The sequence below is a fragment of the Hylobates moloch genome, unplaced genomic scaffold (assembly GCF_009828535.3).
Source record: "Hylobates moloch isolate HMO894 unplaced genomic scaffold, HMol_V3 SCAFFOLD_1, whole genome shotgun sequence".
Lineage (NCBI taxonomy): Eukaryota > Metazoa > Chordata > Mammalia > Primates > Hylobatidae > Hylobates > Hylobates moloch.
Window position 1 is genome coordinate 147,818,080 of NW_026652276.1, and position 72,089 is coordinate 147,890,168.

Consider the following 72,089-nt stretch of genomic DNA (forward strand, 5'->3'; position numbering starts at 1 on the left):
GCCTTCTGTTTTGACACAAGAATACCTTCACCAGATGTATCTTCTCGATCTTGGACATCCCAGTTTCCAGAATTGTGAGCCAAATAAATTTATTTTCTTTATAAATTACTTGCTCTCTGGTATTCTCTTATGGCAGCAGAAGACGGACTAAGACATACATATTTCTGGAGCCCTTTCCTAGAAATCTGATTCAAGAGGTCTGGTTTAAGGTTTCAGGAACTGATGTTGAGGCTTTCTTGATGATTCTGATACATGCTTTGCACTAGTGGAAGGGCACTTGGAAATTTAAGGTCCAGGTTTGGGAGGGAGGGAGGAAATGAGGGTCTGGAATTAGCTACATACATGAACAAGTTCTTCCAAACAACTTGCCTAAAAATCTGAAGGAGGTTGCAATACTGGCATCTTCTTTCTAACTACTACTTCCTCGGTATATTCTACAACTGATACCTTTACAGCAAGTTTATATTTGATAACACATCTGTGCACATGTAAGGGTGGGTACCCGTCTTTAGCAAGCTGGATCTTTGGAAACAAAACAAACATGGAGGAATTTCCTAAGCATTCAAAGATGACCCAAAATAATTTCCATTTTTGCTATTTTTAATTATTGCTACTCATTGTAGGATGATCAACCATACTGGTTTTCCTGAAACTGTCCCAGTTTTAGCACACAAAAAATGTCATGCCCCAGGATGTCCCACTATTTGTAGGCAAGCCACTCAAGTTTTTCTGTGCAGACCCAGTGCTGGTAGTTCTAGCTCCTCAGTTAACTGCTTTTTAGTTTATAGCAGTTCACTTTAGGTATTGAGGCCTGTGAATTAGATAAACTACACTACTAACATGTTCTCTCCCTGAGAATAGGAGATTGCACCAACGGCCACAAATCATTCCCCGCTGTCTATCCACACCCTTTTGAAATGTGATTTGCAGCAGTTTCTATCAAGAAATAGACTCTACTTCCCATACCAATTCTGGGCTTTGCCAGAGAATTTGCTTTGGCCAATGGGACAATAGCAAAGGAACTCAAGGAGAGGCTTTTGGGCATCTTTCTGCTATTATGTGAATTATGGTCAGCCATGCCAACCCACAGAATCATGACAAATAATAACTGTTTGAGGTTTTTGTTTGTTTGAGACAGAGTCTTACTCTGTCACCCAGGCTGAAGTGCAGTGATATAATCATGGCTCACTGCAGCCTTGAACTCCTGGGCTCAAGTGATGCTCCTGCCTCGGCCTCCCAAAGCACTAGGATTGCAGGCATGAGCCACTGCACCTGGCCCTGTTTGTAGTTTTAAGCCACTAAGTTTTGAGATGACTTGTTATAAAACAGAAAGTAACCAATTGATTCATTGAAGTATTTGACACCTATTCAGGTGCCAAAGGAACTGGATTTTTCTGTCTGGGTCTGAATTTCTTAATTCATAGAATGGTATGATTTGTATATTATAGAATGATATATAAATAAAATCCATATAAAGCTGAAGCACCCTCTAGCGCAATTTAAATAAGGAGTCACATTCAAAGATATAATGGTAAAGCAAACAAATAAGCAAACAGATAAAATTAAAAGCAACTAAAATATTTTACGAAATTTATGGAGAAAATGTCAAAGGGGAATTATATTAATGTGCACTATAAAATTTTTTCAAATCCTCTAGCCTGTTTTTGTCTCTTAATATCTCCCATATATGCCACCTGCCCTGACATCTCTCTTCTTTATTCTAAGATCTCCATAATTTTTTTTCACCCTATGCCCATGCCCATAACTGTTTGAATTTGTTTATTTCCCCCCTTCTTTCTAGAGTAACTCCCTGCCTTTTCCAATATAAATTATCAAGCAGGCAAGTACACCCCTATACTTTTCAACTTGCCCATTTCCCTGAAACTGAGTATCAGTTGGCATCATAAACACAGTTGGAAAGATAGAATAATACTTTTAGAAGTGTGTGTGGGGAAGTGGGGGGAGGAATCATGAGCTATGAGGAAGTCTGTGAATAGTCACATAAATATATAAAGACACCAGTAAAAATATGCTTCAGTTTAAACAAAGTGGCTGAGATGGTTATGGCAAATTGGTTTTAAAACTTTTTGAAAAAATAATAATATAGATCTAAGGCCAGGTGTGGTGGCTCATACTTGTAATCCCAGCACTTTGGGAGGCTGAGGCAGGCAGATCAATTGAGGCCAGGAGTTTGAGACCAGCTTGGGAAACACATGGTGAAAGTCCGTCTCTACAAAATACAGAAATTAGCCAGGCATGGTGGTACCTGCTTGTAGTCCCAGCTGTTTGGGAGGCTGAGGAGGGAGGACAGCTTGTGCCCAGGCAGTTGAGGCTGCAGTTTGTGGAGTCTGTGCCACTGTACTCCAGCTTGGGTGACAGAGTGAGACCCTGTCTCAGAAAACAAAAAACAGAAAACAAAAACAACTAAAATTCCAGATGATCTCAACTAACTATAGGAATTACTGGTAATTGTAGAGTGGGGTGGGAGAGTAGGTTATGACATAAGTCTTGATATCAATAGAAAAACACATTTACATTGTTTTGTTTAAAATCTAAGGAAAAATACTAGAGTAGCAGATTAATAAATATAACTTCTTAGCTAACAGAATGGGAAAAATCTAAGATAATTCAATTAATCCAGTTAGAGACAGAAAATACTTCAACTGGAATAACTTTAAGCTCATCAATAAATTTTTTTTTTTTTTTTGAGACAGAGTCTCACTCTGTCACCCAGACTGGAGTGCATTGGCATGATCTCTGCTCACTGCAACCTCTGCCTCCCGGGTTCAAGCAATTCTCCTGCCTCAGCCTCCTGAGTAGCTGGGACTACAGGCATGTGACACCACACCCGGCTAATTTTTGTATTTTTAGTAGAGATGGGGTTTCACCATGTTGGCCAGGCTGGTCTCGAACTCTAGACCTCAGGTGATCTGCCGACCTCGGCCTCCCAAAGTGCTGGGATTACAGGCATGAGCCACCATGCCCAGCTGGTCATCAGTCAATTTGGGATGAATTATCTTCATACTATTTGGACTTTTATGGAGACAAATATTTTTAAATCTTCAGAGAAATATTTGTAATTTATTTCTTATGATTTATGCACATTTTCTTTAGCATTTATTCCAGGTGTGTTTTTACACATTGCTATGATTATGAGCATAATTAATCTTAGCTTTTGTATTTTTAACATTTTTATATTTATTTAAAATAGTGGTTGTGCAGATTTATCTATCACTTTTAGTGAAATTCTTAATGATTATCAGAGATTTTTATGGGCTTTCTAAGTATATAATTTTGTTGATGAAAAATAATGATAATTCCCCTTCTTCCGATATTTATTCATCTTATTTCTATTTCTTATTTTGAGAACTAGCTAGAATATTCTGAAAACTGTTATTTAATATTTATGATGGGACAATCTTTTCTTTATCTTTTTGAATTTTAATGGAAATGCCTTTGGTGTTTCACCATCAGACATGATGTTGGCTCTTGGCTAAAGAGAGATATACTTATTAAATTAAGAAATTATCCCTTTTTGGCCAAAATTTTAAAGAATTTTAAAATATTAGTCAACATTGAGTGTAGAATTTTAAGCTACTCTTTAAAGCAACCAAAATAGGTTTGAAATATATTTTAATGTAACTTGAATGTGTCCAATTAGATTAAAACTCTTTTATAAGTAGTGCACAGTTTAATTTTCTATAACACATAGAAAATTTATAATAAACTGCAATGTGCAGGTACTACAGGAAGTTTTCACTCCTACTCTTTTATTTAAGCTTAAATAATAACTCAAATTCATGCTTTTTAATATTATGCTTATTCGATTAGTTTTGAATTTCTGTCACAATTTTTTTCCCTGTATGTTATAATACATCACAGTTGATTAATGCAGAAAGCTCTGACAGATATTTTAGTGAGTTGATTTGTACCTCTTAATGTTTGAAATTTATATATTTGGTTGACAGCCTGGCTAAGGCAATAAAATACTGAGAAGTAAAAATACAAGCTCATTCTTAGTTAACATATGTTTTCTGTATCAGCATCATAAAATTCCACATTTGCAAATTTTGTTCATATGCTGAAGTTTTATTGGAAGTAACAAATTGTTGTCATATGGATTTCTGAGTTAAAAAGTGACACTCTAAAGACCTAGTTTTCTGCAGAGCAGTATACAAATTTGGCTAAACAGTTTTCTTACAATTATGTAAAAATAACAAACTAGGCTTAGAGGGAAACAGGCTGAAAGGAAATGTACCAAAATGTGTTTCCTTTCCCTCATGTCTCAGCCTAGGGGTAGTATCCTCCCGGCAGTCTCTGTTGATGCTCTAACTGGATTGGACGCCCCTCCTATGTGCTTCTGGCCCCTTCTTCCTCTGTCACACTGTGGTAGTGGTGCATGGCAGGTCATCTCCCCCAGGTACTGTCAGTTCTAAGAGTGAAGGGACTGCTTTGTGTATGTCCTCATCATCTGTCTATTGCTCAGTTACCATCTGCATGGGGAATATCCATGAATGAATGAATGCGTGGATGTTTGGGTGTTACACTATGGACATTCACAAAACATTAATAGCTCAAAATTTGTGTTTCTATTTTCCAAATTCCCTTTAACATACACATTTTATAATGTTTGGTTTTCATGTGAACGAGAATATGCAAAGGCAAGCATCAGAATAGCAGAATATGTTGAAAAGGGACTTGTTTTTTTCTTTCTGAGATGCAATTTTTATCCCAGTACCACCAGCCATGAGGGAGGTATATTGAGTATTTCCTGCTTTCTGCTTTGGTGGGACCGCACTGCCTGGCCCTCTTGTGGTGGGGTAGGATAAGGCCCTGTTACTTGTTCTTACAAGAGAGATGTAGGAGGTAATAATAGCACATGTCACTTCCAGGTCAAAGTATTGCTGGTGTGAGCCCCTCCAGAGTTTACTTCCCCTTAGCCACAGTGACCAGAATATTCCAGATATTGCTGTCAGCCGGGTCTCAGCATGAGAACCACATGAATGAGAGTTCCCTGTCAAATGGAGATGGATGTGTTATGTGAGCGAGCAGTTAACCTTTGTAATGTAAAGTCACTGAGATCTGGGGAGTGCCTGTTACTGAATGGTAAGTTAGCTTTTCCCAATTGGTACTATGTGGCAAACTTTTCTTCCTTATGCCTTATTCAGAGATAGTCGCTGAGTTCTACAAACGAGTAAACTAAGCACAGAAAAATTAACTCTCTCTCTAAAGATGGAATACAATATAAATGCTGAAAGATTAAAAAAGGAAGTACTTCTGCTTTGCAACCCCAGTACCAAGTTGGAATGCCTTGTAGGCTTATGTCCTGAGGCTTTCATTTTTCTTTCCCTCAGAGCCAGTTAGACCAACAATCTTACCTAATTGGTTAGTAATTAGATGCAGTTCTTGACTGTGACATTTGGGGTCTTTTGAACATTTTCTATTTAAGTCCAGTGGTTGCAATATCAAAAAAAAAAAAAAAAGGCAGAATTTGGCAAATCATGTTACTTCACGGTTTTTGGTTTTTTTTTTTTTTTTTTTTTAGCCCTAAATGTCAGTAGCTAGATTGATATATATCACTTTCTGAAGTACAGGCCGTAAAACTAGGAGTTATAAATGTCAGTTTTGATGTGTGTTTTAGTGGCTTCAAACATCCCCAGTGGAGGAAACAAGCAGGCTGTTAATATGGAAGCTCCTTGCATTACACAGGGACCTACTAGGACTGGCAGTAATTGGTAACACTTGGAAAATCCATGGGGAAAGCAGCTCCCAGATCACTGAAAAAATCCTGGGCTTAAAATCAGAAGATCTGGGTCTGAGGATCAGCTATTTCATTCTGTGTGTTACGCTACTGTATGAACAACTTTGAGAGCTTGGGGAAATCTCTTTACCTACACCTCAGCTGCCTCATCTGCTAAATACCAGGCAAAAGGCGTTCTTATGAAAAGTGCATGAGATGATGTGAAAACTCAGAGCTACCTAGGCTCAAAGGAGTTAACTTCACTCCTAAGGTTGGGTCCATGGATCATGTACCTGACCAGGAATGATAGCAGATATAGATGCATACAGATAGACCTCTTGGCTAAATCATGACTAAAAAATCCCAAAGGGTGAGTACCAAACAGGGGCCATTTTTCATTTTTGGTGTTGGTTCAGGGATCTCTCTCAAAAATAAATGGCGGCCAGACATAATGGCTGACGCCTGTAATCTCAGCATTTTGGGAGGCCAAGGTGGGAGGATTGGTTGAGCCTAGGAGTTTGAGACCAGCTTGGGCAACATAGAGAAACCTCATCTCTATTTCAAAAAAAAAAAAATTAGGTAGGCGTGGTGCCATACACCTGTAGTCTCAGCTATCTGGGAGGCTGAGGTGGGAGCATCACCTGAGCCCAGGGAGGTTGAGGCTGCAGTGAGCCATGATCTTGCCACTGCACTCCAGCCTGGGGGACAGAGTAAGACCTTATATCAAAATAAAATAAAATAAAAGGAAAGGAAACTGTCCATCACATAAGTGGCTTACACATCGGTATGTGTGGCCGTGCCTCAGCCCATGTGCTCTGGTGATTTCTGCCACTCTGGGCAATAAGGGCAAATTTGCATCCATGCCTTTGGTCTTTGAGGGGGAATGGCTCACAGTCTTCCTGGTTTGGGAACCTGCAGATAATAAGGAGGCCTGCCCACCGCAGAAGTATTTCCACAGTGTGAATGCCTGGAAGCATGGTGCTAATGTTTTAGCCAATTCCTCTGGCTCTACCTGACCATTCCATGCTTGGAGTCTCATCAGTCAGCTCTCATCTCAAATTCTGACATTCACTAAGTTGGGCCAACTAAGAGAGGTGCTTAAATTTGGAGCAGAAATCATTTTGAGGAATAAATTTGGAATTAGCATCTTGGTACAGGCTACAATTAAACAGTCCCTGAGCACAAGTGATGGAGCATGAGTCTAGAGTATGTTTTTCAAATCTTCATAATTTAGTATTTATAGGTATTCCTAGAGAGTTTCTAGGAAAAAGAAGACTGACCAGCAAGGGATTATAGTTTGCTTTGCCCTCTGTTAGACTTCCTTCTCTCAGGGCTTTATTTTATTGGGTTGCAAAAAATCTGTCCCAATAAGTATTTGTTTGATCTTTTAAATTTGCTTTCCAAAAATTTCCGTTCAGATATAGCCAAGAAAAAGATTCATTTAGGGTTTTCTTCATATGTGTGTATCAAGATGAAGATAATATAACCTGGAATCCTCAAAGTTCTTAGACACAGAAGTCTAGCATTAAAATTTGAGTCCTTTTTTTTTTTTTTTTTTGAGACAGATTCTCGCTCTGTTGCCCAGGCTGGAGTGCAGTGGCACAATCTCAGCTCACTGCAGCCTCTGCTTCCCTGGTTCAAGCGATTCTTCTGCCTCAGCCTCCTAAGTAGCTAGGATTATAGGCCCCTGCCACCACACCCAGCTAATTGTTGTATTTTTGGTAGAGACAGGGTTTCACCATGTTGGCTAGGCTGGTCTTAAACTCCTGACCTCAAGTGATCCACCCACCTTGGCCTCCCAAAGGAGTTTGTCTTTTACAGCAATGTAGGATCTGCTATTTTCTCTCCCTTTGACCTTGAGGTCCTCAGTCAAGCAAGGGGGCATTTCTCTCTGACATTTATTGAGAATTTACTATTTGCCAGGTACTTGCATATCTGTGCTATTTGAGACTCCCAAATAGCTCTGTGAGGTAGATATTTTATCCTCACTTTACTGATAAGAAAAATGTGGCTTAGGTGGACTAAGTAATGCCTAAGGTCACTTGGTTGTTACATAGCACAGTTTAGGTTTGGATTCTGGGCATGTCACTGCTGAGTTAGTTGCTATGTCTCAGTGGCAGTGATAAGATAGGTTCAGGAGTCCTGAAAAGTGGATCTGGGTAATTTTTTAGGAAAGAATGGAGAAGGAGAAGGGAGTTCTAAAAAGATAATGGGATCAGAAAAGTTGAGAATAGTTTGAGGTATATTTACATATGAAAGGAAACAAGCAACTAGTTTGGATACTGAATTGTCCTTTCTGGAAATTACTCTTTCCAGAAACATGGAACTACCCACCAATGAAGAAGGATGGTAAGTCCGTACAGCAGAATCTAGCATAGCCCTTAAAAAGCCAAGAGGTTAACATGTGGGGTCTGTGTGTTGGTCACTAGTTAATCTCTTTTCTCTTCTAAAAAATGGGGGAAATAATAGTACCTACTTCATAGGGATGTTGTGGAAATTAATGGAACAACTCACGCAAAATGCATAGAAAGGTGCCTAGCACATCGTAAGCACTCAGTAGATGTGAGCTGTTATTATCTACACATACTGACATGAAAAGATATCCATGATATCTTTTATATCCATGTGAATAGAAGAGGCTGTGAAACAGCAGAAAGAGTGTGATTCCACTTTTGTAAGTATGTATGTGTGTATAGGAAATATCTGGAAGCATACATATCTTAATGTTAGCAGTGTTAATCTCTATATTTATAAGATCATTCTTTTCTTTTTTAACTTTTATTTCAGGTTTGGGGGTACATGTGAAGGTTTTTTACGTAGGTAAACTCGTGTCATGAGGGTTTGCTATACAGGTTATTTCATCACTCAGGTATTAAATGCAGTACCCAATAGTTATCTTTTCTGCTCCTCTCCTTCCTCTCCCTTTCCATTCTCAAGTAGACCCAACAACAGAGTCTTGAGTAGACTCAACAATAGTGTCTGTTGTTTCCTTCTTTGTGTTCATGAGTTCTCATCATTTAACTCCCACTTATATGTCAGAATATCTGGTATTTGATTTTCTGTTCCTGCATTATTTTGCCAAGGATAATAGCCTCCAGCTCCATCCATGTTCCCACAAAAGACACGATCTTGTTCTTTTTTTTTATGGCTGCATAGTATTTCATGGTGTATATGTACCACATTTTTTTTATCCAATCTGTCCTTGGTGGTCGTCTAGGTTTATTCTATGTCTTTGCTACGATCATTATTTTCTTATAAGCATAAATAATTTTTATAATTAGGGAAACTTGGGTTCCAAAACCAATAAAACAAAAATAAATAAACAACACAAGGAAAAAAAATCTTTAGCTTCTTTCTTGGTTTCTTAATTCCAAGGCAAGTTAGTGAAGAGGAAAATGACAAGGTATAAGTCTCATTTCTGTTACCTTGACCAAGTCATTTAACATGGGTCTTATACCTCACAAGATTATTATAAGAAATCTAGCAAGTGAGTATCTGAAAGCACCTCAGCTCTCATAAATATTTCTGTTCACTCATGGCCTCTTTTGCAGATTTTAGGAGAAGGATTTTGTTTTCAGGGCTCAGAAATTTGACAACCAGAATTTTGCCAATAATAATAGTAATAACAACAATGACAAAACATTGTCCAAACCTCAATGACTCTTATTTATTTATTTATTTTTTGAGATGGAGTCTTGCTCTGTCACCCAGGTGGGAGTGCAGTGGCATGACCTTGGCTCACTGCAAGCTCCACTTCCCTGGTTCACGCCATTTTCCTGCCTCAGCTTCCCAAGCAGCTGAGACTACAGGTGCCCGCCACCACGCCTGGCTACTTTTTTTTTTCTTTTTTTTGTATCTTTAGTAGAGACAGACTCTTCTTTATTTTAAATAAAGAATAAATAAATAATACATGCAAGGATTTCAGTGTTATTTTAATCCTCTTCTAAGCGGATGTTATTATCTCTGACTATTAAGGTGACTGGAGGCCATTTAGTGCCCAACACCCATAGAGTTTACACAAGGAAACAAACCACGTATTCTCCAATCACCATTCATATGTTCCAGAATTTCTTCTGTGTCATTTGTATAATAATATTATTAAGCTCCATTAAAACCCACACTAGACTCATTTTGGAATTAGTAGGAATATACAGACAGGTGAGCAAGAAAACAAAATCTCTCTTCTCTCTTTCTCTCTTAGCAGGGGCTTGTCCCAAAGTCTCCACTGATTAGAAAAAAAATTAATGCACCAAAACATCTCAGATCAAAATAAATCTTACTTTATAACCAAACACAAATATCACAATGAAAAGGTTCAGTGTGAGGGAGTATAGAAGGGCAATTGTTAGAATTGTTAGTCTTTTCGTGATTTTTAATCAAAATGGTTTGAAGCCTCAGGCTTCTCAATCTCAAGTCATAACTTTACTTTGCTCACCTCCTAGATGCAAGAAGTTATGTGATTTAAATAGATATTTTATTTAAAATTAGCCATCGTAATAAATTTATGTATTTCCAACACGTTAGACTAAAAGCTGACTGCCCTCTGGTGGGCTGTTTCTAAAATATTTAGCACCTCTTTCACTAGATTGTATCGTAAAATATTACACAGTGCTATGAGATTATTTTACAATTCAATTCATGTAAATAACAAAATTATCTAGGGAAGGGGAAAACTTTAAAAGGTTAAATATACTTTATGTTATATATACTTTATTAATGTATAAGCAAATTATACTTTGAGTTTAGTTAATTTCTAACTAAAAATTAGTTTTCCCTTTAAACAGAATCTATTTTAATTTCCAATGTCAATTAAAATGGTGGAAAAGAAGAAAATGTTTGAAACTTCATTTCATTTTTGAAATAAAACAAAATGAAAAATTTTGAAATGTGAATATTTTGATAATTTTGTTATTTTTCAGTTGTTTATAGCAACGGGAAAAGTAAAGTGTTTATCATACTTAAGTTTTGTTGCCTGTCATTGTTTAAATGTAATCTTACTGTTTGAAAAAAGCAATAGAAGTGAGATCATTATATTCCTGACCAGAAAGAAAAACAAAACGATTATACTGATTAAGAAAAGAAAAAGCTTGAAAAATATCAGATCAAAGTGTAAGGGTTATGTTGAGTATAACTAGGAAAGCATCTTTAGGGAGTATTGGTAAAATACTTCGGAATCCTAAAAATCCCCAGTGCAGTATCATTCCTGTCATACAACAGGATCTCATTCTCTTCTGTTTGCAATTCCTCTCTAACGCAGAGGTTTCAGTGAGCTGAAATCTCAAGCGCACCAACGAACTGAAGTTCCTAGTTGTCATGTTGCTATTTGGACTGTGTATATTAACAAACTTGAGGCATCACTGGCTCCATTTCATCAGACTGTTACCACTAATCGAGAATTCCAGCTCACATTTTAAATGATTTCCTTAGTACATATCTCATTCTTATGCTAACAAACCTTGTGAATAGTATTTGAATTCACACTTAAAAAAGTGATTTCATATAAATAAATATTGGGTATGAAGAAGTCAAGAATTGATTGGCAAACTACTTAAAAAAAAAATCTCAGAGCCTCTGTAAGGAAAATGAAAATGAGCACCAAACAATTTATCTGGTTAATTTCATCAGTATCAGCAACAAATCTGAAAACTCTATTTAACATCCTCCCTCCTTTTCTTCTAGGTAGCAGTTTCTTGGAAATGGCATAAAGATTAATTTTTTTTTATCTTAATTCCATTTAGCAGTTGCAAATAAACCTTGAAAGAAAACTCTTCCTTCATAACAATAAAATTGAAGATTGCAATCAAGTCATTATAACAGGTAAATTCTGTGGCTGCAAATACTCAAATTTAAGTGGAGAAGCAGGTAGAGGAGTATTTAAATCCGTGCAGATCCCAAAATGCAACCTCTCAGGCAGAAACATTTTCAACATGCAACAGCAACCAGAGTTTATTTCTCCAAAATAGTCAAGAAAGTCACACTTTAAAAAATGTTAACTGCAAGTATTTGTGCAAGTTAACATTTTTTCATGTTGCCTTTAAACTAATTAACATATGAAATGGCCTTAAAATGTAAAGATACCACTTCTGTGAGATTTGATTTTTTTTCCATTTCAAAAGAAAGCAAATAGAAATATGGAAGTGAAGAAGTGAGTGCTTAGTGAATTACTGCTTTAACATTGTAATATTTTACTGTTTTATGAAGGCTCACTGGAACTTAGTTTGAAAGCAGTAATAGCAAACCAGGCTATCAATTTTTCCTCACCCTGCAGAGACAACGCTGAAGCTAAAGGCTTTTCTCAGCGGTTTTGCTTTCTGTTGATTTCCCTCATTAAACCTGAAGGAATTAGAAATCTCTCTGTTCAGCTGAATTCTTACAGTTTTTCATTTTTAACATTAGTTAAGTGCATAGAGCCTGAGCATGTAGCATCATTGTTCATGCTAAGTGCTCTATTCGGTTGCAGAAAAATTTGAAACGAAATATTTGCGTGTGTAGGTTGAATCTATACTGCACAGAGTAAAAAAGGAGTCATCTTACCTAGCATTTCCAGGTATGTAGAAACTGAATAACTAGCATGTTTGTGTGTGTATCTATCTAAATACATATATTCCAACAATTGTGTCTGAATTTGCAATCATCTGTACTCTCTCAATGTTCATTAAATCAATATTTTTATAATTTAAAATGTGACTTTTACATCACAAATGTGTATCGGCTAACGAGCAGCTTTGCGACTTCTAGTAGGAAAGCTTCTCTCTGTATCCTCCGCTGCGCATTACTTTTTCCATCAACAGAGGGCACTCTGTCGTTTGCCAAGGAACTCTGCTACGTTAGGGGGCTGAGGGCTGGGAGTGCAGCATCTGACAGACGAGGTCTGCAGGCTTTGCTCCAATAACGGGCAGAAGCTCTTCCAACTGGTCAGTGTATAATTTATTGGAAATGCTACTGATCACTGAGACAACATACCTGAATGAAAGAGAACCCAATGATTTACAAAAGTCGGATGCAAGTGACTTTTAAGTCAGTAGTATGTTATAATTTCAGTATCACCCAAACGGTCAGTGTTGGAAATCATCATATGCATACAATCCAAATGCATGCTCAAATACAAGCTCACCTTGTAGAGAGAGTGACAGCTTTATTTATGTTGCCTGCCCTAGCCCTGAGTGCAGGACTGTCTTTACCGTGCTTCCTTCAGTACAACTTCAATATATTATAGCTGTTTTCTATTTGATCTAAGAAAAATGAAATAATTCCTCATATAGTAATCTATCTGGGTCATAATTGACACGTTAGAAAGGTTCTAGGAAGCTTTTCCTCCACCACAGGTTATAGAGAAGATTTCAGGTACCAGTGCTATTAATTTTTCACCAGTCAAAGGCACTAAATTTAAACTGAAAACTTGAAAGAATGAAAAAAGATGCACTTCAAGAAAATTAGATTTTCTTGGGGTATTTGTCCAAGATCTACATTTACCGATATGTAATTTATTAGATGCTTCAACACAACGAAGTAATCATAACCAGGTAGTATGAGGACTGCATTTACGCTCTGTGGAAGGAAAGTTTTCTGAATGTCTTAAAGCCGTTGTAAAAGCAACAGTGAGAAATCCTAATAGACACCAGAATCAACATATTTGACAGGAGTGTGTGCATTATCATGGCCCATTATTTTAAATGAGAGTGTTCTATCTCAAGAACTGGAATGATACCACAAATAATAGAATAAATGGGAATGTACAAGTGAAACAGCATGACAGCAACTGCTCAGACTCAGAAGAGCATTCTCAGATACAGAGGTGTTCTAAAAATCCTCTTATGAGAAAATGTGCTCCATTATCACAGAAGGAAAGAAATGCAAGTTTTTCTTATGTTGAATGTATGTTTGTGTAATGTTAAGGATGATGAAGCAAATATTTAACAGCTAGGATACTGCATTATGGCTAACAGTAATTCCTTTATCATTTACCCGACTAGAAGATAAGTGCCGTTTTCCTTCTTTTGCAAATATATTTGCCAGCAGCTGTTTCAACATTTATAAAGACCATTTCCACTGATTGCCAAATAACCATAAATTCATTTATGCATATTTTTGAGTTGAAGGCATAAAAATAATTACATGTCTGATTAAATCCACTTATGCCTTCATGTCTTACTAAATCTATAATAGATATGAATTGTTACACTGTATTACATCTAAATGCATAAATAATACAGTGCAGATGTAGAGTCCAGCTTTCCTACAGCAGAATGTGCGGCAATAATTTACACAAATTCAGTTGGGATATATTATTTAAAATAATTGATTTTAGAAATTGTTATGGAATCTCTGACACATAAAAGTAGGACTTCAACTCGAAAGCTGAAGAAAATGTTCTTGTTCATTATGGCTTCACTATCCCGAAATACGTACTAAATAATTATTTTAATAAGCTTGTCAGTAGACAAGAATAATTGAACTGAAAATTCCATGTCTTAAAACGCAAACTATGGAAAAATCATATATATGCTTCCAAGTTGGGTGAATTCCTGAGGTACGTTATTTGCTCCTTCCACAACTTCTCTGCCTGCCAACCTCCCTTCATCACTCCATCCACCCCCACCCACCTCCTCTGCCACTTCTAACCAAGTTAATTTAAATGATTATAGTATTTGGAGAAAGGCTTTAAGGGACTGTTCAAAGTTAAGAATCACAACGTGTAGAAACAACAGTTTGATTCCACTCTTAACTCCCTGAAATAGAGATGGAATTTTGCTCTCTTTTGATTGAAACTCAGCTTATAATAACTTTAATCACATAATATTTAACCATATTTGTTATACCACAACACTTGGTAACACTTCGAGTGTTCCAGCATTATTAATTCATGTGGTATTCATTGTAATAACACAGATCATAATGAACTCATTTGGTATTCATGGGGATGTCATAAGTACTTCCATAGGAATTCTATTGCATTTTAGCATTAATTAAACATACTCCCTAATTTTCTTAGAAAAACAGAAATATACTGTATTTCCTAAGTACTATGTCTTTCAGTGGCACATAAACTGGGCAGATTATTAAATTCTACATTAAATTGTCTGTGTACATCTTTATGAACGTATTATCTTATACGTGAAATAGCTAACAAAGATCAGTGTCTAGATTTTTGTGGATTATGATATATATTCTTAATAATCAGCATTTCATGAATGCAGAGAGAAGTGATATTTACAATGACGTTTCTCATACAATGAAGAAAAGACCCTATGTTAATTTCCAGATTAACATTTCTTTCTTTCTTAAAGAAAGATGTATATCTTTAAGAACAAGTAAGCAACCAACACTCAGAAAATGCAAGCTATCTAACCAGAGAGAGCTTTGCGTGACGGCATTTTCCCTGATCGCTGCTGCCCACGCCTGTGGGGACTTTGTTCCTCTGTATTTGTCATCGTGGAGTGCAACTTGTGTGATGTCATTGACACAGCCAGGAAAAAATACCAGTCGCTATTAGCATCCAGAGCTGGCAAAACAAAGTGACTTCTCAAAGAATAGTACAAAACCGTTTTAAAGGCAGATCTCCTGAAATTTACTAAGCTTCAATCACATCAAGGTTTCTGAAGTTATGACACAGGCTTTAAATGTGTTCATAAAAGTAGCTGATTCTATTCTCTTTTCTGCCAGCAGAGATCACATTTCTCAGCCCTATCTTCCTGTCTCCTTATGTTAAAGAAAAATAAGCCCAGATTTTTGCGTATAGAAGATCCTGTGAGGAGTTTCAGCTTCAAGCACCAGGAGGCCCCTATGTTAATGTGAGGGGTTGTTTTTGTTGTTGTATATTTGTTTGATTTTTATTTATTTTTTTGTTTTGGCTTGTCACTTGTCTGGGAACTGAAATCAGGCAGCAGCATTAGGAAGTAAACCCTTGTAGGGAACTATATTTTCCCCCTGCTACTTGATTCTGCAATTTTCATGGGGGTGCCGGGAGGCGGGGCGGGGGTAGGGGCGCGTGTGGGGTGGGCTGGGGAACTGTTTAACTCTTAAAGCTCCTGAATGTGTCTTACAGTAGAAATGTCTAAATACTAGTTAAACCTTGCATTATCTCTTCATTATTTCTCATTTGCGATGTGAACAGAAAACCACAGGTTAGAGAATAACGTCTTTACCAGGGAAACTTTCAACGCTGTGGTACAATTGCAAGAGTCCTAACATTTTGAGAGTTATAATTTAAAAATTTTTTTAACTAACACTAGCATTGCATGATCCCAAAGCCGAAAGTGAAAAGGACAAGTGTGCAGTTAATGTTTATTTTTCCAGTACATTGAAAGATAATTCAGATGTTTTCTATGAAACCCCAGGCAGTGAGAATATTCAGTTCACAATTCTAATGTTGCAGAGGAGACAGATGCATTTTTTTCTCTTATGGTTTGTAACTCCTGCTACATTTAATAGGAACTGTGCATCAAGGTGTGGGAGAAAAAGCAGATTCCTGTCCTGTAGCTTTGAGAATTACGGACTATTCAGAATTTCCCTGACACCTGGATACAGTGGGGCAGGTTAAAAATGTTGCTTCCTGTGAATTCGAGGCTTTTGCTTTTTTCAACATTCAAGGCAGACTTCTCATATACAAAAAGTACTTCAAAGGTATGCAATGTGTTTTTTTGCTTGTTTGTTTGTTTAGGTTTGCAGTTCTCTCTTGCACTGAAATAGATTTAGTAAGCCAGTGTTGATTACCTTGATGTGGCCTGTTTAATAGCGGCAGATTCTGTTTTGCCACTGGTGGCAAACAATTTAATTAGGAACACAAAATAGCTGCCTGCTTTATTTCCCTCTGCAAGTGTCTGCTCCTTGTCTAAGAATAAGAAACTACCACTATAAAAACCTCTTTCTTTGAGCTGTCTCTAATGAAACTTCCCGATTCCACTTGTTTCACTAGCTTTCTCTGCAACAATTTATTCTTTCTTTCTAAACACTCCTTTAGGTATGCGAGGCCGTTTGTAAATTATATGGTGTTCATAATATCATGAAATATCATGACTGCAGTTTATGGGCAGATGAAGGGGGATGAGTTGTAACAAGCATAGATGACAAAAAATGCATTGGAAGAGGAGTGAGGGGACACTGGTGCCATGGTGCCAGCACAATTATTAAACTTTGAGTGGTACTTAATGAAGACACTAAATTAAGTGACCTTACCAATGGACAGAGATAGCAAATAGGATTCTTAGGGAATTATCTTCCATTATCTTACAAAGAAATGAGGGGACACATTATCACAGACCAAGATGAGGAAAGTACGGGTGAGCTGAATATTAGCAAATAAAGCAGTTTCGCTGAAAAAACAATGATCTCTTTCAAGTTGTCCTGAATGTGGTATATAAAATCACACGCTGTTGAAAAGAATATAATTTATGGTTTGGGGAGACACATTTTATACCGAGTTTTGCCTTTTTACAAATGTGTCTGGCCTAAGGCAAAAAAGCTTTTATTGTTTCTGTGATTAACATAAAGTTCTGAAGAACATTAAGAACTAGAAAACCAGTAACATGCTATAGATTTCTCTCTCTGCCTCACTTAATCTCTCTGTGAAATGGGGTGGTAAATTCTCACTAACCTTTAGAAACTAAGTGAGGAATTATGAATACATGGTTGGATATATATTGGAGAAGATAGGCATATATATGTGTATGTGTATATTTGCTTCCAGATGCCTTTTTTATTGCAGTAGAATTAATATAGAGTAAATGACCAAATTTTACATGTATAGCTCAATGAGTTTTTGCATATGGATACACCCTTTTGACTACTACCCACATCAATATTTTCATTGCCTGGGAAAGGTCCCTCCTGCCCCTGTTCACTCCTCCAGAGTGAGTCACTCTTCTAACTTCTGTCACATCAGATCAGTTTTTAAGATTCTTGAACTTCACATTGATATGTAATCACAGAGTACGTTCTCTTTTGTGTTTGGCACCTTTCAGACTCCACATAATTTTTTGCTGTCACTATCTTCCATGATTAGGGATTGAGAGAGCTGGGAAAGCAGGATTATCTGCAGTTTAAATGTTGACCCTGAAAGTATCAAACAGCCTCCCCTTCTGCCCATTTTTTTTTCTACTCTGCATGATTACAGCACAGTGGTTAAGAGTGTTGGCTCTGTCATCCTTGGGCTGGGCGTTAATTTTAGCTCCATCACTACCACCTGCAGAAACTTGGGTAACTTGCTTAAAATCTTCAAGCATTAGTTTTCTAAGCAGAAAAACGAGATGAACAATTCCTTCATGAATTTGTTGTGAGAGCTAAGTAAGATAATCAACATCAAGTGCACAGTATAGTGTCTGTCCCTAAATGACAACATGAAGACCAGCCTGGAATATAACAAGTCAAAAATGGAAAGCTCTCTCTCTCTCTCTCTCCGGCTTCTCATAAAGAAAACAGGCAGAAGTCTTAAGATTTCCAGGCTCTAAAAACAATGGTTCCATTAAAAGAGAAATTGTTCTGTCAAGCTAAACTTACCACACCCCAGGCAGGGCAAAGAAGGTTGCAGATGAGTATTCTTTCCTAGGTATAGCTGTGTCATTATTCGTCATTTTTGAATAAAGGAAACACTATTTGTTTAAAAATGTATTTACATGGATTTCATAATTACCAATGCATATTAGTTTATTTTGAAATAACTGCCAATAAGAATTGATAGATTTTAGAACTAAAAAGGATCTTACAGATCATTCAGTTTGTCCTCATTTTATAGATAAGAAAACTGAGGCAAGCTGTATAATTTGCTTAAGATCAATGAAAAAACCAAGATTTCTGTTTCATAGTCTAAGGGAATGGTTCTTCAAGTGTGGTTCCCATGCTGGTACAAACAGCATCACCTGATGCTGATAGAACGTGTTGGAAATCCAAATTTTCAGACCACACCCAAGAACTATTAAACTGAAAACTCTGGGGATGGGGTCCAGCAATCTACTTAGCATTCCCTCTAGATGGTTCTTACCTGCTAAAGTCAGAACCTTTTTCTATAGCCTTGTTGCTGAAAGAACGGTCTGTGGACCTGCAATATCCACCTCACTTAGAAGATTATTAGAATGTAGAATCCCAGGCCCCAGGATCTGCTAAAGTGTGCAGTTTAATAAGATGCCCATGTGATGTGCATGCAGTTAAGGCCAGGAAGCACTGATGCAGGTTATGGTCAGAACCATCTGAGATGAAATAGTCTACCAGGATCTGTGCCACTTTCTGCCGTCAGAGTCCGTTGATCCTAGCCCTTTCTCAAATTTCTCCTGAGGCTTACTCCCGCCCCAGAGGATCTGCCAAAACAAACAACTGTGGTAATACCCAGAATTAGTGAATTCCCTCCAAGTGCCAGGTTCTATGCTGAGCAACCTCTGCAGAGCCATTTATTCCTGTAATATAGAAGACTTCAAGTTCCTTTAAGGTAGAAATAATTATCCCCATTTTAGTAACAGGAAAATTATCTGAAAGAGTTGCTCGCCCAAGGTTATGCCTTAGTAGGTAGAGGAGTTGGGGTAAAATATTGGCTATTTTGGACCTTGTTCCATGATATCATGAGACACCAGGTCCTTATTCTCACTGGATTAAGCACTCTGGTAATTACCTAACCCAGGATCTGCTTATCTGGTCTTAAATCAATTTTAATTTGCAGGACTCATAAAAAGTCTAAGGGCTTGCACAGGTATGACATCTCGAGTATTACACTGGTAATTTTTAAGAGAAGAAACTAATGACAGCACTAAGCGTAATAAACCAGGCCGGTGCTTCTCAAATGGCCTGTGATGAAGGACTATTCAGCCTCCCAACCCAATCTGTCATACACCAATTCCTTTGAAAAATACAATAAAATTAATAGTACAATTAAGACAGAAAAATCAAGCCATTTTAAAAAAAAATTTAATAGATGTAAAATTATACTGTCAAATTGCTATAAAAATATCTAAATGCTTATTCTCAATTTCTGTACTTATATTGTCACAGGCCAGCAATGGGGATAGACTGATATTGTTGCAGAAACTACACTTTGAGGATCAAGAAATCAGGCAATCTGCTAATTAAGACTGAGGCATAGTCTGGACCAGTTTTTAAATTTTTTTTCAATCTCTTTTTAGAGATGGGTTCTTGCTGACCAGCCTGGCCAACATAGCAAAATCCTGTCTCTAATAAAAATACAAAAATTAGCCGGGGATCGTGGTGCACGCCTGTAGTCCCAGCTACTCAGGAGGCAAAGGCACGAGAATCTCTTGATCACAGGAGGCGGAGGATGCAGTGAGCCGAGATCACACCACTACGCTCCAGCCTGGGTGACAGAGCGAGACTCTGTCTCAAAGAAAACAACAACAACAAAAACAAACGAAAAACCGGCCCCCCCAGTGTCTGGGAAATGAGGAGCATCTCTGCCCGGCCCCCACCCCATCTGGGAAGTGAGGAGTGCCTCTGCCTGGCCGCTGTGCAACCTTCCAAGTGTGAAGTGACAGCCTTGTGTGTAATCTTTCTGTCTTCCCCAAGTTTGCATTTTCGACATTAAAGTTTACTTTTTGGTTAAAGAGAGAGAGAGAGAGAGAGATGGGGTCTTGCTATATTGTACAAGCTGCACTTGAACTCCTGGCCTCATGCAATCCTACTTCAGCCTCCCAAGTAGCTGGGACTGTAGGGATGTGTCACCACATTCGGCTGGATTTTTTTTATTTTTTTGTTTTTAGGGATTTAGGGGCGCAAGTGCAGTGCAGTTGTGTTACATGGATATATTGCATAGCGGTGGAGTCTGGGCTTTTAGTGTACCCATCAGTCAAATAGGTAGTATTTCATTCCTCTAAATCAGGTTTAAACTACTATGTAATTGGTCAGTGACTCTATGACTCCATATTTACATCCACAGAAAGGTATGGAAGGCCACTGACACTTTTTCCAGAGTCATCCCTAGGAGAATTAGTAACATTTCATTTTTTGGTATGTTAATTCAACCAACATTTAATAATACATGATATGCCAGATTCTTGGGATACAAAACTGACTGAAATGTCCTCTTTGTTTTCAGGAGCTCACATGGTAGTAGATCATAATAATTTCCTTGTTTCTCTTTACTTTCCATCCATACATCTGTATTTTTCCCCTTCAAAAATGAATTTAAAGTATATCTTACTTTACAGTATGAGATGAATATAAAACTAGTAAGAGTTTTAGATTGTATAGCATTTTATTAGTATCTCACTTTATCCTCACTGTGAGGTAAGTAGGACAGGTATTATTATTTCCATTTTAAAGATGAGAAAAGAGGATCAGAGGAGTTGCCTCATGTGTCCAGGACCCTACAGCTTGTGGAGAGGAGAGGACAGAATCAAATTTAGGTTTGTTGCCTGCCAGCCCAGTGCTGCACTCATAGCTTCATTAGCTGTAGTTGTTTTCCTTCCCAATTCTTCATCCACTGTCATTGTTGGCTATCCTTTTGATGCCTGTCCATCCCCAAGCATCACAACCTTATGACCCTCCTGGAGGTAACCAGCTCTCACCGGGGCTTCTACTTGCAGTTCACTGGATCTATGAGTCTTTTACTCTTTTTTTTCTTTCTTTTTTTTTTTTTCTAAATTCAGATTGAACTGAACTAGATCCTATTCACTCTTGATCTCACTCTATGCTGGATGACAGCACACCTAAAAAATCTGAATATATGTCTCTATTTAATGGTAACCAATGACCAATTATTTCCTTTCTATCTGGGGGGAAGACCTAGTTAAGACTGTGAGATAGAGGAAGTTTGTCTTCATTAACTTCTACCTTCTTGGTGCTATGTCTTCATCCTCAAATCAGTGACCTACACAGGAATACTCTTTTTTCTTCATTCCTTTGGTAAAATAGTCTCTCAGCATTCATTCATGTAAGGGCGTCATGGCTGCTAGCAAAAAAGCACTGACCACTTAGAAGTGTTTTTGCATTCTATTTTCTTCCCTGTTATATCGCCATAGCCCAGTATCATATCTCCCACATGGTAAGTGCTCAGGAAGTATTTACTGAATGAGTGTTAAAAGAATGTCTAATTTGGTAGCAATCAACCTTTTCTTTTCCTAAAGGAACGGACCCCAATACGTAAGTGTCCTTCGTTTGCCTCATTCAGTGCTCTTGTGCTTATTTGATGCATTTCTACCTCATTCATCTCCTTGTCTCTGGTCTTACTTCCTTCCAATCTGTTCTCTGCATATAAAATGCATATCTGATTATGCTACCTCACTACCTAAAACGCCTTCTTATACCTCTATTGCCTTCAGGTTATAATCCAGAAACCTCCTCAGGTGATACTTAACACAATAGCCATGGAAATGGGAAGAAGTGACTAAATACAGAGTTATTTAGAGGGTGCAATTGGATGAGTAGGGTGAGAGGGAGGAAGGCATTGATGATGTTAAGCATAAGGCTGGTAAGGATGATGCCATAATAAGCCACGTTATGAAAATACCTATGTGTTTCTCCAGCCCTGTCTTCCTCACTTTACTCTATCTTCTCTCAAAATGTACAAAGTCCAGAGAAATTCCCTGAGACTCATTTTGAAATTTGGTAATAAATTCAAGGATGATAAAACACAATTATAAAACCTTTTTTTTTTTAAAAAAAAAAAGGATACTATCTTTCCCATATTTGTTAGTTGTAGGTATTTAATCCTCCCATTGTGATGGCAGTGAAACCCTTAAAACTATACACTCTACATACTTTATTTCTGGGTAAGAAGAGGAATGGATGGGGAGAAAAGGTTATTTAGATTGTGTTTCACTTCTTTGTTGGTGTTGGTTGGAAATAAAACCCCAGAACAGGATGGGTGGTGAAAGCTAACAAAAGTAAAGACAGGACCCTGGAAAACTGTCTAATAAAGATAAAATTGATTGTGGTGGTTAATGACATGAGATCTGCCATCAGAAGTAGCTAGGAACTCTGTATACCACTTCCTTATTAAATGGGTAATGCAGGCAAGTTACTTACCCTCCTTAAGTTACAGTTTCACCTTATGCAAAATGAGAATTGTAAGAGTGCCTGCTTCATAGACCTATTGTGATGGTTAAATAAGAGTTTTCTCAACACAATGCTTAGCCCAGCAAACGCTCAATAAATATTAACTATTATTGCAATAATTACCTGGCTTAGCAATAGAAAAACCATGATGGTGTCTGTGGCATATAAGCAGGGTGCATAAACTTACAAAATGCTTTGCCATCCAGAAGATACTTATCTTTCAAGATTTCCATGTGGAATTTGTGTTCATTGTGGTCTTTGCTTCACATTGTTATAATCAGGAGAAAATAGACATAGTTAATATCATTTTCAAATGCTGAGAAAGCAAGCCTTTTCATCCCTATTAGAATAATCAATAAAAGGCAGAACAGATTTCTAGGACAGTGAGAAAACACAACTGATTTATGAGCTGATTTGTTTCGAAGTATGCTATAGAATGAGAAGGGTTCCTCTGTCTGTTTCCTCCTGCTCCAGATACAAAGCCAATGTTAAGACACTGGGTCATAGGGATAGAGTTTGCGAGAAGCTGAGAGTGCTTATCAGAGGCATTCTCATTCTGATGGGTGCTTTCTGAAGCTCTGAGACAACAGCTCCCCTCTATGGAACAGCAAGAGGATCCCAGAGCCTGAATCAGAATTTCTTAGGCTCATAATGCAGATTTATGGGTCTCACCCACCTGTCTAATTTATAGGTCTGAGTGGGACCAATATTTTGCATTTCTGACAAGTTAAAGTGATATCAGTCATGCTGGACTGTAACCATACTTTAAGAACCACTGCTTTAGAGTAATGTTTCCCCATTGCAAGGTTATTCCCCAATTAAAAAGAGTTTCAAAGTACAGGCTTTTCTTCATGCACTGTTAGCATTATTAAAGAAAATGAAGTTATTTTCTTCTTGGAACAGTCCCTATTTATGGATCCTGATGTTTCAACCCACATTATCAACATGTCCTTTTGCCCTTTTTCCTTTTCAGCACTTTAGTTTCTTCAACTTTCCTTTCCAGAAACCTGGCCAATACATTTTTGGATAGTGCTTTGGTGTGCTTTGCATTGCCATTCCTGCCGTTTGTCTGTCTTATAAGTTTTGTTTACTTTACAACCAGAATTTTCCTTTTGCTCTCACCTCTGGCCTAACAGTTTCCCCCAAATTCCTTGCCTCTTTTCTTGTATTCAGAACATAAATATATCTAATCGAGCTAACCTAATAGAAACCTTCATCAGAATATGCTTAGCACTTAGCACACATTATTTTTTGATCAAAATCCAAACTAAACCTGAAGTTCTAGCCTTGTGACTGATACTTCAGGCTCTGTGGAATTAATTGGCTTCCTTATAATTTTTCCTAAAGATTTTGTTACTGTGTTTGTTTTAATTAGGAGTACTTATGCTAGAAACCCACTGAAACTTTTTTTTTTTTTTGCTTTTAAATAACTTTCTGTTTTTGGTTTAAATGTAAACCTTAATTTAGAGTTTGTTTATGGCCAAATATAATATTTAAATGTCACTTTGCAATACCCTCTCAGTTGGATCTCTCATTGTGCCCAATATTCTACTTTACTTTTCGGAATGGTGAAACATAAATTATTTTTAAATTGTTGCTCAAATATAAATATATGACCAGGTATAAGAATTCAGTGAAGTTTTAGCTTTAACTTAGTTTTACTCTCTCTTTTCAAGTGAGAAGGTGAAATGGATACTTGCATTTTACTTATCACAATTGGCTGCCTTCTTTACAGCTGTGAAAAAATGAACAGCTTGCCATATCCATCAAAGAAAAACCATTGACGTGTGTTTGTGTGTGTGTTTTTCTGTGTCTTTAAAAAATGCTGCATCTGTGCTACATTGTACTTAACCACAATGACAGTGACTAACATATAATAAAAGACATTAATTGGTGCTGTGCTTCAGAAAAGTGAGCATTTAAGTCAGCTCCTCAGACTCAGGGAATAGGTTTCTTTCCTAAGGAAGAAGAGAAAGACGTAAATTAAAACTCAGCTGCAAAGCAGAATTAATATAGAGGATGATCTGGCAAACTGGCTAAAAGAAAAATGGAAACGTCCTCTTTCTTATTAGCTGAACTTGCTGTAAATTCCAAAGACTTTAGGTTTTATCCACTTACTACACTTTGGATAACCACACTAAGAAAAAAGAAAAGTTAAATAGAATAGTCTCTTATTAAACTGGAAAACGATGAGACTGCAATAAGTAAAGACAGCCCAGGGGAAAGAGGATTTGGCTGAAAAAGAAAGGGAAGGGAGAAAGGCTTCAAATTCTCCTTTCCTGTTCTCTGGCTTATACTTCAGATCCCTCGTAGATGAATTCTCTACATATAAAATTTGAAAATTCTTCTTCTGATGAGTAGTAAACCATTTCAATGATCTTACTCAGCAAATTTAGCTCAAATGTTCTAAATAAGAACATTTTCACATTTAATAAAACTTTTCAAATGGCTGTCTTGAAAAAAAAATAAGAGCTCCTCTATACTTTGTAATACCTGAGAACATTTCTAAACCTTTCATTTTGGCAAAGATCAATTTTGTTAATATACTCTGTGGTGAGAATATGAAGTTTCAAGCACACTTACATTGGTGGTCGTATAAATTGGTACAAACTCTGTAGAGAGTGGTTTGTAATATCTAAGATAAATAGGCACATACCCTTTGACCTAGCAATTCCTGTTCTATGAATTTAAGCTACATATATGATTTCTTATATGTGGAAACACATGTGTTCCAATAATATCCATTGAAATGTCATTTGTAATAACATTTGTTTATCAGTATACAAATGATTATAAATTTAGTTTTATCCATCTGATGGTATACTATGCAGCTATTAAAACAAATTCAGTATTTATTGGTATGGAATGATCTCAAAGAGATATTAAGAAAATATCATGTCTGTATTTGTTTTACATATAATTCCTCTGAAATGTTGTAAAAGAAACTAGTAAAGGTAGCCACGTCAGGGAAGTTGTTATGCAGGGCAGGAGACCAAGGTGGAGGGAAATTTTCAACACGTTCTCCTTGAAACCTTTTGAATTTTATACTCAGCATCTATTTGAATTCTTATTCAAAATAAATTAAGTTTTAAAAGTATGGAATCTCAAGTCACAAATAAACCTGAAACCAACTGGGTTAATTTAACTTATTTCAATGACTTCAGTAGCCCAAGAACAGAAAGTCTAAATTATCTAATTCTGAATGTAACTGAACTTATAAAGAGAAGTCTTATCCTAAGCCACGCAAATTCAGGGCTAGAGAAGTATTTCTTTTTAATGACATGTTTCTTAAGCAGGCATTTGTAAAACTAAAGTGCACCCATTCTTTACTTGCTTAGTAAGTTTAAAGCTTGTCTCTGTAAGGTAAAATAAAGGAAGCTTTGTAGCCATCATTAAATGTCTTCACTGTAAGATTTATTACCATAATTGTGACAGAGCAAATGATTTTTTTTCCTGGCAGCAAAAATAGTTTTAAAAAGAAACTAGGTATTGTTTTTTTTTCCAAGCAAAGTATAGATACCCCAAAATTACATGGTGTCACAGAGCATGCCATAGTTAGAAAAAATGATGCACTGCCTTTTCAGTCTTATTAAGAAAATTACATAGTTAACTCTTTGTACCTTTGAAAGATGTCTCTGATGAACTTTGTTATTAGAACAACATTTAGCTGGAAATTGTGTATTAAAACTAACTCAGTTTAGAGTTAACAAAGTAGATTCTGAAATTAAACAAATGTCATAGCAATAGGTACAAATTATACAACTGTGGCTGAACATTGCAAGACTTTTAGCTATTGGTGGAAGGAACAAGAAATGTAAAGGATCTGTATTAGATGATTGACAAGTGGGTTATTAATGTACTAAGGGAAGGACCATGTCATTTTTTGCACTACTATCTGCACAGACTAATATCATGGGGTTCATGCTGGTCACTCATTCACTCACTCATTTTTCTTATTTGGTCGATCAGTCCCCCAACCCCTGATTTTATTGTAGAGGACACAGAAGTAAATGAGACAGTTTCTGTTCTTCAAGAGCTTACAGGTTAGTGAGAGGGAGGTTAGGGGGAGATGAACACAAGACACAGATAAATGTAATGCCATGTAATAAGTAAGAGAGAAAACTCTTAGGAGTCCAGAGGGAAGTCCTCTCATTCAGCTTGAAGTGCATGTCTATTTATGTGTCTTGGGGAGGTGGAGTGGGGAGGATCAAGAAAGATTTCCAGGATGGTGTGATGTTTGAAGGGAGTTTCAGAGCTATGTGGAAGTTCAAGTTCACTGTGTTTAATGGTGGTTGCAGGGCTGGGGAGAGGCACAGGCAAAACTCCAGGTGGAGTTCACAACATTACAAAGATAAGGAGGTGAGAAATATCAAGGTGAGTGGTGGAGGAGGCGGTCAGCTTCAAGCCACTGTGTTGCTGAAACCTACGGGACAAGCAGGATCCACAGAAGAGATTCCTAGCAAACCAACTGAATAAGAATGGACTATGAGAAAAATGCAAAAAGAATCATAATTTTCAGTCACCCTTGAAATTTGCTTACTTCAGAAATGTAACTACAACTTTAGATGCTGACTATGTAATTTAATTTAGAGAGGGACAGCCATTGTCATAAATTGAGAATATGGTAATAATTAGGTTGCTTTCTGAATATCTAGAAATGTTAAAAAGATTATTTGCACTGCGGAAAATATTGTTTGTATGGCACTGACTGTCATGCCACAGGTTGCATCTGACAAGCACAATTCATAGAAACTTCACGAGGCCTCAGGGAGCTTATGTGTAAAGTCTGAGGGTGTTGCTGCTAGGTGGTGCTTTTTACTTGGAAACACTCCTAAAAATCCGGATTTTTAAAAATTAAAAATACTGAGTAAGTTATTAGAAGAAAATTTATCACGAATACTAAAAGAGTAACTATGGAAAAGTAAAAGTAGTTGTGGTAGGATAGGATAAAGCAATGTGAAGTTCTGTCTATATATATATATTTTTATTGTGGCAAAATACATGATACATAGCATAAAACTTACCATTTTAACCACTTGTGAGTGTACAGTGCAGTGGCATTAAGTACATTCACACCGTAGTGCAATCATCACCACCATTTATTTCCAGAGCTTTCTCATCTTCCCAAATGGAAACTCTGTACCCACTAAACAAGAACTCTCCCTTACTCCCTCTCCCCACTCTGGTAACTACCATTCTATTTTCCATCTATGAATATGACTCTTTCAGGCACTTGCTAATATGTGGTCTCATTAGCTTGACTGTAACTTTGCTAAACTTCATTCTCCCCTGAGAACCTAGAAATGTGTTCATAAATAGGTTTGGCTTCAGGATATGTGACCTACTGGCTTGATCACTTTTTCAGGCTTGGCCCACAGAGAAGTATGGAAGCAGTTGATGAACTTCACACTCATAGCTACTGACATACGCAAGTTATCTCTTTATGTGGCTGATAATGCCGGTGAAACTGTTAATGTGGGAAGGCCCTTTCTTGCTGGCTTCTTGAGCTCCCAGATTCGACTTCAGATGGGTAGGCAGCTCATTGCTTCCTATTTTATCTTTTTCTTCAACAGGGATAAATTGGCAACCATTTGGAAATATTAATATGTCAGTTCTTACTTTACAGATCTCTGTGGAGGTGAAGTGTTCACTATAACTGATACTACATATATAAATAATTTCAGAGCTGTTGCTTTAAAATATATTGAGAATCCTTAAAGAGTACATAGAAATCTTTCCAGCCTCCAAGTAAAGAATAATGTTTAGTACATTTATGTTACATTGTTGTTCTGAAGAACAAAAATATACTCAAATACTAGGGGAATGGGATGTTTTAGTCCACTGATTGTTTATAGTTTCAATCTTTCTGATTAGATTTTTGTAGAATGCAAGAGTTGCTTATCTGCTTGTGTTATCAATCAAATTCAGTGAAACAGAAATGGACTCTAAAATAATTATTACTGTTAATCTAATTCACTTTTAGCCTCTGCAACCACTGAAATAATGCCTTTTTAATTTTTTTGTGGTTGAAAAATAATGCATGCAAATTATTTAAAATGTGGATGTTCTAAATAAAATTATTTAAAAATCAACCATAAAATGCTACCACCAGGAATAATGACTGTCAGTTTTGTTGCATTTCCTTACATTCATATAACATGTGTCCAGAAATGTATATCTTATCCTGTTCTTTGCAATAAAATTTATCAGATTTTTCTGTTATCTGTTCTTGTTTTGGAACTTTTAAAAAATAACTACAATAATATTTTATCATATGGCTATACAGTAATATATCTAACTATTTTTTCTATTCCTTGTATTGTTGGGCATTGAGAAGGAAGAGGCTATTTACCTGAGGGTTCAGGGTAGGAGGCATCTGACAGACCTGGATTGGAGCATCCCCTCTGCCTCCCGTGTACTATGCATGACTCTGGACAAGTCTACGGAAACTTTTAACATTGTCTGTACTGTGAAACTTGAAAAATCGAGATTACTTCAAAGAATCGTTGTGAAGATCAACTATGAGTATATAAAACACAGCATGACATCTAATGTAAAAGAAAGAGGCCAGGCATGGTGGCTCACGTCTGTAATCCCAGCACTTTGGAAGACTGAGGCAGGCAGATCACCTGAGGTCAGGAGTTTGAGACCAGCCTGGTCAACATGGTGAAATCCCATCTCTACTAAAAATACAAAAATTAGCTGGGCGTGGTGGCGCACGTCTGTAATCCCAGCTACTCAGGAGGCTGAGGCAAGAGAATCGCTTGAACCTGAGAGGCTGAGATTGCAGTGAGGTGAGATCACATCACTGCATTCCAGCCTGGGCAACAGAGCAAGACTCGCTCTTGAAAAAAAATTAAAAAATGAAGGTATGTGTCTTCATTATCTATTGCTTTCAAATATAACACTTCAAAACTTAGTGGTTTAAAACAACATGACTTATTCTTTCTCATGGTTCTGTGGGTTGGCTGAACTCAGCTGGACAGTTCTTTGATTCACATGTGTTGTCTGGGGTCAACCCGTAGAAGTGCACACAGTTGGCAGCTGGGCTGAGCTGGAAGTTTCAAGGCAGCTTTTCTCTTATATGCTGTTGGCTGGAGCACCTCAATTCCCTTCCTTATGGCCTCTCTCCCCATGTGGTATGTCCTCTTCTGAGGCCTCTACAAGTGACCTCTGTCTCCAGCAACGTAACCTGGCCTTCCTTAGAGCATGGTGCTTCTTCAGTCCAAGACCCAGAACAGACATGCTACTGCTGCATTTATTTTTTAATGAATAAATAGAAATTGTATATATCATGCATGACATGTTGTTTTGAAATATGTATACAGTTATTCATTCAAGGGGGATTGCTTCCAGAATCACCCTCCCTTGGATATCAAAATCCATGGATGCTTAAGTCCATGATATCAAATGACATAGTACGCTAAGCACAGTGGCAGTGGCTCAAACCTGTAATCCCAGAACTTTGGGAGGCTGAGGTGGGTGGACTGCTTGAGCCCAGAAGTTCAAGACTAGCCTGAGCAATATGGCAAAACTCCATCTCTACAAAAAACACAAATATTGGCTGGGTGTGGTGGCGAGTGCCTCTAGTCCCAGCTACTTGGGAGGCTGAAGTAGGAGGATTACTTGAGCCTAGGAGGTTGAGGTTGCAGTGAGCTATGATGGTACCACTGCACTCCAGCTTGGACAATAGAGAGAGACTCTTGTCTCAAAAGTAAAAGCAAACAAAAGGCAAAGTATCTGCTTGTAACTTATGCACATCCTCCCATATACTTTAAATCATTTCTAAATTACTTATAATACCTGTAAATGCTATGTAAATAGTTATACTTACTGTATTGTCTTTTAATTGTATTATTGTATTGTTATTTATTATTATTATTTCCAAATATTTTTGATCAGTGCTTGGTTGAATCTGCAGATGTGGAACCAGTGGATACAGAGGGCCATTTGTACATTGTAGAATAGCTAAATCAAGCTAATTAAGATATGCATTACCTCTCCAATTAAAAGACACAGACTGGCAAATTGAATAAAGAGTCAAGACCCATCAGTGTGCTGTATTCAGGAAACCCATCTCTTGTGCAGAAACACACATAGGCTCAAAATAAAGGGATGGAGGAAGATCTATCAAGCAAATGGAAAACAAAAAAAGGCAAGGGTTGCAATCCTAGTCTCTGATAAAACAGACTTTAAACCAACAAAGATCAAAAGAGACAAAGAAGGCCATTACATAATGGTAAAAGGATCAATTCAACAAGAAGAGTTAACTATCTTAAATATACATGCACCCAATACAGGAGCACCCAGATTCATAAAGCAAGTCCTTAGAGACCTACAAAGAGACTTAGACTCCCACACAATAATAATGGGAAACTTTAACACTCCACTGTCAACATTAGACAGATCAACGAGACAGAAAGTTAACAAGGATCTAGGAACTGAACTCAGCTCTGCACCAAGCGGACCTAATAGATATCTACAGACCTCTCCACCCCAAATAAACAGAATGTACATTCTTCTCAGCGCCACACCACACTTATTCCAAAATTGGCCACATAATTGGAAGTAAAGCACTCCTCAGCAAATGCAAAAGAACAGAAATAACAACAAACTGTCTCTCAGACCACAGTGCAATCAAACTAGAACTCAGGATTAAGAAACTCACTCAAAACTGCTCAACTACATGGAAACTGAACAACTTGCTCCTGAATGACTATTGGGTACATAATGAAATGAAGGCAGAAATAAAGATGTTCTTTGAAACCAACGAGAACAAAGACACAACATACAAGAATCTCTAGGACACATTCAAAGCAGTGTGTAGAGGGGAATTTATAACAGTAAATGCCCACAAGAGAAAGCAGGAAAGATCTAAAATTGACACCCTAACATCACAATTGAAAAAATTAGAGCAGCAAGAGCAAACACATTCAAAAGCTAGCAGAAGGCAAGAAATCACTAAGATCAGAGCAGAACTGAAGGAAATAGAGATACAAAAAACCCTTCAAAAAATCAATGAATCCAGGAGCTGGTTTTTTGAAAAGATCAACAAAATTGATAGACTGCTAGCAAGACTAATAAAGAAGAAAAAAGAACCAAATAGATGCAATAAAAAATAACAAAGGGGATATCACCACTGATTCCACAGAAATACAAACTACCATCAGAGAACACTATAAACACCTCTACGAAAATAAACTAGAAAATCTAGAAGAAATGGATAAATTCCTTGACACATACCCTCCCAAGACGAAACCAGGAAGAACTTGAATCTCTGAATAGACCAATAACAGGCTCTGAAATTGAGGCAGTAATTAATAGCCTACCAACCAAAAAAGTCCAGGACCAAACAGATTCACAGCCAAATAGCCAAATTCTACCAGAGGTACAAGGAGGAGTTGGTACCATTCCTTCTGAAACTATTCCAATCTATAGAAAGAGGGAATCCTCCCTAACTCATTTTATGAGGCCAGCGTCATCCTGATACCAAAGCCTGGCAGAGACACAACAAAAAAAGAGAATTTTAGACCAATATCCTTGATGAACATCAATGCAAATATCCTCAGTAAAATACTGGCAAACCGAATCCAGCAGCACATCAAAAAGCTTATCCACCATGACCAAGTGGGCTTCATCCCTGGGATGCAAGGCTGGTTCAACATACACAAATCAATAAACGTAATCCAGTATATAAACAGAACCAATGACAAAAACCATATGATTATCTCAATAGATGCAGAAAAGGCCTTTGACAAAATTCAACAGCCCTTCATGCTAAAAACTCTCAGTAAATTAGGTATTGATGGGATGTATCTCAAAATAATAAGAGCTATTTATAACAAACCCACAGCCAATATCGTACCGAATGGGCAAAAACTGAAGCATTCCCTTCGAAAACTGGCACAAGACAGGGATGCCCTCTTTCACCACTCCTATTCAACATAGTGTTGGAAGTTCTGGCCAGGCAATCAGGCAGGAGAAAGAAATAAAGCGTATTCAATTAGGAAAAGAGGAATTCAAATTGTCCCTGTTTGCAGATGACATGATTGTATATTTAGAAAACCCCATCGTCTCAGCCCAAAATCTCCTTAAGCTGATAAGCAACTTCAGCAGTCTCAGGATCAAAATAAATGTGCAAAAATCACAAGGATTCTTATACACCAATAACAGACAGAGAGTCAAATCATGACTGAACTCCCATTCACAATTGCTTCAAAGAGAATAAAATACCTAGGAATCTAACTTACAAGGGATGTGAAGGACCTCTTCAAGGAGAACTACAAACCCCTGCTCAATGAAATAAAAGAGGATACAAACAAATGGAAGAACATTCCATGCTCATGGATAGGAAGAATCAATATCATTAAAATGGCCATACTGCCCAAGGTAATTTATAGATTTAATGCCCCATCAAGCTACCAATGACTTTCTTCACAGAGTTGGAAAAAACTACTTTAAAGTTCATATGGAACCAAAAAAGAGCCCACATTGCCAAGACAATCCTAAGCCAAAAGAACAAAGCTGGAGGCATCATGCTACCTGACTTCAAATTATACTACAAGGCTACAGTAACCAAAACAGCATGGTACTGGTACCAAAACAGACATACAGACCAATGGAACAGAACAGAGCCCTCAGAAATAATACCACACATCTACAACCATCTGATCTTTGACAAACCTGACAAAAACAAGAAATGGGGGAAGGATTCCATATTTAATAAATGGTGCTGGGAAAACTGGCTAGCCATATGTAGAAAGCTGAAACTGGATCCCTTCCTTACACCTTACACAAAAATTAATTCAAGATGGATTAAAGACTTAAATGTTAGACCTAAAACCATAAAAATCCTAGAAGAAAACCTAGGCAATACCATTCAGGACATAGGCAAGGACTTCATGTCTAAAACACTAAAAGCAATGGCAACAAAAGCCAAAATTGACAAATGGGATCTAATTAAACGAAAGAGCTTCTGCACAGCCAAAGAAACTACCATCAGAATGAACAGGTAACCTACAGGATGGGAGAAAATTGTTGCAATCTACTCATCTGACAAAGGGCTAATATCCAGAATCTACAAAGAACTCAAACAAATTTACAAGAAAAAAACAAACAGCCCCATCAAAAAGTGGGCGAAGGATATGAAGACACTTCTCAAAAGAAGACATTTATGCAGCCAACAGACATATGAAAAAATGTTCATCATCACTGACCGTTAGAGAAATGCAAATCAAAACCACAATGAGATACCATCTCACACCAGTTAGAATGGCGATCATTAAAAAGTCAGGAAACAACAGGTGCTGGAGAGGATGTGGAGAAATAGGAACACTTTTACACTGTTGGTGGGACTGTAAACTGGTTCAACCATTGTGGAAGACAGTGTGGTGATTCCTCAAGGATCTAGAACTAGAAATACCATTTCACCCAGCCATCCCATTACTGGGATCCCATTTATAATCCCAAAGGATTATAAATCATGCTGCTATAAAGACACATGCACACATATGTTTATTGCAGCACTATTCACAATAGCAAAGACTTGGAACCAACCCAAATGTCCATCAATGATAGACTGGATTAAGAAAATGTGGCATATATACACCATGGAATACTATGCAGCCATAAAAAAGGATGAGTTCATATCCTTTGTAGGGACATGGATGAAGCTGGAAAGCATCATTCTCAGCAAACTATCACAAGGACAAAAAACCAAACACCGCATGTTCTCACTCATAGGCGGGAATTGAACAATGAGAACACTTGGACACAGGAGGTGGAACATCACACACCGGGGCCTGTCATGGGGTGGGGGAGGGGGGAGGGATAGCATTAGGAGATATACCTAATGTAAATTATGAGTTAATGGGTGCAGCACACCAACATGGCACATGTATACATATGTAACAAATCTGCAGGTTGTGCACATGTACCCTAGAACTTAAAGTATAAAAAAAACCAAAAAACAAAAAGATATGCATTACCTTAAATACTTTTCTTTTTTTGTGTGTGGTGAGAACATGTAATATCTACTCTTAGCAATGTTCAAGAATAGGATATATTGTTATTAACCATAGTCACAATATTGTATAATAGAGCTCTTGAACTTATTCCTACTATCTAACTGAAATTTTGTATCCTTTGACCAACATCTGCTGCCTTTTTTTAGTCAAAAGCAAGTCATAAATTGGCCAGGTGCAGTGGCTCATGCCTATAATCCCAGCACTTTGGGAGGCTGAAGCAGGTGGATCACTTGAGGCCAAGAGTTTGAGACCAGCCTGGCCAACACAGTGAAACCCTGTCTCTACAAAAAATACAAAAAAATTAGCCAGGTGTGGTGGTGTATGCCTGTAGTCCCGGCTAGTTGGGGGGCTGAGGTATGTGGATCGCTTGAACCCAGGAGGTCAAGGCTACAATGAGCCAAGATGGCACCACTGCACTCAAGCCTGGAGGGACAAAGTAAGACCCTGTCTCAAAAAAAAAAAAAAAAAGCAAGTCATAACTTGAGCCCAGTTGGAGAAGGATTGGGGAAATAGACTCCACCTCTTGGTGGGAGAGAAATGGCAAAGAACTTGTGGGCATCTTCAATCTACCACAGTATTTATATTTAAAATTTTGAATTTATGCACCTAAAAACAAAACAAAACAAAACAAAATAAACAACAAATTCCTTTCTATATTATGGTTGTCTGTAAGGACCACATGGTTTCTTTAACCAAATTGTCTTTCCATGAGACTGTGGGTGATGGGATATGGAAAGGTGGTAAGTTGTTTAAGCTTCTTGATAAAAGTGCTGTCTTTGTTTTCTGTTTTCTGATATTTATACAATTATTCCTCTATTAGTGGCTTTTATAATTATTGAGAGTGGAAAAATCTTGAATAAACTGTATAGCAGTCTGGGTATATTAAATTTATTCTATCCTGAGATCTATATTTATTTACTTCTCTGTTTTTAACTCAATAAATATTTACTGAATTAATAAAAAAAATTCTTTAATTCTTGACATAGTAACAAGCACTGGGAGGTGGAGGTTGCAGTGAGTAGAGATCGTGCCACTGCACTCCATCCTGGGCGACAGAGAGAGCTGGGTCTCAAAAAAACAAAAATAATGACCAAGATCCACTCTTCTTAGAAAGGACACACAGTGATAATATGCTTTAAATCCTTGCCTGACTGAAAGTCTTGGGACAGGAATACTATCCAGATTTTACATGGAATTGTTGTTTCTCAAGCTTTTTAAAACGTTCTATAGCTTTCACACTTAAAAAAAAAAATTATTTCCATAGGTTATTGGAGAACAGGTGGTGTTTGGTTACATGAGTAAGTTCTTTAGTGGTGCTTTGTGAGATTTTGGTGCACCCATCACCCGAGCAGTATATGCTGCATCCTATTTGTCATCTTTTTTTCCTCACCCCCTTCCCACCCTTTCCCCGAGTCCCCAAAGTCCACTGTGTCATTTGTATGCCTTTGCATCTTCATAGCTTAGCTCTCACTTATGAGAGAACATATGATGTGTGGTTTTCCATTCCTGAGTAACTTCACTTAGAATAATAGTCTCCAATCTCATCCAGGTAGCTGCGAATGCCATTAACTCATTCCTTTTTATGGCTGAGTAGTATTCCACTGTATATATATACCACTTTTTTTTATTTTTTTTGAGATGGAGTTTCACTCTTGTTGCCTAGGCTGGAGTGCAATGGCATGATCTCAGCTCACCACAACCTCCGCCTCCCAGGTTCAAGCGATTATCCTGCCTCAGCCTCCCGAGTAGCTGGGATTACAGGCATGCACCACCATGCCCAGCTAATTTTGTATTTTTAGTAGAAAAGGGGTTTCTCCATTTTGAGGCTGGTCTCGAACTCCTGACCTCAGGTAATCTACCCGCCTCGGCCTCCCAAAGTGCTGGGACTACAGGCGTGAGCCACCATGACCGGCCTATATATACCACATTTTCTTTATCCACTTGTTGATTGATGAGCATTTGGGTTGGTTTCACATTTTTGCAATTGTGAATTGTATAGTTTTCACACTTTTGTTTTTTTTCAATTAGTGTTGAAAAAGTGAAATTGGAACACTCTAATTGTTGTTTCTTTCTGATTTGTAATTATATTTTCCCCCTTTGTTCTTGAATTTGTTTTGAAAAATATGACTGTTAATTTAAATGTAGGTCCTTTTAATTAATTTTGCCTGGATCCAGGTGAGTCATTTCGAGTCATGATTTCTTGCAGAAACTTTCCTTCTTCTATTATATCCTTTACTATTGCTTCACTCATTATTACTCTGGTTTCTGGCTTTGGAAAATTATTTATGTCTGCTCTCAAATCTGTCTTTCATATTTTTTCTCATCTCTTTTACCTCTGCATTTTTAACTCTGCTTCTGGGAGAATATCTGAAGTGCATCCTCCACAGTACACATATGAATTTACAGATTATTTCAGTAGTTTATACTGAACATCAAAACAAATGTACATTTTTCATCACATTTTCTTTTGCGTTATTTTCTTACATTAGCTATATTTGCATCTGTATTTATCACAGCTTGATTTTTTTCTATAATTGCCTCCTCTTTTTTCAAAGAAACTTTCTTTTTTAATCATTTTGAGGAGCCAAACATAAATACTCTCTTTTTCTACCAGCTTATTATAGGGCAAGTCATGCTCTTCCTCTGAGGCTTTGGGGAAATATCCCAACTTTGCCTTAAGTGGCAGATTTCTTTCCCACAAAAGTGGTTTTCCAGATTACTTGAACTGCAGCAAAATTAGTAAATAAATAAAAATTCAACTAGAGACAGAAAGAGAAAAACAAAGAGAAAAGTCGAAAATGCCTACCCTGAAGACTCACTCTTTCACGTTAGTGGACACGTATTAGTGAGCATCCAAGATAAGATGTGTTAAGATGAGGAAGAAATTGTCCCTGAAGTCCATGATAAATGGAATTCTCTACACCATAATGATTGGTGTCCTTAACAATATCTGGGAGAGGTACAATGTCATGTGGCTAATGATGGGTTAATGGCCTTACCTCAAAGGCAATTCAAGTCTGGAAATATTTAGAATGTATGGAGGGTTACATGGGTTTCATTTACTTCTTTGAGTGATTCCCCCAAAAACTTTACTTTCCTCAATTTTTGCTATTAGGCAGCTGTGATTTTGAAATTGTTCTCTTTGGCAATTATCTGGAGTGTGATTGTTCTCAATTCCCAGTTAAATTTGGAACTACGCATTAGTAGAAAGTCAAGCCAGAAGCAAGGTTGACACTATGTTGTGAAATTACTGGGGCCTAGGAAAACCTACATGACTGAGAAAAAGGCACATACATTGATTCTACCTTTGTGTGGAGAATTACCAGGGAGGCAAGACATTACTCATGAGCAGAATGAAGCTTCTTAGAAAATAATTTACATCTACTTTTTTTCTTGTTTGAGATGGAGTTTCGCTCTTGTTGACCAGGCTGGAGTGCAATGGTGTGATCTCAGCTCACCGCAATCTCTGCCTCCTGGGTTCAAGTGATTCTCCTGCCTCAGCCCCCCTAGTAGCTGGGATTGCAGGCATGTGCCACCACGCCTGGCTAATTTTGTATTTTTAGTAGAGATGGGGTTTTCTCCATGTTGGTCAGGCTGGTCTCGAACTCTTGACCTCAGGTGATCCGCCCACCTCGGCCTCCCAAAGTGCTGGGATTACAGGCATGAGCCACCACGCCCGGCCTTACATCTACTTTTTAATTTAATTTTTTTGAAGCAGGGTCTCACTCTGTTGCCCAGGCTAGGGTGCAGTGGCATGATGTCAGCTCACTACATGGGCTCAAGCCATTCTCTCAACTCAGCCTCCTGAGTAGCTGAGACTACAGGAGTGCACCACCACGCCCAGCTAATTTTTACAGTCTTTGAAGAGAATGGGTTTTGCCATGTTGCCCAGGCTTACATCTACTTTAATGGACAGACAAATGGAAAAGTCCCAAAGTTCTACTTCTAGACCTTGGGCACAACAATTTTAGCAGGAAAATCATTAAGGCAGGTGTACTCAAATACTCCACAGTAGTCAAAATACCAACTCAGTAGAGTATTCAGAATGCATTGTTTTGAACAATGCTGCTTCATGGTGTGTGCACCAAAAAAACTATTGCTAACTAAATACGAAACAAATAAATGAGTTGATTATTAAATATACATAAGTTAAAACTTGGAAAGTATTATAAAAGTTTTTTTTTTGGCTTTAAGTTAATTGAGAGCCCTTTGGAGAAATGATCAGATGGGAGAGCCAGATGTTGATTACAGATACACTTTGATCATGACAATGAGATCCAGATCCTATCTTTTGTATATGTGAAAATTCTTATTTTTTGTCTGTTGAGGATTCTTTCCAAAGCATATTAGACAACAGCCAAAATGGCCTCACCTAAACTTTTGTAAGTGCTTTGATTTTTTTTTTCCCCTTTCTTTTAACTTCGGGTCCTCCTATGGGATAGGGATACTGTAATGACAGTAACTAACAAATTAGAAATTAAAAAAATAAAACACCTCTAGTTGGATCATTAGCCTCTAAGTGTTTATAAACCTTCCGATTTTGTGTTCTTGGGTACATTTTCCCCAGAAAGATTCCAAAATCATTTGTAAAGAAGCTTTTTCCAAAACTGCCTGGAAATGTCTATTTTTCAACAGAGAGAACTGTGTCTCCTGGGGATTTGAGGTCAAGATAATCCCACTTGGAACAACTCAGCAGGAAAGTCATCCTGTGTGCTTTCCCCCACAGTCAAAAATTTGATACATAGGTGGTAGCTAGGTAGGTAGGTAGGTAGGTAGGTAGGGAGAGAGAGAGAGAGAGAGAGAGAGATAGATAAATTATGGAGAAAGGATAAAATTAGTTTCATTGTAAAGCTTGAAGGTACAAATCATAAAGGACACTACGCAGCTCCAGGGGGAAGTGGCAATGGGATTGTGCTTAGGAAGATGGAACGAATACAAGATTCTCCTACTGGCACCTTCCCTGAGTCACCATAGAGCTAATGGTGGAGAGGTGGTTCCCTCATAGAAGATCCTAAGCTATTTCCCTCAACAGTGCCCTCAGTTTGTACCTTCAGGAAATCCTCGGCTGTATATTATCACAACAATTTCACTACAGCTGTCCTCATAATAAACAAGAAAAACATTTGTTCCACTGCCCTCCCCAACCAAAATGGTGTTTGTGTGTGTGTTTGTGTTAAAGAATACTATACTTAGCAAATTTTTCATGCCTTTTCAAGTGTCAGTGCAAAATACGGTAAAAGACATCAAAATGCAATCCAATTATCCCTTTGCCTTTCCAAAGGAGAGAGTTTTCTGGTGTGAACCTGACCCTTGTGACAAATCAGAATGAAATGGTGCACTTTAAAGGGAATGCTCTTGGCTGGGAACATATAAGCAAGCCTGCGAGTGCTCAAAGGGGCTGATGAAGGCTACAGCTGGGGACTGCTCCCGTATCTGTTGTCATCACTTCTTAAAGGCGTATTTCAACATTGTGAATGTCATTCCTATTATGTGACAAGATGACAAATACTATCCAATGAACCACAACATATAAAAGGGAAAAATAACATTTTCTCACCTTAGGAGGGCTTGAAACTTCCATCTAGCCGAAGACACTGGCTGATATTACTTTGCCAAGACGGTTTCAACCTGGAGAGATGGGTTCAAAGAGCAGAATTTTAACAAAGAAGGAGGGTGAGATAAAATAAGGATTTAGCAAGAAGCCAGCCCAGAAAACACAAAGTTCATTTCATGAACTTTGATGAAATATTCTAAATCTGAATTCCTAAAGGAGGCTTTTCTCATTGCCCTTTTAAACATCAATACTGAAATAGGTGAACAGGTGAAAATGGTTTCCAACAGTCAAAGCAGAATCTCTCAAAATAGAAAAAAGTGAAGGAATTTTCTAACAAACATAGGCCTCCAAACATCGTGTTTTCAGTTCCAACCCTGCCTGGGTAACACTTACAGACACATTTTTTCATTGTTTCTTTGGGTTGCAACTAGATAAAAAGCTTATGTCTATATGATCTATAATCATTCTGTAAACCAGCTCTACTTGTGGATTCAGGCTCATACAGCAGACCTGCTGTCAGTCATGCAGGCCTGACTGAATAGTTTTTCACACCTTGATCAATCAGATATCATCCTGAATGGTTGCTTTCTTCTACTCTAGGTTGTTTAAGTTCAACAAGTGTCAGGGGAATTTAATGGACCATGTGGTGGCAACATCAGCTGAGTGAGTGATTCTTTGATGTTCCCTGTTCTTACAAGAATGGGATAAAACTGAATGTTTACAGACTTCAGAATAAATTTTGGGGCATGGGATGGTGAAATTGTATTCTGGTAAAAACTGGGCATGATTAAGGAGTTTTTTTTTTTTTCTCTTCTGAGAAGGAGTCTTGCTTTGTTACCCAGGCTGGAGTGCAGAGGCATGATCTCGGCTCACTGCAACCTCCCGCTCCCAGGTTCAAGCCATTCTCCTGCCTCAGCCTCCCAAGTAGCTGTGATGACACGTGCACACCACCACATCCAGCTAATTTTTGTATTTTTAGTAGAGATGGGGTTTCGCCACGTTGGCCAGGCTGGTCTCAAACTCTTGTCTCAGTTGATGCGCTTGCCTCGGCCTCCCAAAGTGCTGGGATTGTAGGCATGAGCCACCGCGCCTGGTTAGTTTTTATTTAATTTAAAATGTACTACCTTAGTTCCCAGGCATCTCCCACCTCTGAAGATCATTTATAGCAGGACAATATTCATATGTATAGAATTATTAGATCTTGGGTGCTTGGAGGGACAAGGGATTAATACCAAGCTCTGGAAGCCCAATTTTGCTATTCCATGGATAAAGTTTACATAAGGGGTGAGAACAATGGTTCACATTTCAGAGCATCAGGTTTTGCCTATACAACTGTAGAAAAATTCATGTGTCTTCAGAGCTTCCTCTATATATAGGTCTCACATTGTTGGCTCTGTATTACCTCTTTATGATGTTATTAAACCCCATAAAATGGTTTGGGATTTCAAAGCTAAAAATAAAAGGCTCAGAGAAGTACTAATTAAGTGCACAGGCTTAGTTCATGCTGTCAGGTTCATATCCTGTATCCACTCATCATCTGTTAATGATTTAGACCTTGGACAAGTTCCTTAACCTCTCTGAAGCTCAGTGTTTGCAGCAGTAAAAAGGGGATAATAACAGATATGTCTCAGAGGAGTGGTGTGAGGATTAGTTGGACTGATGCCTGTATAGGTCCTAGCACAGTGCCTGCCACATAGTGCTCACTCAATAGACAATAACCACTCTTTTAGGATGTGACACAAGTAATCTTTGGGAAACAGGGCCTGCTGAGGAGATGCTATGTCCATACGAACTGAAAAAACCCAGCTTGATTACAGGCCTGATTACCCGATTTCCACATTTCCTTTCACTTGCCTTTCCTTTAATTTTCTATCCATTCATTTCTATCCATATCATTGCATAATTCTCAACACAACCTAGTGCAGGATAATTCTGCTAGAGAAAAGGCAAACAAAGTGAGATGGGCTCCACACGAAGCTTAGTAGAGTGAACAGATAAAAGGAAACCCATCATCTGGTTTACTGTAGAATGTAGGGGGATTGGTGGAAGCAGACCATTGAAATATATTTTTATATGATGTGAGATATTATCATGATTTTCTTGGCCATAATAAGCATGGACCATCAAGGGGTGAAGTTAATCTTTTGGGTGTCTTTTCACACAGGCATGGGTGTGCTTGTGTCTAACCCCCACCCAGGCACACACACATATGTATTTGTGTGCATATCCACACACCTGCACATGCACATATGCAGAATATCCTTCTGATATTAGTGCCCTTTCATTTGCAATAAATTCTGCCTTCAATCCTGTATGAAATAGCTGGCAAAAGGACACAGTTACTACATAAGTGTTTGAGGCACTGACAGCAGCCCTTGGACTCAAACATTGATTTGCAGGTGTTCTGCCATCCTCTATAAAGAAAAGACCATGTCCTCAGCTTCAGTGATAGAGAAATCTTCAAAAGACGTTGGTTAAAAATGAGCATTTTAGTGAAGAAGAAGAAAAAAAAAAACTTGCTATTCCACTGTCACTGCCCGAGATAGGAAGATGTGGAGTCAATTTAGTGAGCTTCAATTGTAGCTGACTTTGGAAAAAATAATATACTCATGTCTCTTTGGATGCATATTGAAGAGGGAGCTCTGTGAAAGGCTGCGATTTTGCAGATTGCAACCTGATCAGATTTCCAAACACAGACTATCACCTAAAAACAGGGAGAGAGAAATCCCTGTATCTTAGAGGGCCAGTGATTTAAAGGTTTCCCAATTCACTTCTAAAATGTATGCAGGAGGTTCTCTATTTTCATAATTTTCTTGTCAAGCTTGACACCAGGAAGAGGTGTGAAAAAGGCCAAGCTTTATTGGCAGGCAAGGTCAGACACTTCCTTTACAGGGAGATTTCAGAGGCATCAGAAGGGCCTTTTATCCCCTAGATCCCATACACACTACTTGATACCTAAAATGCCACCACCGAATCTACATTTAAAGTCATTTTCTTGGAAATCACAAGTTTGGAAGGGAGGAACTCCAGTCTCCAAGGTGGAGAGTGGCTGGGGAGGGAACAATGCACACAAATATCTTCCTCAGGCATAGAATTGGCCAAAAGACAGATTAAAAAAAAAACAAAAACTCCACATGACTGATCACCAGAGAGATGCAAATCAAAACCACAGTGAGATACCATCTCAAAATGGTTACTATTAAAAAGTCAGAAAATAACAGATGATGATGAAGATGCAGAGAGAAGGGAATGCTTATACACTCTTGGTGGGAATATAAATTAGTTCAACTCCTGTGGGAAATAGTATGGAGATTTCTCAGAGAACTAAAAACAGATCTAATATTCAGAGCAGTTTCACTGCTGGGTATCTACTCAAAGAAAAAGAAATCATTTTATCAAAAAGACACCTACACTCACAATGTTTATTGGAGAACTATTCACAAAGACATAGAATCAAAACCTAAGTGTCCATTAACGGTTGATTGGATAAAGAAAATGTGGCACATATACATATGGAATACTATGCAGCCATAAAAATAATGAAATCCTGTCCTTTGAAGCAACATGGTTGGAGCTGGAAGCAATTATCCTAAATAAAATGACTCAGAAACAGAAAATCAAATGCCACATGTTCTCACTTGAAAGTGGGAGCAAAACAATGGGTACATATGAACATAAAGATGGAAATAATAGACACTAACGACTCCAAAAGAGGGAAAGGTGGGAAGGGAATAATGGGTGAAAATTATCTATTGAGTACAATGTTCACTATTTGGGTGCTGGGTTCACTACAAGCCTAAACCTCATCATTACACAGTATTTCCATATAACGAACCTGCACGTGAACTCCCTGAATCTAAAATAAGTTGAGCAAAAAAAGTCTTTCTTATCACAGTTCTGCACAGAGCTGGCCTGCAGAGGTATTAACAGTGAACAATCTTCAGAGAATGAAAGTGGAAGGCCACTGAGTGGGTGCATTGACAATGAGCATTAAATTGCAAAAGAGAAATGCAACTGAAGGTAAAGTTGGTTGGCTCTATATTATGTGAGAACTTTGAAGAGACATCCCACATGCAACCTGACTCCCTGACACTACCATATAATAATTTTCGCTCCTGGAGGAAGTGGGTACAATAAACAGATTGTGAGTATCTCAAGAAGAGTATCCCAAGGGCTCCTCTATGAAAGGATTTATCTGGTTGCAATAAGAGAGAACGTGTAGCATCATTAAACACCCTAATAAAAGCCCCCCTTCTTCTTGAAATCACACAATTTTGCCTTTTATATTTATATAAAAGAATAGACTGACACTTATTCAACCACGTTTCAAGTGAGGCATAAGAACATTGTATATGGCTGTCACCATGGCCTTTATTTCTACCTTGAGTTGAACAAAAATAGAGATAAGAAAATTGTTTCCTAGATTATCTAGTGGTGACAGCAGGGACTTGGCTATAGGTCTTGAGCAAAATCCTTTGGGACTTAGCAACATGGTCCAGTGTCCTACATGAGCTCTGATGCCTGTGACTCTCCATACAGCTGAAAAATCCCACTTCCTGGCAGAGGACAGGGAAAGGTTTCAGGAACACCTGGCTTTGCAACTGATAAGGGATGAAGAGAGAATAAAATTCTTGAACTGGTTTCAGCTTCTTTGCCTCATTATATCAGTCAGAAGGGAATATTTTCTGTAAAGTTTTACTAAGTGGCCTGGCTAACTGAGCCTAGAAACCCTGTTTACTAGGTGAGCCTGGAAAGCCACCATCTTGGGATGCTTGGCCATGGTATCAGAGAATAGTTGGCAGGTAAAAAAAAATTGCATATAGCCCTGCTCTGTCACCTGCCGCCTCTGCCCGGGCCCGAGTGGTTCACTGCACTGTGAAGACAGATTCTAGACGCCGGGAACTCGTGCCTCCAATCCCAGACGCTGTGTCCAGCAAAGGCACCGTGGTTCTGGCCTACATTGGCAGCCTGGACACCTTGTGGATCCTCGTGTGGCTGAAGGAACAAGGCTATAATGTCATTGCCTACCTGGCCAATATTGGCCAGAAGGAAGACTTCGAGGAAGCCAGAAAGAAGGCATCGAAGCTTGGGACCAAAAAGGTGTTCAAAGAGGGTGTCAGCAGGGAGTTTGCGGAGGAGTTCATCTGGCCAGCCATCCAGTCCAGCGCACTGTATGAGGACGGCTACCTCCTGGGCACCTCCCTCACCAGGCCCTGCATTGCCCGCAAGTAAGTGGAAATCGCCCACGGGGAGGGGGCCAAGTATGTGTCTCACGGCGCCTGGGAAAGGGGAACGATCAGGTCTGGTTTGAGCTCACCTGCTACTCCCTGGCCCCCCAGATAAAGGTCATTGCTCCCTGAAGGATGCCGGAATTCTACAACCAGTTCAAGGGCTGCAGTGACCTGATGGAATACACAAAGCAACACAGGATTCCCATCCCGGTCACTCCCAAGAACCCGTGAAACATGGACGAGAACCTCATGCACATCAGCTATGAAGCTGGAATCCTAGAGGACCCCCAAGAACCAAGTGCCTCCAGGTCTCTATACGAAGACTCAGGACCGGCCAAAGCCCCCAACACCCCTGACATTCTCGAGATCAAGTTCAAAAAAGGGGTCCTCTTGAACGTCAAGGATGGCACCACCCACCAGACCTCCTTGGCGCTCTTCATGTACCTGAATGAAATCGCGGGGAAGCACTGCGTGGGCCGTATTGACATCGTGGAGAATCACTTCATGGGAATGAAGTCCCGAGGTATCTACGAGACCCCAGCAGGCACCATCCTTTACCACACTCATTTAGACATGGAGGCCTTCACCGTGGACTGAGAAGTGTGCAAAATCGAACAAGGCCTGGGCTTGAAATGTGCTGAACTGGTGTATACTGGTTTCTGGCACAGCCCTGAGTGTGAATTTGTCCGCCACTCCATCGCTAACTCCCAGGAGCGAGTGGAAAGGAAAGTACAGGTGGCCCTGTTCAAGGACCAGGTGTACATCCTTGGCTGGGATTCCCCACTGTCTCTCTACAACGAGGAGCTGGTGAGCATGAACGTGCATGGTGATTATGAGCCAATTGATGCCACCGGTTTCATCAACATCAATTCCCTCAGGCTGAAGGAATATCATCATCTCCAGAGCAAATAGAACCCTGTACAGTGAGAAGCTTGGGCTGCCTCAATTTGCAGATCCCCCAAGTACGGACGCTAATTGTTGTGATAATTGGTAATTGTGACTTGTTCTCCCCTGCAGGCAGTGTAGTGGGGCTGTCAGGCCGCAGCTTTTTTCCCTGGACCCCCTGAAGCCGGCAAACCTAGTCATCAAAGGGAAGGGTGGGGGGCAGCTGCCGTGGGGAGCTATAAAATGACAATTAAAAGAAAACAATTGCATATAAACTTAGGGATCGGGCACTCACCTTCTAACCATGAATATACCCCCTACTTGTAACTCTATTGAATAATACAAATTAAGTTACCATGCACATATAAAGAAAAAAATGGTGGAAAAATTCCTTAAGAGTATGAGCAATAACAGCCAGTACGGCACCTAAAAAAAAGCTAGTGTTACTATGGTTAAGCATTGGTTTGGGGGTGGTCACTGAACTCTATTGCTTTCCAAGTTCTTCCAGCATGGTCTAAGTGAGTACATAGTTGCATGTCTATTGGACTTGAAGAAGTTTCTCCAGAACTGAGAAATTTGAAGAATTTTTAAAGTTCGTATTTCCAATTCATTCATCCATATGTTTATCCAATAAATATTTAGAGCCTACCATGTGCCAGGAACTCTCCAATTAAAGAGGATTCAGTGGTGGGGAAAAGCAATCCAAATAAATCAGCTTTATCTCTGCCCTCATAAAACTTATATTCTGGATATGGCAATAGGCATTAACAAAAAAAAAACCCAATCATACTAATAAATGTAAAATTCCCTCCTGGCTTGGTGCTAGGGAGGAGAGGAATATTGTGAGAGTGTAAGAAGTGGGTGGTTGATATAGCCTGAAGGGTAAAGGATGGTTACTTCAAGGAAACAAAGACTCAGCTGGAATCTAAAGTATAAATTGGAATTATTTAGTTAAAGAGATGGACAGGAAGAGAATCCAGGAAGAGGAGACAGTATATGCAAATGCCTTATGGCAGGAAGGATCATAGCACATCCGGGGGCCTCAGCGAAGCCTGGTGTGTGGAGTGAGCATGGTGGGGAAGTGGCTGGCAAAGGAGGTCTGGGCATACAGGACTTTGTAGGTCCTTTCAACTATATCATTTGCCCCAACATTAATGGGAAACCTAGAAATACTATTGGCTTTTAAAACTGGTAATGCCATAATACAAGACTTTTTTTTTTCTATGTTTTTAATGCTCCAGACTCCTTACAACCCTGCGTGTTTCTAGAAAGTAGGGTTAAGTTCAGCCCTGCCACATGTGGCTCCTTGGGTTGTTCACTGCATATTCACATCACACTCCATTGTGACCAAATGGGCTTTCAGGAGCTGTGGGGTGGGGCAGTCCTGGTTAGACATCCTCTCATCAGCAGACAGGGTTGTTTCCTCTAAATGGAGAATCAAAGGACACACTTGAAATTGAAAGTTGTGTGAAAGGAATCTAAATTGGTTAAATGTCAGATACATCCATGATTTATGTCTCTTTTACATCTTATTGCTGTTAAAACTAACATTCCTCTATTTGTCGGATTTGTTTGTGTGTTTATGTGTAGGCACATGCCTAGGGAAAAAATTCCAAGGCAAGCAGCCCGTGGATGTTTTTTGCCTTATTTTTCCCGGTACCATGATAAGGTAAGGGAAACATCTGGCCTAGGAAAAATGCAAATTTCATGCCATGTACTAGGCAACTCCCTACTAGTTTTTCTTTTTTTAAAAACATTACACAAGCAATTTATACTCAGCGTAATAAAATTAGGGAATTTGTACGACCAAAAAGAAGAAAATTGGGAACTCTTAATTCTATTAACATTTTGGTATATATACTGTCAGGTTTTTTTTTTTCTTCCTCCATGTGTGTACCTTTAAGATTTCTAATACACTTGTGTTATTGAATGATTGCCATGCTCATTTTTAATAGAAAAATTCTCATTTACAATGGAAATTATTCTGGAGGCAACTGGAGATGGAAAAGTCACAGCCTCCATCATAAGATGAGTGTTTTTCTGCAAAACCCAACTTCCACAACGAGCAATTCCTGCTTCCAATTTTCAACATAATTATTTTCTTTCAAGCTGTAACTTTAGATGACAATGAGGATAAATGAAAAGCATATCATGAGGAAAGGTAAGTCAACGTAGATTTTTGGTAATCAAAAAGAATTCTCCCAAGTGGAAGTTTCTTACCTATGTCTCTGGAGGCTTGGGAAGTCCTGGCTAACATTGGCCCTTATGCAGAAAGCAATTTGAGGTGTGGTTATTTTACAAATCTACATATACTGCATGTATTAGTTTCCTAGGGCTGTCATAATAAATGACCACAAACTGGGTGGGTTTCAACAGAAAATTCATTCTTTCACGGTTCGGGAGGCCAGAAGTCCAAAAGCAAGATGTCTTCAGGATGGATTCCTTTTGGACACTGTGAGGCGAGAACTGGTCCCATGTCTTTCTCTGAGTTTCTGGTGGTTGGTAGCTATCCTTGGTTTATAGTCTCTTGGTTTATACTTCCCTGATTTATAGCTGCATCACTCCCTTCGTTGCCTCCATTGTCACATGGCCATCTTTCCTGTGTGTGGTGTCCTCTATGTCTCTGCGTCTAATCTCCTTCCATTTTTCTCATAAAGACACAAGTCATCAGGCTTAGGGCCTGCCCTAATCCACTATGACCTCATCTTCACTTATTTACATCTGTAAAGACCTTATTTATAAATAAAGCCACATTCACAGGTACTGTGAATTAGGACTTGAATCTTTTTTAGAAACAAAATTCAACCTGCTAAACTGCATATCTTATGATCCCATATATGATAATTTATATCGTTCATAACTAGCATCATCATAGAAAAACAATTGCAAAGCAGTTTTATTTTCATTTATATTACATGGATCCTAGCTACAATTCCCCAATCCACACTGGAAATGTTGAATAATATCCAGAATGAAACAAACAAAACAAGACAAATCCTTTCTTTTAGCGCACTGTGGAAAGACCTTAGACCAACATCAAATTAAATCTAGGCAATAGAAGGGACAGATAACAGATTCATGAGTCCTAAGAATGTTGTCTTCATGTATTAAGGATGTATTAATGTATTGATTTAAGGAAGACAAACACAGATAAGAGTATCCTGTAGTGGATGAGCTTTTCATTTTTAGAATAGGAAATACTACTGTGTACAAAACAACAAAGCAAAACAAATATGAGTTATTCTGTAATTTTAATATAATTGGAATGGAGCTTATTTACAGAGTAGGATATGATAAGCTTCAGTTTCACTTTAGGTAGGATGCTTTAAGAGAAAGTTTGGTTTTCTGAGACTTTGGGATATAGTATAATGGTGAGCACAAATCCAATAAATTACAGTAAAATTTGTATTAATCTGTACTTAATTTTCCATATATCATTATTTTTTCTATACAATTGAATTTTTCTATAAAAAGAAATTCTGTGCATTGAATTACATTTGCCCACAGATTTACATTTTTTGAGATGAACTGCTGTATTATAATTGTCATTATGAAGGGATATGATGCAAGTAAAGGGAGGGAGGGTCTATGTTCTCTGAGTGGATCTGCTCCTTAATAGCTTTGCTTCTCCAGCTCCATCTGAAATCGTGACACCCAGCTTAAACCCTATGGCTGTTGTAGTAGACTTAATTCTCTTTGTGGTACTATTTCTACAAAACACCTAATCAGCAGTTTGAATCTAGACTCGTGGTGTAGAGAAGTGGGGGGAAAAATCGCATGTATGAATGGATGACCCAACAAGTTCCTGGTGTCCACCTGGGACTTCCCTGTTGACCTGGGATGGCTGTGAGTGGCCTTAGCCAGGGTCCTCCCCAGTGTACTACATCTCCCCAGTGTACTACATCTCGTGGAGGCATTCATTCTCTGCAACACAGACTTTCAGAAGGATTCACTGCAGCTTACAAGATCCCTTCTCTAATTGATTTAAAAATGGTCAAAAAAGGCTTAGAATCTACATCCAGTGATTTTAACAATTATAAAATACTCCATTTACTGGGAGCAGTGTCACACCTGCACTCCTGGCTACTAGGGAGGCTGAGGTAGGAGGATCACTTGGGCCTAGGAATTACAGGCTGTAGTGCACTGTGCTGGTCAGGGGTCGGCACTAAGTTCACCATTATGGTGTCCTCCCTAGAGCAGGGGACCACCAGTTTGCCTAAAGAGGGATGAACTGGTCCAGTTTGGAAATGAAGAAGGTCAAAGCTCCCATGCTGATAAGTAGAGGGGTGGCACCTGTGAATAGCCACTGCACTCCAGCCTGGGCAACATAGTGAGTCCCTATCTCTTTAGAAAAGAAAATGAAAGGAAAGGAAAGGAAAATAATTAAAAAAAGAAAGAAAGAAAGAAAGAAAGAAAAAAATACTCCAATGGGAGGGAAGCGCTAGTAACAGTAGCAAAGGAAAATAGCTGGCAGATTCGACCACCAGTATAATACAGTAGAATAACAAGTTTCTCTATGTTCTACTGTCATGAATTGCATATTAAAATGAATAAAAGTACCCAGCTGTAGCTTAAGAGTATATGTTGACTGATGTTTAAAGGTGGTCTGTGGTGTAGACTTGAAGTCTATTTGGGGGCCTTAATGCACCTTGTCTTAAACTGCTGTGTGGAAGGGTGGATGCAATGTTTAAACACAAACACTCTGGGTTCCTTTCCTTTCACTAAGGGGAAATGGAGAACTATTACATTCTATTGCTGGCAGTTGAGGTTTCCTGGTTGTCCTCCCCCAACCCCATAAACCATTAATAATTTTTCATTAGATTGTATAATTTATAGTATCAGTTTTGAATGCATAATGTAATACTATATACTGAAGGGTAGTTAGTCTTTCTTCAAATAGGTTACCGAAAATGAAATAAATACCTAGATTAAATTTCCATACTAGGGAGAGGAAAATGAAATAATTTGCTGACTTGCAAAAATATGTAATAGACATTGTGGAGATAATCTACATTCTAAAAAATTACCTCATTGTTTTAGTCATCTCAGATGGTTTCATTGTAAAGGCAATTCTTTAGAAAAAAATTTGCTGCAATTGTTGATCAAAAATAGTTCTTTTTAAATAAAATGAGATGAAAAATGTTATTTAAAAATATGTTATTATAGAATAATAATATCTATCTAAATAGTAATAAAATGAGGCAAAATTAGTTTGGGAACTTATAATGTGATATAAAAAGGTGACCAATTTACTTTAATGTCTTTGATTTTGTGAATGAATGCGTTATAGAAGCTTTAAAATATGATATTTTAAGCAAGAGCTGAAACAATTTTGTTTTATCTTTATATTTGGTCCTATGCTTTGTTCTAAGAAAAAAATTACTAGACACTTAACAGTTCTAAAAACTTGTTCGTATTTCTAGTTTTTTACTTATAGTTTTTCTGTGGTTGTAAAAAATATAATTCATGTTTCATATTATGAGACATCTACTGAAATTACTACCTTTTTCCATTCCACCAGCTGCTCCTTGCTGGTGTCTATTATAAATTAATAATATTATTTAGTCCTTTTCCTTTTGCTATTATTATTTTTTTCATGGATTCAAACCCCTTATTTTCCTAAGCTTTTGTCTTCATGACAAACTATCAAACTTCATCTGCGGGATTGGTATTAGATCCTATGGTAATCCCAAATAGAATTTTAATTTCCTCTGGGCATTGGTTACCATTTGTTGTTCATTCCTCTGAAATGGTATTTTTTTCATTATAATGATAGGATTATGTTCATCAGGACATGTGTTGTCTTCCTTATTGTAACCTCACTTTTCCCCTTTTAAAGGAAGGAAGACAGGAGTAAAGAGAGAACTTGTTAAGCATAGACAAGCATGTAATTAAAGGATGGTAACTAATGACTGTTGGATGCTTTAAAAATAAGTATATATCAGAATAATTAGGGAACTCTAATCTGTAAAAGTAAAAAGTTTTGATGATGTATATAAATGAACTGCTTCATAAAATTCTTCTACTGAACCACTTAACGATCTTCTGAGGTTGTGTTTGATACACACATATTTTTGCTTTTAAAATGTACTGCTCCCCATAATGTTTTAATACTTCCATGTAGTCAGTAAATGCTCTCAAACATACAAAACAATTTTGTCTAGACTGTTTATTTAGTGTGACTTGTAAAAATAGTGTATCTCAGATTATTTGGAAGTCTGACATTTTTCCATATTCATAAGTACTCTGTTAATAACACCATCAGCATCATTATAATTAATACTCTTTAAGATGAAACTCTGGGGAAAAAATTAAGTGCTGAATTCATCTAACTTTTTTACTCTCTTTCTAAACATAGGCTGATTTACAAAGGCTTAGTAATTTGGTGATATTTGCCTAGAAATGTAAAATTCCCTACATTTCTAAATTTAGAAATTGTTTGCTAAAATGTTTAAAACATTTCCTAATTTTTCTCCCTAATCATTGTGCACAAAATAAAGGCACTTACTCAAGCCAGATAAATTATACATAACCTTGATAAGCTTCATAATGCTAATGCTGTTTTGATAGAGAAAACCACAAGTAATGCAAATAGCAGCCTTTACTCTCCAGTACAGGTGTGTAATAAACACATATAATTAAACCAAAGATACATAATGGTTTGTTGTTGGATACACATTTACAACAGCTGACTACATTCTTAATGTGTGGTTCATGAGTTAGGTAATTTTCTTATGTCTCCATTCCTTGAACACAGTATTCCTCATGGGCTCATATATGAAACGATTCTGTGCCTTTTACTCAGTAGCTTCCCACTGCTGCCTGTAATTTAGCGTCTTTGCCATATCAGCATTACCAAAGATGATTAAAAAGAGCATGTAAATTCACAAACAAGTCATTTTATTCTTCAACTTAAATAATTTAGAAATGCCCCCCAAAAGGAAAGTTATCAAAATGTAAGCCTTTCGACATGGTTTCCGTCTTAGTGAAATATATCAACTGTGCATTTAATCACTGTTATGCATAAAATATGGTTTATGGCTCTGCTCTATATATCAAATAAACTTCTTTGTATATTATGAATCTGAGTCCTTTAAAGGGCATAAAGCAAAAAGAAAAACTAGTACCAGATTTTTAAAAATCAGTATAGAAACACAGCAATGCCAAAGCTATATTTAGTTATTTTAAATTCTATACTTCCATTGAGGTTTCTTTTTTATTCCTTTTTTTTTTTAGTAATTCAAAACACATACACATATATACAGGCTTTGGATTTTGAATTGGGCAAACCAAAGATAATAATCATGAATCTGTATAAATAGTGTGTGAATTTCTTAATTTTAAACACTTTTAATCCTTTGTCCCTTCCATTGTGATGCTATAAAACACTGTGACATTGTAAGACATTGTATCATATAGGCGCAACGGAGATAATGTCTCTTACCAGATTTGGCCAGAAGAGTCTGTCTACTAATGTTGATAATGTAGAGAAAAATAAGTAATGTAAATTTGTTTTTTATTTTTTTAAAAAGGTATATCTTAATAAATGTATTAAACTATAGTGCTTGGTAAAAGTGGTCATGATAATATTTGAGCTCAATAGCAATTTCTCATAAATTGCTGTGTAGGTGCCATTAATCATTGTATTCAAATGCTAAGGATCACCTGTTTAATTCAGTTGGTTCTGATTTATACATCATTTCAAAGAATGCAAAGGAAACACAATTGAAAATTTTACTTTCCACATTACCTATACAGCTCATCCTCTTCTAGCTATATCTCAGGACAGGAACTAAATAATCAACTTCATTTCTTTGTCTAACTTTTACAGGATTGTTTGCAACTAATTTTAGGCAAACCCTTTATTTTAATTGAGTTTCTAGCATGAACTATAAGGAATGGAATTTAGTCCCAAAGCAGTCATAGTTATTCCTATTGCTATTGTAATTTTGGTTCCTCATGAAATAAACTAGTTATTCCTCCTCTGTCTTCTTTTTTATGACCTTGAGTATGTGTGATTTTGTATGTGTTGGAGGAGGCAATATGTCCTCTGCCTATATATAAAAGCCCGTCAGGCTGGGTGCGGTGGTTCAAGCCTGTAATCCCAGCACTTTGGGAGGCTGAGGAGGGCAGAACACCTGAGGTCAGGAGTTTGAGACCAGCCTCACCAACATGGTGAAACTCCATCTCTACTAAGAATACAAAAAAATTAGCCACATGTGGTGACGGGGGCCTGTAATCCCAGCTACTTGGGAGGCTGAGGCAGGAGAATCGCTTGAACCTGGAAGGTGGAGGATGCAGTGAGCCAAGATCGTGCCATTGCCCTCCAGCCTGGGCTACAGAGTGAAACTCCATTTCAAAAAAAAGTGAAAAAAAAAAAGCCTGTCAGTGTTAAGTTTCCTTTCTAAAAAGATAAGTTGCCAAAAGGGAACTTCCTTACCTTCCACCACCATGTGTAACCCTACCTCTATCTGTTCCTAAACCCTCCTTTCTTCCTCCTCCTTTCAAAGGTCAGTGAGTCCAGATGTGCTTTGGTGCACCATCCTTCCCTTTTCTCACAGACTTCACACCACTGGTTACTTTCCTGGTCTCATTCACCCTCTCCCCTGCAAGGCATTTTCAACCTTTCTCTCTCTAAAGTACTCCTCCCCTCAGTACATGCTCGCATCTCATCCAAATTATAAAAGCCCACCCAGACCTTGAAAGCTTTCTCCAGGCCTCACCTTGTGATTTTCTTTTTCTCCTTTTTTTGGGGATGGTTGCGGGGGTGGGGAACAGGGTCTTGCTCTTTCACCCAGGCTGGAGTGCTGTGCAGTGGCACCATCTTGGCTCACTGAATCCTCTGCCTCCCGGGTTCAAGCGATTCTTGTGCCTCAACCTCCCTAGTAGCTGGGACTACAGGCATGGGTCACCACGCCCAGTTAATTTTTTGTATTTTTAGTAGAGACGGGGTTTCACCATGTTGGCCAGGCTGATCTTGAACTCCTGACCTCAAGTGATCCATCTGTGTCGGCCTCCCAAACTACTGGTATTACAGATGTGAGCCACAGCACCCAGCTCACAGACCATTTTCAATCCTCCTGTCTTGTGACACTAGGATTATAGGCATGAGCCACTAAACCCAACCCTTTCCTAGCTTTCATCTAAATCTCTGATGATTTCCTAGCTTTTGTCTAAATCTCTGATGATTCCTGATGGGTTTTCTCTTTGGAACTCTTCCTCTACTCCCTGAACTTGAAATATTAGAGATACTCAGGACTCTGTCCTGGATTCACATCACATAGGTTCTTATTCTTCACTCTCACACATTAGGTGAGCTTATCTAATTTTGTGTCTTCACATAGGATCTGTATGTCCACGATGTCCCAAGTTTTACCTCTACTCCAGTCTTTTTCTGAGCTGCAGACCTATATGGCAAACTTTGTACCTGACATTCTTTTTTGGATGTCTCACAAGCATCTCAAGCACATCATGCCTAAAACACAGCTCACAGTTTTCTCTTCAAACTCCTCTTACCCCTCCTCATCCTAGTAAAAAGCATACAGCTTCCAAGTTGCTCTGCCAAAGACTCTAGTCCATCTCTATATATTCCTTCTTACTTATCCAACTTGCTTAATAAATTTCTGAGTTCTAAATAGCATTCAAGTCTATCTACTTCTCTCCATCTCAATAGACACCATTTTAGTCCAAATAATCATCATTTCTCAACTGGACTACTACAATGCCTCTGGTTTTTCCTGCATCCACTCTTATCTGATTCCAATTCACGCTCTATACAGCAATTTAATTCTGATAATAAAATGTCCTTGCTTAAAACTCTTAAATGACTGCCCATTGCTCTTAGGATAAGAATAAAATCTCTAACATGATTTAAAAGGCACTACTTAATTCGCGCTCTGCCAATTTCCCTGGCCTTAATGCCCCCTCTCGATCACCATGCTGAAGTCTTGTACATAGTAATATCTCAATAAATATTTGCTAAATAGATGAGGAATACACTGGTGAAAGAATGGATATGTGGATAAATGAATGCATGCAAGAATGAATTAATGAAGAAATAAGATAACCCAAGTCTATCTGGAAAAGTGTCATACATTTTATAATCTTCCTTCTCATATATTTTCATCATCCCAAACCACACTCAAAACTTTATTTTTATTTTAGATGATTATATATAAGATTTCTTAAATATTTACCATTGATTTTTGAAGAATTTTGAACTTCACGACACACACACACTTGACACATCTTCTAAACATCAGCCTGAAGAAGATAAGGAGCCAATCTTGTGGTTTTATTCCAGGTGAGAAAATGGTGGCTCATCCCACACAGACAGTGTCCCCATGATCACTGAAAAGGTCAGTGGCAAAGGTCTCTTGAGTTTGAAAACTTCTATTCTACCTAAGACTCCTCTCAGAAATCTTGATTTATATGGCACTACTTAATTCGGGCTCTGCCAAACTACAGTACCATAAGTCAATGTGGCAGAAGCAACAAGGAATTCACAAACTTAAAGTTGTCTCCTTAGTAGACGACCATTCATTTTGTAACCATTTGAAGGGTAAGGTGGGGGTTTTCTGAAAGTTTCTAAGGAAATTTTGGAATGTAAATTTCATTTTGGGTTAAAAATCAATAAACATTACTACTGATATAAAATAAATGTTGATGCCAAAACCTGTCAATTAAAAAATGATTATTTCAGGCTGGGCGCGGTGGCTCACACCTGTAATCTCAGCACTTTGGGAGGCTGAGGAGGGTGGATCACCTGAGGTCGGGAGTTCGAGAGCAGCCTGACCAACATGGAGAAATCCCGCTTCTACTAAAAATACAAAATTAGCCGGAAGTGGTGGCGCATGTCTTTGGTCCCAGCTACTCGGGAGGCTGAGGCAGGAGAATCACTTGAATCTGGGGTCGGGGGGTGGAGGTTGCAGTGAGCTGAGATGGTGCCATTGCAGTCCAGCCTGGGCAACAAGAGCAAAACTCCTCTCAAAAAAAAAAAAAAAAAGAAAAAAAAAAGATTATTTCTACTACATGTTCGTTGTATAAAAAAATCAGAAGTGCTGATAAGAAAAAAGTTAAAACAACCTTTGGACCATTCATCAATAACTACGATTATCTATGTTTAACATTGACAACTATGATTATAAACTTTAGTTATGTGCAAATGCAAACATTAAAAATTTAAAAATGGTATTATATGCGCACATAATGTTTTATAACTTGCTTGTTGAGTGGAGTCTTAATAATATATTTGAAATATTTCCTATGTTAAAAAACATTTATTTTTTCTTTTAAATAACTTTTATTGTAAGATATTTCAAATATATATAAACATAGTATAATATAGCCAACACAAAAGTATCCGTCACCCAGGTTTAACAACTGTTGACTGATATGGCTTTGCTCTGTGTCCCCACCCAAATCTCACCTTGAATTGTAATAATCCTCATGTGTACAGGGCAGGACCAGATGGAAGCAATTGAATCATGGGGGTGGTTTCCTCCATGCTGTTCTCATGATAATGAGTGAGAGATCTGATGGTTTTATATCATGAGTTTTTTGAGGGTATATTTTATAACAATATGTAGTTTAAAATATGTATTTTCAACAGAAGTAATGATTGGCTCCAATGCAAAGCTGAAAGGTTAGGACAAACAGTTTTGGGATATTTGATATTATATATTATGAACACAGATACATACATCAAAATATGCTATGGTACTCCCACTACACCACATTTTTTTTTTTTTTTTGAGACAGAGTCTTGCTCTATTGCCCAGGCTGGAGTACAGTGGCATGATCTCAGCTCACTGCAACCTCTGCCTTCCAGGTTCAGGCAATTCTCCTGCCTCAGCCTCCTGAGTAGCTTGGATTACAGGTGCGTGCCACCATGCCCAGCTAATTTTTGTATTTTTAGTAGAGACGAGTTTTGCCATGTTGACCAGGCTGGTCTTGAACTCCTGACCTCAGATGATCTGCCCACCTCGGCCTCCCAAAGTGCTGGGATTACAGGCATGAGCCACCATGCTCAGCCCACCATACATATTTTAAATCTCTATGTTGTTAGGTGTGTCTTATATCTACCACTGGAAACAGTTAAGTGCGGTCACATCTAAGAAACCCGGGCTCAGAGAGCAGGAGTCAGAATGCCATCAATGCTAAGTAATCTCAGTGGGTCACCTGGTCTACTTCTTAGCTTCTGGATATGCAAATCAAAGAATCTCTCCAAAGAGCTATTTTCCTTGTTCTTACAGACCTCTAGAAATGGAGGTGCCATGGACTTTTTGGTAGACTAATATGATGCCTATTCCTGTTCTTATACACTAAGTGGTTTGTTTTTTGGGAAGAGAAGCTGTGATGATTTAACAGTTATCTTCATATACAGGACTTTCCTCTTTAAGTGAGTTTTAAATGATTCTCCTGATTCTCTAAAGGCAACTCTCCACAATTAAAAATTAATCAAGAATTATATAGGTTAAAATCTAGTAGGCCAGTGAATTGTACTCACCTTATTGATACATGGAAGCGCCACATTAGTCAGTAAACAAGACTGACTACCATTTTTATCAGAATTAGTCTCATTTTCCATGAGTTTTGAATATGTGAGGGTCTTAGGAATGCTTTTGTCACACAAAATGGGACTTCCCTCTGTCCAAAGTGCTGTCAGGTGGAGGAAGATTAGATTTCTTGGGCATTGCTCCAGAGGCCAGGCAAAGAGTAGTGGAGATACATCATGAGAAGGGATATTTTGATATAAGACGAAAGAAAGACTTACCAACAATTAAAGCTGTCTGAAAGTAAAATGGGCTGTCTAAAAATCCAGTGAATTCTCAATCTCTGCAAGCAAGGATAAAATGATCATCCACAAGGCTTTTGTGAGGGCACTCACTGGTAGAAAAAAGCTGGGTGGGATAGCACTTTAAGGTATTTTCCACTCTAAGGTTTTATGACCAAATGGCTTAACTACATTAATCTTTCGTGATGAGAGCTATCAATCTTCTATTTAAAAAATAGTCTTTGTTGTCATTTATTAATGTTTTCCAAGTTATTTACACATAATATCTATTTTTAATATATACATGTACAAATAACACTTAGCTATTTATCTCTGAACATAAGAATATATATTTTAAATCAGATGTTTAAATTACTCCTAATATTTAAGCAGAAGCCTGAGAAAGCACAAATATTAGTTTTTTTTAAGAGGTATCATGCACGGTTTGTGCTCAGAATAGGGGCAATTGTACATACTCCCAAGAACAGCATGTTCTAAATCAAACTCTCTGATTTTGAATGACAGAATCAAATAAGACACAATTATGCTGGCCTTGCTTTTTCATTGTGTATGCATTCTCCACCAGAGAAGAAAAATGAACTTCTAACTGCTTTTCACAAAGTCTTGAGCATTCCCAATACTGTGTTCCTTTCTAAGTTTGTCCAAAATGACACTCTTTTCTGACATCAAAATATTTTTCCAGAATGATGTGTTAGTGGCAAAATGTCTTCAGCTGGGGAAACTTCCAAATCCCAGACTATAGCTTGATGAAGAGAGCAATAAGCATGTCCCACAGATTTTAATCCCTGAAAAGCAGAAGAAATGGCTCAAGATCTTTTCAGGTTGAGAATATAGAAATTGTAGTCAGAGGGGGTTACGTGATTTACCCAATGTCACACAATGATTGAACGCTAAGATCAGAAATAAATACAGATTTACTTACCAACTTTTAATCCATCATCCTTCCATACCATGATTATAGAAATATAGAAGATGTACAGAATATAAAGAATGAAGGCTCTGGAGCCAAACTGCTGGGATCTCACCCTTGACCCTCTCGTTTACTATGCTTCACTCATAGTGCATCAGCTCTCTAATCTGTAAAATTTAATTTAAAAAACTACATATCTATATTATAGGGTAGCCATAAATTATAAATTAATACGTGTAAAATGATTAAAACAGTGCCTGGCACACAGTAAACAAGTGATTTTTTGTTTCTATTTTTCAAGGCATGGAATATCTCAGACTGTTGAGCAAGGTAAGAATTATCTAACATTCTACTCTATTCTACTACTTTCTTGTATGGTTATTCTTTTTTCACAAAAACAATCATAGCCTTGGGTTGGGTTATTTTTTATTTTTTTTTGCCTTGTTTCTCAGTTATCTGTTGTACTTTCTTCAAATGTTCCAAAACTGTTGTTGCATGTTTATTGATATTTTATATTATTAAAACCCAGCAATTCAATTTCCCTTCTACCTTCTGCCTGAGACCCTGTAGGAGCCCTCCGGCCTCTGCTCAATCTGGAGCACCTGCTGTCTGGGTCGGCTGCACACAGATACTACGTCTCTCTCATTTGGTTAAATTCTTATTTTGTAAAAGCACAACCTCAAGGAGCTTCTTAAGAAACAAAGGTTGAGAAGTATGTGCTCTGGTTTCTTCCCTTTCTGTAGAGACTTTATTTTTGCACTTTGTTGATACTATCGTTGAGTAGAAAATGCTAGGTTAAAAAATTATTTTATTCGGAAGCTTAAAGCTATCATACCATTGTTTTCCAGGATTTTGTTGTTCTTTAGACGTCCACTATCATTCTGAATTTAAATCTATCAAATGTGACCTGTTTTTCTCTCTAGAAAACTTTTAGAACCTTTTCCTTATTTCTGATGTTCTGAAATTTTGTAAAGATAAAGATCTTAATTTTTTTTTCTTGGACACTCAGGGTTCCCTTTTAATCTGGAGATACCTGTCTGCCAGTTCTGAGAATTTTTCTTGTGTTTTTTTGATAACTTCCTCTCCTCCATTTCTTTGTTCTATTTTTCTGAACCAAAACTTACTTAAATATGGATTTCCTGGATTGTTCCTCTAGTTTCCTGTAAAACTTCCATTTCTTTTTCTATTTGGTCTAATTTCAGGAAGGTTTTGTTTTCATGTTATCTCCCAGTTGAAATTAAAATTTTTAATATATTTTAAATTATCAAGATTTAAATTATAAATTTTCTTTTTCTTTGTTACTTTTTCATAGTATTCTCTTCTTGCTTTGTGGGAAAAGATGCTCTTTTATCTCTCTGATGATTCTCTCTCTCTTCACACACACACACACACACACACACCCCTATACAAGTATGTGAATATGAACTTGTGTATGTGTATATATTTATATATGTGTGTGTGTACAGTAGTCCTCATATAATGTCATCAATAGGTTCTTAGAAACCACAGCTTTAAGTGAAATGATGTATAATGAAACAAATTTTACCATAGGCTAATTGATACAAACAAGAGTTAAGTTCCTATGGCGTATTTGTTGTCACAAAAAACATCATCAAACTTCTCAATAAAGACCAAAATGATTCTAATATTAAACAACAAAATAAATGTGAGATATACATGTAAGAAAGATTGGTAAAAACAAGATAAATATTCACCCAGTTATTCCAGCTCAGGGCGCAAGGCAGGAACCAGCCCTGGACAGGATGCCATCCCATGGCAGGGTGCACTCACACACACGCCCGCACGCACTCACATGGGAACCATGTAGACATGCCAGTTCACCCAACAGGTACATCTTTGGGATGTGGGAGAAAACCAGAGGAACCAGAAAAACTCACGCAGACATAGGGAGCAGGTGCAAACTCCACACACACACTGTGGCCCAGGCTAGGAATCTATCAATATTATAACAAAACAATGTTGAATAAAATGATGTTAATTGAGAACTCCGTGTGTGTGTGTGTGTGTCTGTGTGTGTGTGTAGAGAGAGAGAGAGTGAGAGAATGAATGAGGTGACCAGGATTTTAAAAAGATAATGCAGAGAGATGAAATTATTTCCTAAAAGCATGCAGCTCCTTTCTCCTGACAGGTGTGAGGCTTGAGAGGCAGCAGTTGGGAGGACTTGAGTAGGGTGGGAGAGGTGCCCTGGGCACTAACTGATGTCACAGACTTTCAATTAAACCCATTGGTTCCCACCTAGCCCCCAACTCCTATCTTCTCTGGATCCTTGGGTTTCTTAGCCTAACCCTTTTAGGACCTGCAGGGAATTGGCTACCTTATCATAGGTAATCACTGCTGAATGGGTTGCTATACATTCATTGACTTCACTTATTCAAAGGTACATTGAAATCTCGTCTACTGTTGTCTTTGCTCCCATTCTTTTATATATATGAGTCAACACCTTTAAAAATGTATTTTCTCTTATGTTGGCAGGGTTTAGGGGAAAAAAGGAGCCATATATGCATGTGGCTAATCTGCCATTAAGATCGTGGACATTATTTTGCTTAATTTTTAAATAAAATGACTACAGGCCAGTTGCAAAATACATACTATTAGTGAATATAATTCATGTCTGTCCACAAAACACCAAAAAATCTGCCTCAAAAGTAAAAAGCTTAGCAATGTAATCGGTGGTTTTGTGGCTAAATAATAATTTATTCTTTTTATTGCTTTTCAGTTTCCCAGGAACCCACATTATAAATCTTGACATTACCTTTGATTTCTCTTTTCTTCCTATTCCACATCTGTAAAGCCTATTGCTTACGGTTCTGTAATATCTTTTCAATACATTTCCTCTTTCCATTTTCATTGCTGCCTCTCCAGTTCCTCCCTAATATTGCTCACCCAGACTATGACAATAGTTTCCTATCTGCTCTGCCCACCTTTATTCACTTACTCAAAAACATGTAATGAGTGCCTACTATGTTCCACTTGGGGCTACATAAGTGGGCAGCAGCAAAGACGCTGTCCTCAAAGAATCCATCCTTGAATGGAGAAACAGACTAAACACATCTCTTCTCTTTCAATCTATCCTGTACACCAGAATCATTTTCCTGAAAATTATGATGATTTTATCACCATTTAAAAACCTCTGATGGCTTTTCACCCTGAAATTCTAGATGCTCCATGGACTTGATCTAAAATCCATTTCTAAGCCAATATTTTCCAACTACCTCCATTTTTTTTTTTTCATTTGGTTGAGAAAACACTGACACATTTCCAGTTCCCAAACTTTACCTGTACTTCCTCCAACTCCTTATTCTCAAAGCTATTCTTTCTACAGTCATGGTAGGCAGAATTCCCAGATGGGCCCCAGAGTTCTGGTATAGTCTCCTAACCTTGAGTGTGAGCTGAACCTGTGAAGATGATGAGATGTTACTCCTGTGGTTCCATTACAAACAGTCAACTGAGTTAATCAAAAGGGAGACCATCTGAGTGAGACTGACCTAATCAGGTAAATGCTAAAAAGGGACGGGGCCACTCCTAAAGTGAGAGATTACTCCTGCTGGTCTCGAAGGAGCAAGCTGCCATGTTGTGGAGTGAGCTACATGGCAGGGAACAGCAAGTGGCCTCTAGGAGCTGAGAACAATTCCCAGTTGGCATCAATGAGTGTGGATGGAGTCTTACAACTGTAAGAACTGGATTCTGCAGCCAGCCTGTGAGTTTAGATGAGGAGTTCAAGTCTCAGATGAGACTGCAGCCCCAGCTGACTCCTTAATTTCAGCCTAGTGAGATCCTGAGCAAAGGATATAGGAAACCCAATTTCTGATCCACAGAAGCTGTGAGATAATACGTTGGTGTCGTTGTAAACAGCTAACTTTGTAGTAATTTGTTAGGCTGCAAAGAAAATGAACACGGCCACTTTCTAATTTCACCTGGAAATAGCCTAACCATCTATCAAGTCCCAACTTCTATGTTTATCTCATTCATGTTTGCCCTGATGTCCTCATCCAAAAGTGGTCTTTTTCTAAATTTCTACAGAACTTTGTTTCTTTCTGATGGCATTCCCTACTTTCATTATAGTTATCATGTTTGTCTTCTTTCTCTTCCTGAATTGTAAGTTCCTCAGAGGCAGAGATGGCCTTGCCTATGCACATATGCACACATTTTATAGAATCATTCAACCAAGCATTCACTGTTATAGAATCATTGAACCAAGTATTCATTGTGTATTCATAATTCACATTGAACCAAGTATTCAGCAAGTGAACGTTTCTCAAGCATTAAAGTGTTAAAGCTTCAGACCAGGTACAGGGGCTCATGCCTGTAATCTCAGCACTTTGGGAGGCCAAGGCAGGCGGATCACTTGAGTCCAGGAGTTCGAGACCAGCCGGGACAACATGGTGAAACCACATCTCTACTAAAAATACAAAAATTAGCCAGGCGTGGTGGTGTGCACCTGCAGTCCCAGCTACACAGGAGGCTGACACATGAGAATCGCTTGAACCTGGGGGCAGAGGTTGCAGTGATCCGAGATTGTGCCACTGCACTCCAGCCTGGGTGAGAGAGTGAGACTCTGCCTCACAAAAAAGAAAATTAAAAAAAAAAAGTTAAAGCTTCAGGCTTCAGCTTCACCCTGATTTTTCTTGTGCTTGTGAGTAGCTTCACCTGACTAAGCACAAGTACAGAATTTTGTGACCTGATCCTCCCTAAAACTGCCACCCAAAAGGCTAATATTTTTGTCAAAGAGTAGACAGCATGCAAGTCAATCCATTAAAAATTCAAAGTTGAAGGTCATTAAAAACAGATTTATGAATGTGGAAATTTGCAGATAAGCCAGGTGGCCTTTAACCGCACCACCCCCCCGCCCCGCCCCCAGCCCACCCTGGATGCTGTGATCCTTGCTGTGCAGATGTGAGGTCTGTTTGCATCCGTTGCCATTTACATGTGCTCTCCCTTTTCCTAACATTGAAGGTTCTCTCACCTGCATGTGCTTCAGTGGGTTTAAATAATAAATAATGAGGAACCCAGGCTCAGAAAAGAGCTTCCCCCGGCAGTGGAAGCATTACGGCCAGACTTGGTTAATTGAAATCATGCATCGAACTAAGTTGCCACTCTGATGCGATCTGACAAAAATGATCATAGGATAAAATTGCCTCTTGCTGATCCCCACCTATCTTACATTTCAACTTGCAGCAAGATTGAAGCAAACTGCTCCAATTTACTGCTCCCGACCTGCTGATAATGGACACTTTGCCGTGCACTCTCCCTTCATTACCGCTCAGGTCAGGGCTGTTAACAGGGACTCTTGCCACTTTTGACAGATAGTCACTACCAAGATGAATGGCAGGAGCCACATGACCACTTAGGACCAGGCCTTCCCTCTCCAGCACCTTCAAAATGCCTTTTTAAAAAATAAAATAAAATAAAAATAAAAGACCACACTTCACTGTTTAACTCTTTATTAACTAGGAGAATCAATAGAAACCAGGCATCTGTGACCTGGTGATTCCTTTACTGCAGGGCTGAAACTATTGCAAAGAAATCGTTTAACAGCATTTTAAAAACAAACTTTCTAGTGAAGTTGCCTCTGTACATTTTGTTCTACTGGGGAATAGAAATTGGGCTGTAAATTGTGTTATTTGGGGAAGGGAGAGGATTATTAGCCCAAAGTCTCAAGGGTGCTAAATCCTATGAAGTGGCCTCTTGTCTGAGTTAAAATGGGCTTAAGAATGATACAAATTATTTATTAGGGAAAATAGGTTATTTTTACCACACAGATGAATGGAACATGAGAAACTTGTCCTCCTTCTGTTCAATTGTTCATGAATAATCCTTCATGAAGAACTTTTTAACACAAATATTTCCAAATTATTCTACTTATTTTTAGAAAGAAAAGAATGGTGAGAGGACAATGCATATCTCATTCTGTGTTGTCTTCCTTAATAGACATACCACAGTTTAGATAGTAAGCACTTAATGAATAAGTTTTAAGAGCAAGCTAAACGGGAATAGAGTCCATATGTTTTATGTTCCTTAAGGCTTATAACTTAATTCTGTATAAAAACTAAACACAATTTATATAGAATGCTTTCGTTTATATCTAATTCCTGATGTGCCCATTCATTTTTGCATTTGACAAATAGTCAAACGAGCCCTCACAATTCTTATTAGATTTACATTGCATTGTCTAATTCACTTTGCCTCATGAAATTAGATGAACTATTAAATACCATAATCTGTTATCCACCATTAAAATTAATTGATTTTCATGTCACTTTAGAACTAATGAATTGTCTAGATATAGTCTCATAAACTACCTAGCATAGTGGGAAAGCTATTTTATTCCCCATCATTTCTAGTAAGGTTGAGCAGGGCTATGACTTTGCTGGTTTTGCTCTCAGCAGAAATCTCAAAAACATAATTATTCCAACACCATTATTTTTATTGCTTTACAATCATGCTTGCAAATGGTGTAGCTATATTCAATAATTATACTTCATGGATAAAAGCCACATTTATGAAAAAGGTTTTGAAGATGTGGATAATGCTTAACATTGCTCTGGGAGAGTTTAGTCTGTTATACAGAAAGATACTTCCATGTACAGTATGGCGTTGCCATCAGGATAATATAATTTGAATGGACATGACATTAAACAGAAGTAAAACACTACCAAATAGTAATAAAGTAAATACACATGGATAACATTTTATTGTGTTGCCTGAAAAAATCTTATTTGAAATTTTGGCTCAAAGAGTGCATAGCTATATTACAATATAATGCCTCATGGTTATTGAAAATGTATCATGTGCCAGGAATGGTGCCAAGCATTTTCAACATGCATTGTTTTATTGAATCCTCAAAACGCTCCTATTATAGTCGGGCTTGATTTGTATTCTCATCTTACAGGTGGGAAAACTGAGGCCTACAGAGACTAAGCAACTTGTCCAAGTTCACATAATTAATAACAAAGGAGTTGGGATATGAACCCAAGCAGTCTCACACCAATGTCAAACTCCTAACTATGATACCCTACTGTCTCTTTAAAGGATGGTATGAGGGCTATTAATTGTTCACATTTTTATTTTCTTAATGTTTATGAAAACATTACATCCTTTTTTACAAAAATCCTTCCACTTGTACCAAATTGGCCCATTTAAGGATAAATATCACCTGTTTCTTAAAAATATCCTTCAGTATCAATAAAATTGCTCCATGTAAATTTTAACAAACAAATAAAGCTCTGGATTTAATCGCATTTCCCTCACCCCCGCCCCCCCACCTTAAGACACTAAAAGTGGTCAGGAGGTACATTGTGTATCCATACATGTTAAAACAACATTGATAAGTGAGTTAAAAGATGGTCCAACAGCATCTCCAGCTGAATCAGGGGATCTCATGTACTGATGTGTCTGGAACTGTCCTAATTAAAGAACATGCTTTTTTTTCTCAATATTGTCCCAGTTTGAATAATACATTGTAGGGTTGCCTTAACCTTAAGGGAGAGGTTAGTCTGCTGAGTAGTAATTTCAGCTGGAAATCACCTCTGCGAATCTCACAGAGTTGAACAACTCGAATACTTGAGAGAGCTATAAATATTTCAAAGGCGGATGGATGTTAGAGCATCAAGTGGAGTAGATGGACCTGCAATGCCTGACGCCTCGCTTGTCCTTTTCTATTCATTTGGTTTCTTTCTTTCTTTCTTTCTTTTTTTCTGAGACTGATGTTCGCTCTTGTTGCCCAGGCTGGAGTGCAATGGCATGATCTTGGCTCACTGCAACTCTCCCTTCCAAGTTCGAGCAATTCTCCTGCCTCAGCCTGCTGAGTAGCTACGATTACTGGCGCCCGCCACCACACCCAGCTAATTTTTTGTTTTTTTGTTTTTTTGTTTTTTTTATTACAGACAGGGTTTCACCATGTTGGCCAGCCTGGTCTCGAACTCCTGACCCCAGGCGATCCACCTGCCTCGGCCTCCCAGAGTGCTGGGATTACAGGCATGAGCCACCACACCCAGCCTGGTTTCTTTTCATTTGGTCACTGAGATGGTCTTTGTGATGTGTAAACTTGGCTGGGCTACAGCCCCTAGTTTTTAAATCAAACTCTCATCTAAGTGTTGTGGTGAAGGTATTATTATTTTTGTAGATGTGATTAAAAGTCAGTTGACTTTAAATCGAGGAGATGATCCTAGGTAACTTGGGTGGGCCGGACTCAGTCAGCTGGAAGGCCTTAAGAGCAGAGCCTTCCCTGAAGAAGAAAAAGTTCCACCTGTGGACAGCAGCATCCACCTGTGCCCAAGAGGTCCCGCCTGTTCTTCCTGACTACCTGCACTGTGGATTTCAGACTTGCCTAGCCAACCCCCACAATTGTCCCTTGCAATCAGTCTCTTAATATACATTTCCCACTGGTCCTGCTTCTCTTGAACCCTGACTGACCTGGTCATTAATGAGCGTTGAGTCTTGCTTCAAATATTTCACATACTCCTCCTGCCTTCTTTCACTTTATGCCTAGATAACACCCACGGCTCTCTGCCTCCTCTTGCTCCTCCTTACTCTGCCCTCAAAACCAGATTCATGCTCCTAGAGCAATACTCTCATAATTTTGCATCTAATCCTTAATGAGGGCTAATCTATCCCAAGGACTCTGTTAGATACCAAGGATACAAAATAGAGTCTGTTTTTTTAGGGTCTCATCACTCTGTCACCCCAGTAAAAACTTTCAAAGTCTCTTCCATTGCTTGAAGGGCATGGAAAACTATTCAGTCCAGCAAAGTAGGCACCACTAATTTCAGTCTCTCATGGGACTCACATTCGTAAGTACTTAACACATGAGCCTGGCTGGTCTCTTCATAACCTCCATCACAGTGGGTTTATGTCTATATTTCTTTTGCCTTCATTTGTCAGCTAATGTTTTGTTGTAGAGAGCAAAAACTGGCTATTTAAAATAGAATGGGGCCAGGTGCAGTGGCTCATGCCTGTAATCCCAGCACTTTGGAAGGCCAAGGTGGGAGCATCACGATATCAGGAGATCGAGACCATCCTGGCTAAAATGGTGAGACCCCATCTCTACTAAAAATTAAAAAAACAATAATTAAAAAATTAGCTGGGTGTGGTGGCAGGTGCCTGTAGTCTCAGCTACTTGGGAGGCTGAGGCAGGAGAATGGCATGAACCCGGGAGGTGGAGCTTGCAGTGAGCCGAGATCACACCTCTGCACTCCAGCCTGGGCAACAGAGCAAGACTCCATCTCAAAATAATAATAAAAATACAAATAAATAAATAAAATTAGAATGGACTGGGTGCAATGGCTCACGCCTGTAATCCCAACTACTACTGGGGAGGCTGAGGCAGGAGCTCACTTGAGCTCAGAGTTTGAGACTAGCCTGGGCCACATAGTGAGACCCCATTTCAAAAATAAAAGATAAAAAATAAGAAAGAATGAGATACAGAGAACTAGCCATTTATGAAATCACTGGAAGGGTTAGAGACATGGGCTTTTAACTGGGCCTCTAGGAATGACACCTCTCTATTGGCCCATTGTGGTCATAGGCCTGCTCTGCCACAATCAGGAAGGTGTGAAATCCATTGAATTTCACTGGAACTTTGATCCCTGGGGTCAGGAAGCTGTTGCTTGCCACCAATACTACATCTGTCTCTCAGCTCCCACTGAGAAGCTGCTATAGGAAACCAGTATCTTCATGATGACTCTTGCCAGCAGAAAACTGGTGAAGCAGCAGGAAGATGGCTTCCACTTTACTTCCTGTGAATGCATCTGACTGGCATTCAGAAATCTAGCCACAAGGGATTCTGGGAAACAAGGGTTTTTTTTGTTTTTTTTTTTTTAGCTTCTCAGCTGCTCATAATACAAGAAAGCTCAGCAGAAGGCTGAGTGTCATCCTTCATTTTTCCTCACAACTGCTTTTATCTAGTCCAGAAAGCTTTTATGCCTATCTTACTCAGATAAGGAATATTTACTTAAATCAAGTCTTAGTGTCCTTAGTACTTTGTGTAATTTTTACCACAGACAGGTGTTTCACATATATATGTTGAATGGATGAAACACAATTATAATTTATTAATTTGTTCTGACACAATCATAAATTGATGTAATTTGTCACAAGTAAAACTTTGCCAATTAATTATAGAAACTGTATCGTAGATAGTGCAACTTACTGCAAGGCACTCAGTAAGTATTTATTGAATAGCTGTATAGGTCAATGGATGGATGGATGAAGACACTGCTGTCAGAGTGTCAGCACTATACCTCAAATAGACCCGCATAACCAACGTTTATGTTTCTCTAGGACACTAAGCCATTGGACTTGAAGATAATATTTACTTTCCTATGTTATAGAAACCTATGACATAAATATTGTTTCTGTTTAAAGATTTGACCTCCTAGAAATTATTTTTATTGGATACCTATTCTTGAAATTGTAGCTTAGTGAGAACAAATTAATTCTATACAAAAGTAATATAATTTTCTGAATAACATACTTCATTTAAAAAGACTAAAGGCAAAGAGGATTTTTATAATATTCTGTTACTCATTGTATTTGTAGTGAGATGAAAGGCAGATAATACCGAAGTGAGAGAAGTCATTTGATGTGATCATAACAAACACAATCAACTGTCAGAAAGAAGGGAAAGATGGCTTTTGCATAGATGGAATCAAGTTTAACAAGAGAAAGTTGTAGTTAGAATGGATTTCATCACTCTGAAATCTGTCCCCACACATGTGGCATGCTTTTCATGCATACAGTGCCTCTCAAACATCTTTCAATAAATGGAAAGAAAAGAATGCTGTGAAATTGGATAATTTGACATCTGTATTGTAGACACTGAAATAAGTCATGTGATCTACTGCCCACAGGAGAATCAGTAGCACTTCATACACGTTATCTGCACTTAAAAAATGTCATGGTATCTATGGGCTGGTGAGTTGTTCCTGGAAAGGTTGGTTCACTCTATTATTCTTCATATTAGACTAGGGGTATCTTTTTTTTTTTTTTAGTTAAGGACAAATCTGAGATGGCAGTCACCCACCCCAACCCCTGTTAGTCTGCCTTAGATTACTACATAACTATATAGATCCCAATATTTGGAATTTACATTTCACTATTTCACCAAAGTTTTATTAAACTTTCTTCATTTTGACTCAGTTAAAATAGAGCTATTTCAGTGGAGTGAGTATAAGTCTGTCTTTCAGGCTTACATGGTGGAGAAAGAAACCACTATAAGTCTTGCAGGAAGCTTGATCTTATTTTATCTTGATCTTACTTCTCTTGTAATAGAAGAGAGAGGTAAGTTGCATTTTTATTGCCTTTGCTTCTCTAGCTCTGTCATTACAGCTTGGACAAATGTCCATTGTGCCATGTCATTTGATGGACCCTGAAAAGGGATGGGGCTGTCCCAGGGAGTTTTTTCTACTGGCACTTATGACACTATCCCTAATGGTGTTTGGGGAAACTCCACTTTGCTCATGCCTTCATGAGGGTGTTCTTGGGCGCTCTGGTCACACAAATCTTCCAGCTTGCAATCCTCTATCTTCTGCCTAGTCCCAATCCTTTATACTTTAGATTTCCTGACACAAAGATCCCACATACCTAATCTTTGTATCTTGCTTTTAAAACATGTGCTTCTCTGTTTAGAGAATGTCCTTTAGTTTTGTTTTTTTTTAAAATCCATTCTCAACTATATGCCATATGAGTACAAAAAAACCCTGTATTTTTTTCAGTCTCCCCAAAGCTTAGTTGGGACTCAGCAGCACACGCATTCCATAGTTACTACCTGACAGCACAGGTCCTGAGAACATGAGGATAGCATCAGCCAGAGGCTACTGATACTCCCTTTGCTTGTGCTCGAAAAGCATGCCCTTCCCCCACTGACCACCAGGAACACACTTAAGTGACCCAACTTCTTACTTTGCAGCACCTATGGAAGCAAGAAGTTTTCCTGTA

At 38.2% G+C, this 72,089-nt stretch overlaps 1 pseudogene; it reads left to right on the forward strand.

The window, feature by feature from the left end:
- Positions 1-37,631: 37,631 nt before the first annotated feature.
- Positions 37,632-46,455, forward strand: LOC116810765 (argininosuccinate synthase-like; annotated as a pseudogene).
- Positions 46,456-72,089: the final 25,634 nt, after the last annotated feature.